This window comes from Oryctolagus cuniculus, chromosome 9, assembly GCF_964237555.1.
Source record: "Oryctolagus cuniculus chromosome 9, mOryCun1.1, whole genome shotgun sequence".
NCBI classification, from domain to species: domain Eukaryota; kingdom Metazoa; phylum Chordata; class Mammalia; order Lagomorpha; family Leporidae; genus Oryctolagus; species Oryctolagus cuniculus.
The window spans coordinates 137,478,569-137,547,336 of record NC_091440.1 but is presented as its reverse complement, the minus strand read 5'-3'; the positions used below and the strand labels follow the sequence as shown (position 1 = coordinate 137,547,336).

General features: G+C 61.7%; 1 protein-coding gene across 3 annotated transcripts; it reads left to right on the top strand.

Annotated features, from left to right (window-relative positions):
* The first annotated feature begins 25,492 nt into the window (after nt 1-25,492).
* Nucleotides 25,493-65,393, top strand: VDR (vitamin D receptor). Of its 3 annotated transcripts, XM_051850428.2 has the most exons (11): nt 29,993-30,039; nt 30,267-30,384; nt 38,724-38,765; nt 39,332-39,479; nt 47,269-47,399; nt 53,105-53,289; nt 53,426-53,534; nt 54,648-54,819; nt 59,571-59,722; nt 59,806-59,922; nt 64,224-65,393. In XM_051850428.2, the coding sequence occupies exons 4-11, from the start codon at nt 39,334-39,336 to the stop codon at nt 64,481-64,483; spliced, it is 1,272 nt and encodes a 423-aa protein (XP_051706388.1). In that variant the 5' UTR covers nt 29,993-30,039; nt 30,267-30,384; nt 38,724-38,765; nt 39,332-39,333; the 3' UTR covers nt 64,484-65,393. The 3 variants fall into 3 exon arrangements, with proteins under 3 accessions (XP_051706387.1, XP_051706388.1, XP_051706386.1); XM_051850427.2 differs by lacking the exons at nt 29,993-30,039; nt 30,267-30,384 and adding an exon at nt 25,493-25,608; XM_051850426.2 differs by lacking the exon at nt 30,267-30,384 and having other exon boundaries at nt 30,017-30,039.
* Nucleotides 65,394-68,768: the final 3,375 nt, after the last annotated feature.

Below are 68,768 nucleotides of genomic sequence, written 5' to 3'. Positions count from 1 at the left end.
AGATGGTTGGGGCAGGGGAGGCAGGGAGAGACCCAGCCCCTCACAAGCACCTCTCGCTTGCTTTGACCTCGTGCCGCACACAGGTTCTAAGGATGCCAGAAATAGGTGGGATGTCGCAAAGCACTGGCCGATATCGGGACCTGTCCTGCAGATGTCGCCCTGCATAGCTGCCCCCATAGCCGCAGGCAGCTCCACCACCCCACTGCTTGTGGTCCCCCAAGCAGCTGACCTGCTCTATTGCCTCCCACCCCCAGTTCATCCGTCTCCTCTTCCTGGTCCCCGTGCCCTGGCACAGGGACCCTCAGCCTCCTTTTGGGGGTCCCGCCCCCAAGCCAGCCATCTTTCTGGTTGGCTAGGGTGCACGCAACAGCCAGGGCCAGAAGTCCGCATGCTGCCACTGGGCAGCCTGGGAGGACCTGACAGAGACCCACTGAATACCCAGAGCCAAGCAGAGACAGGGAAGGAGTCACCAGCAGGGCCCTGGCCAGGCCCACAGGGACATTCCTGTGGTCACAGGGTAGCTGGGCTGGGCCCTGAGGGCTGCCTGGTGCCAGGGCCCAGCATGGGGTCTTGGGTCTGAGCAGAGGGAGGCCCTACCCTCCCATCCTCTTTGCCTGTGGTATCTGGGGGTCAGAGCAGGCAACGGGGGAGGCCTTGGGAGCCATGGCTGGCAGAGAGTTGGGGAGGGAAGAAGGGTGGGGCTGGGGAAGGCTGGGGTCCTTGTCTGGGGTCTCTGACAACTGAAACTGTCTAAGGGTCAAGGGAGGGTGGGGGTGGGAAGGGCAAGAGGAGGGGCAACTCCTGGGCACCAAGAGCAAGGAGACTGTCCCGCCTCAACCTCAGGCTGCAGTCTTTGCTACAGAGCAGACCTCAGCCACCACCTGCTTCCATTTCCTCAGGGAGCCCGGGACTGGGAGGCCCAGAGGCACCTCAGGCCACACCTGGGGTGCAGACTTTCCCTGCCACATGGCTTCCCTTACACTGTTCCTCTCACACTGTTCCTCTCACGCTGTTCCTCTCATGCTGTTTCCTCTCACACTGTTCCTGTCATGCTGTTCCTCTCACACTATTCCTGTCACACCGTTCCTGTCATGCTGTTCCTCTCACACTGTTCCTGTCACACTGTTTCCTGTCACACTGTTCCTCTCACACTGTTTCCTCTCACACTGCTCCCCTCACACTGTTCCTGTAATGCTGTTCCTCTCACTGTTCCTCTCGCTCGTTTCCTCTTACACTGTTCCTCTCACACTATTCCTCTCATGCTGCTCCTGTCACACTGTTCCTCTCACACTGTTCCTGTCACGCTGTTCCTCTCACACTATTCCTGTCACACTGTTCCTCTCACACTGTTCCTCTCACTCTGTTTCCTCTCACACTATTCCTCTCAGTTTCCTGTCACACTGTTCCTGTCACGCTGTTTCCTGTCACACTGTTCCTGTCACGCTGTTCTCTCACACTGTTCCTCTCTGTTTCCTCTCACACTGCTCCTCTACACTGTTCCTCTCACACTGTTCCCTCTCATACTGTTTCCTCTCACGCTGTTCCTCTCACTCTGTTTCCTCTCACACTGTTCCTCTCACACTATTTCCCTCATACTGTTTCCTCTCACGCTGTTTCTGTCATACTGTTTCCTATCACGCTGTTCCTCTCACTCTGTTTCCTCTCACACTGCTCCTCTCACACTATTTCCCTCATACTGTTTCCTCTCACGCTGTTTCTGTCACACTGTTTCCTCTCACACTGTTCCTCTAACGCTGTTCCCCTCATACTGTTTCCTCTCATGCTGTTCCTCTCACACTCTTTTCTCTCACACTGTTTCCCTGCTGAAACTATTTCCTAACCACACTGTTGCCCTCTCACACTGTTTCACTCTCACATTGAGCACAAACATGGCCTTTTCTCCTGCTGTGGAGTGTGACATACGTGTATTAATCGTGTTTGTGTGTAGGTCCATAAGTCATAAACATGCCTTGCCTGCCCAGGACTTGCCCTCCCCAGAGCAGCCCCGCCCTCTCCCTGGGCCCTAGCCCTGTCTTTTGTGATTGTCATTTCCTTGTTTGTCTCCTGCAGTATTCATAGTTGCTGAGATTGTATCAGCTGTGGGTTTCACAGCAACCCCGTTATTCCCGTTTTACGGATGAGCAAATGGAGGCCCATGAAGGTTAAATGGCCAGGCCAAGCTAGCCAGCCAGCACATGGCACAACCAGGGTCATATTTTGCATTGGCTAACATTGGTGATTCCTGGGTCAAACCAGAATGCACAGGAGACCCTGGCCTGGCCCCCAACACTGATGCCAGGAAACCTGTGCCCCACAGCCAAGCCAGGTGCATGTGTGTGCATGTGTGTACATGTGCCTCACTTGGTCTGTATATCTGGGTTGTTCTGAACTCCCTTCCCATTCTCATCTTCTTAATTATGTATAGTTATTAAAAATTACCTGGAGGGATTGCCCCTGCATTCTTTTTTTTTTTTTTTTTTGACAGGCAGAGTGGATAGTGAGAGAGAGAGACAGAGAGAAAGGTCTTCCTTTTTGCCGTTGGTTCACCCTCCAATGGCCGCCGCAGCCAGCGCGCTGCGGCCAGCGCACCGCACTGATCCGAAGGCAGGAGCCAGGCTTCTCCTGGTCTCCCATGGGGTGCAGGGCCCAAGCACTTGGGCCATCCTCCACTGCCTTCCCAGGCCACAGCAGAGAGCTGGCCTGGAAGCGGGGCAACCGGGACAGAATCCGGTGCCCCAATCGGGACTAGAACCCGGTGTGCTGGTGCCGCAAGGCGGAGGATTAGCCTAGTGAGCCGCGGCGCCGGCTGCCCCTGCATTCTAATCCCAAGCATATCAGACTCAATCGGCAGGAACCCCCGCTGCTGTGGCTCAGCGTGTCCACACACACCACTGCCTGCGTTTCTCAGGCACACACATCTTATTTTTTACAATATGGTGTCAGAGTTGGCATGCTGCTCCTGGTCACCTCCTGGTCAGTGTGTGGACAGCTCCATTCAGTGGATGCTTAACCAGTGGGCTCCTGAAATCAGCTCCACCCTGGGAAACAGCCCACGTTCAGCTGCCCTTTGACCTCCTGAAAATGGGTTCCAGACCTCTGCCCCTCACCACCTCTGCAGCCCCACCCACTCAAAGTCCACACCTGCCTCTCTGTCCTCTGACTCTGACCACTGCCCTCTGCACAGGGCTGGCCTGGGGTCTCCTGGGCGAGCTCCTGGCCTCTGAGGCTGAGAGGTGCTGGGGCTGGAGAGACTGACCCAGGGGAGGCGCTGATCTCACTGCGACCGGGGCTGCCCACACCCAGGTGGCCGTTCCTGCTCCCAGAGGGTGTTGGGAATGGGGACCGTGCCAGGGAGGCAGGCAGGGTGCCCCCGCCTGCACCAGGGCTGTGCAAATCAGAAGCCTTGATCTTTGCTCTTGGTGGAGTTTTACAATGGGAGACCAGCGGCGCCTTTGTCCTGTCAGCTTGGCAGGGACTCAGCGCTGCCTCAGGCCCACTGTGACTGCCACTCACCTTCTCCCTTTCTGGCACACGTGCACACACATTCGTGCACACACACATACAGTGCACGTGCAAGCATACCATGCGTATGTACACAAGGCATGTGACCACCCCTCCACAGCCTGCAATTCCGTGCCGGGGCAGTGGGGGTGGGCACGGCTTCACCTCTTGCCCAGGGTTGACCTCAGTGTCCAGGGCCGGCCTCCTCCTGCTCCCCACCTTGGGAGCTCTAGCAGTGCTGGTGAGGGCAGAGGGGACAGCAGTTCCCTGCTTACCTCCCTCCACGCGACAGATCTAGTGTGTGCTGCTGCCGGGACAACGGTGTTCATGGCAAGGGGACCCTTGGCAAGAGTCCCACCCAGACCCCCACAGTGGGGCCATCCTTTGCACCTCCAAGTTCACGGCCACTTCTGGGATCAGAGGCTCTCCCCTGCCTTTCCTTCTTAGGTGAGCAAAGCCCAGTACCCTTCCTTGGGGCCTGCCTATGTGCTGGGCGCAGATGAGTGAGCTCAGGGGTGCAGGGAGGAGACCCCGGTCCCATAGCTTTTCCCTTGTGCCATTCAGCAGTCACAGAGGCTGCCGGAGAACCCAAGCCCTCTGACAACTTGCCGTGGGGTGCGCTGAGCTAAGATGGGGCCCAGTGTGGTCGGTGGGAGGGAGGTGGGGCAGCCCCTGGGGACTCCCGCTCTGTCTATCAGGGGTAGCCACAGTCCACGGCAGACAGTGGTTGTGGGGCCCAGGAAGGGGACTTGCCGACCCTGGCCCTGAACACAGCACTTTTCCTGGTGAGGCTCCCCCCGTGGCACTGTCACTCATGGCAGGTGGAAGGTGGGGCCCGGCAGAGCCGCATGTGCCTCTGTGTGCACTGTGTGAGCTCCAGGACAGCAAAGCGGCCAGGAGTGACTCAGTGACCAGTGTCCGATGTCCACTCCCAGGGGGAAGGCAGCTGCTCCCTTTAAGACTTCCTCCTGAGGACCTGAGGCCCCCTCCTCACGGGGAGGGCTGATCACACTCTCCTTGGTGTCTGCTGTGCACTTGCTCCCAGCCTCACCCTGGACACCCCGAGCCTCCCAAGACTGGGGACACTGGCGGCCTCTGCTCGGTCCCTGGCCCTCCACCCACGCCTCTGCCCCCATGACATTCAGCAAACCCAGAGCACCCAGGCCTCTCCACCCTTCTATGGGCAGCTTTGGCCCACTGGCCCACCCTGGGGCCTTGCCCTTGTCATCTGTTCCTGTCTCACTGGCCCTGCTCCGGGTTCTTGGAGGCCCCTTTTCAAAGGGACCCAGTGCCTGGACTCTGGGGCCGTGCCTGGGGCCTCCCCTTGCTCCTGGTCTGTGTGCTGTGTGGCCCCGTAGCGTGCAGGATCTGGCTCCTGGCCGGTCTCCCAGCTCTGGCCCAGGAAGCAGTTTCCTCGGTGTTTCTACCTGCGTCTCCCGGAGCGTCGGTAGGGTGAGAGGTGAGGACTCTGGAGTCCACCAAGAGCCCTCGCCTGAGTCACCAGCTGGGGCCTGGAGGTCTCTTAGCTGCACGCCCCGTGCTTCACCTGTGTGTGCACCAAATTCCAGCACCAGGGGCTCACATCGGTCAGATTCCAGCTCGAGCTGCTCTGCTGTAGTCTACAGGAGGCAGTAAACTCAAGTACCTACTTTGCCAAAGCCTTTGAGTGTGTGCACACATGTGAAGGTTCATGTGCAGGGATGTCACCACAGCCCATGTGTGCACGTGCGTGTGTGTCACCACAGCCCATGTGTGCACGTGTGTGTCACCACAGCCCATGTGTGCACGTGCGTGTGCGTGTGTCACCACAGCCCATGTGTGCACGTGCGTGTGCGTGTGTCACTACAGCCCATGTGTGCACGTGCGTGTGTGTGTCACCACAGCCCATGTGTGCATGTGCGTGTGCGTGTGTCACCACAGCCCATGTGTGTATGTGCGTGTGTGTGTCACCACAGCCCATGTGTGCACGTGTGTGTGTCACCACAGCCCATGTGTGCACGTGCATGTGTCACCACAGCCCATGTGTGCACGTGCGTGTGTGTGTCACCACAGCCCATGTGTGCATGTGCGTGTGCGTGTGTCACCACAGCCCATGTGTGTATGTGCGTGTGTGTGTCACCACAGCCCATGTGTGCACGTGCGTGTGTGTGTCACCATAGCCCATGTGTGCACGTGCGTGTGCGTGTGTCACCACAGCCCATGTGTGTATGTGCGTGTGTGTGTCACCACAGCCCATGTGTGCACGTGTGTGTGTCACCACAGCCCATGTGTGCACGTGTGTGTGTGTCACCACAGTCCATGTGTGTATGTGGGTGTGTGTGTGTCACCACAGCCCATGCGTGTGCATGTGCTCATGTGTGTGCGTGTGATGTCACCACAGCCCGTGAGGCCCTGAGTGACTCTTCAGCGTATCACCCAGCTTCATCTTTGTCTTTGCACTGGTCAGGTGCTTGGCTCTTCCTTCAACTCCTGACATCAGCGTTCTGACCCTGCCACAGGGCCTGGAGCCCACAGCAGGCATGCACACACACGCAGTACCCTAAGCACATGGATCTGCATAGACATGCACACACGTGGCTGTGCACACACGTGCACACACATGGCAGCCCGAGTGTGGTCTCTTGAGGGGTTTCCGTGTCCGGACCAGCCCCACTCCTCTGATTGTGGCTTCTGTTCGTTTCCCCCGGGGCCTGGCCCCGACTGTGGCACTTACCTGTTCACTTACTTCACCTTCTCCCAGGGGCCCCGTTTGCTGTTTCCAACCCGAACCCCTAAAGCCGAGGGGGCCTGGGGCTCCCAGACCCGCAGTGGAGGCTTGTGAGTGACGAGTCTCAGCTGCTAGGGCAGCCGGGTTCAGGAGGGGCTGACAGGTGCAGAGGGAGCGTGGTGTGGCTGGCAGGAGGACTCGCCCCGGGCGGGGTTGCTGGGGTTGGCAAATTAAAATACAGGATGCCCAGTTAGAGTCACGTTTCAGATAAAGAGCGAGGTTAAAGATCCATTGGGCATCCTGTTTGATCTGGCCAGCAGGTGGGCTGGGAGGGGTCCTAGTGCGGCGTCGAGGCAGCTCGGGCAGGAGCAGCGCAGGCAGAGCTGTCCCGGGTGCAGGGAGTGGGGGGCGAGGAGGAAGCGGGGGCCGGCAAGGGCTCAGGTCCTCCCAGCTGAGACCTGTCGGGTGCTTCCTGCTCCAGCACCGTCTGCCCTGACAGATGTAGTTCATTCCACATGGGCTTGTGTGACGCCTTGGGCCACACTGTGCCGGGCCCTGGTCCCCGCCCTCAGGCACTCGGAGTCCAGCACTGGACCACGTGACTGCCCCGACCCAGAAGGGGGTGCTGGGTGGGTGCTGTGGCACAGCAGGTAACACCCACCTCCCACGCTGGAGAGCCTGGTGTGAGCCCAGCCACTCCGCTTTTGATCCAGCGTCTGGTTCATGTACCTGGGAGGCAGCAATGATGGCTCAGGTGCTTGGGCCCGTGCCACCCACATGGGAGACCCCGTGGAGATCATTCCTGGCTTCTGGCCTCAGCCTGGCCCAGGCCCTGAACTGTTGTGGGCCTTTGGGGAGTGGGCCAGTACATCAAAGATTTCTCGCGGTGGGTCTCCGTCCCTCTGTCTCTCTGCCTTTCAAACAAATAGTTTAGAAATCTCGTGCCTTCCACGCTTCCTCTCACTTAATCTCCTGCACACCCTTCAAGACAGGCGTGGTCACCGCCACTTCTGAGGCGGGGGAGCAGACGCCCGAGCCATCAGTTCTGGAATGCAGGGTGGGTCAGAGTGTGCAGCCGGAGCAGCACAACGTCACAGCGGCCCCTACACCCCCAGACCCAGCCGAGCCACCTGGACGTGTGGGAGACAGGCCCTCTGCACGTGTCCTCCGACTCCCCAGCCTGGCCCCTGCTGCTCGGTGCCGTGAGGCATCCCCCCCACAACCAAGAGCCGTGTGGGAGGGGCCAACGAGGCACCAGCCCACCCCTGGCCACAGTCCTGTCCACGCTGTGACTCATGGGTCTCCTTGTGCTGGGCCTGGAAAGCTGTCTGCCCCTTCTCCCAGCAGGAAGGCATGGCCCCTCCCCCATCATGACACAGAGGGGGGGCAGTCCTATCTGGGGACAGAGGAGCTGCAGCTCCCTCCCTGGCTCCCCTGTGCTGTGGCCCTTGCTGTCCCGCAAGCTCTCCTGTCTCAGCTGCTTTCATCTCGGGTTTCTCCGTGCCCGTGGGGCGCCCCTCCACAGGCCCCTCAAGACTGGCACTCGGGCGTCCCCCATGGACCCCGCGTCTAACGGAGGAGTCCACTTTCCTTTCACCCCGCATGTGCACGCACACCGGTGCCCACGCCCTCGCCAGCACACAGAAGGGCTGTCTGTCCGTCTGGAACAGACGTGCTGGGTGCTGGGTGGTTTGTGTTGAGGATGGCAGAGCCTAGTGAATGGGCTTTGACTGGGCAGGAGATCAGAAGAGGAAGAGGCCACAGCTGGGGAGGAGGCATGAGCCCAGCTCCGGGGAGAGGGGCCGAGGGAGGTCTCGAGGGACAAAGACCCCAGTAAGCAGCCCCAAGGTCTTCTCTCTCGTGCCACGCGGATGGCCCCACAGCAGCTTCCAGCCCCTGCAGCGATGACGCAGTGGACACGGTGACCCTGGTGAAGGGACTTTCGGAGAAATGGAGGCTGCCCACAAGAAGCAGGATGTAGGAAAGACAGGGAACACCCCAGACAGAGCCGTTCCACCAAGCATCCCTGGAGACACAGCGAGGGACTGGACCTGCCCCAGCTGGTGGGGTGCAGGTTTGGGTCCGTACTGTCTCATCTAACCAGCTTCACCACTTGCACATGTGTGAACTAACCCGTATTCACACCGGCATTTCTATCCCCTTTGCAGAGCAAGAGTGAGGTGACCTGGCAAGCGTCGGGCTGCCGGTCCCCAGGAAGACTGCCGAGCTGGGCTGTTCAGGTTCACAAATCTGCCACTGGCCTGAATCAGCTGGTTTGGCATCTGTGTTTTGCAATCAGTCTGAAGATTGGCGGAGTCCTGCCCCTGTCCTGTGCACTCAGCGCGGCCTGCAGCTCGCAGGCGTGTGGGCGTCCCACACACCTGGTTATTAAACAGCTTCTCCACACATCATTACATCTAATGACCATTTGTAGCCAACCCAGTGACCGTCGCAGGCCGTCCAGGCCCTCCTCTCATGCAGGCTGGCCTTCTGCACCCCCTTGTCCTGCACCTGCCAGGGAGGCAGCCCTGCCTCTGCTCTCTGTGGTTCTCGGGTAGTTCAGAGCTCAGGAAATGCAATGCCTAACCTGCCATGCCCAGGAAAGAAAGCCTACTTTTGAAACAGAATCTTGGGCCAGTGCTGCCGCATAGTGGGTTAGGCCACTGCCTGCAGTGCCGTCATCCCATATGGGCACCAGATTCTGTCCCGGTTGTCCCTCTTCCAGGCGAGCTCTCTGCTGTGGCCCGGGAGGACAGTGGAGGATGGCCCAAGTCCTTGGGCCCCTGCACCCGCATGGGAGACCAGGAGAAGCTCCTGGCTCCAGATCAGCTCAGCTCCGGCTGTTGCAGCCATCTGGGGAGCGAACCAGCAGAAGAAAGACCTCTCTCTCTCTCTCTCTCTCTCTCTCTCTCTCTTTCTCTCTCTCTCTCTGCCTCTCTGTAACTCTGCCTCAAATAAATAAATAAATCTTAAAAAAAAAAAAGAAAAGAAACAGAAGCCTAGCTAAAAACCTGAAGAAATGGGTGTCATGGGAGCCTTCTGGGTTGAGAGTCTGGTTCTTGCCCAGGTGTGCCAGGGTGGAGTTAGGAGGCCAAGGCACAGAGCGTGCTGGGTCTGACGTCAGGAGTTTCAGCTCCGTCCACAGCTCTTATCTCTGCTGAGCCTCGGCTTCTCTCTTGCAGAATGAAAAACAGCCTGAACACACTCCCCGGAAGATGCTGGGTGTGTTTGGAAGCCTGCATTGCTCTGCCTGGGGCGTGCAGGTGGGCAGGCTGGCGGCCACGGGGCCCTCAGTGAAACTGCTGTCGGTGGAGCTCTGACCGCTCTGCTCTGGCCCTGGCCCAGGCCTCTGGGGCTCCCGCTGCACCCAGGCAGAGCTCTCTCTGCTCCCTCACCCCCTGCACCCCACCCCCACCCCACAGCCGGATGCTCCTGTCCTGATAAGTTTATCCACCAGGGCATAGTTCGGGCCTGGGGCCTGGCATCAGGGTCTGGGGGACGCTGGACTCAGGCTGTGTGTGCCAGGCGCCCGGTCTCACTCCTGGCCAGCTTGTGTGGATCTGTGGAGAGTGAGGCCGACTTAGGTCTTGCAGGGTGATGTGAATTCTGGCAGGGCTGGCCCTTCTTGGCCAAGAAGAAGCCCACCCACCCCGGTCTCCAGCTGCACCCGCCCCCGGTTGCTCTCCTCGTCCAAGCCCGGGAGCCGAATGCGGTGTCAGCACAGTCTTGACTGCTCTGCTCTTCTCCAGGAGCTGCCCCAGGGTGGCTGCACGCAGCTGTGAGCCACATCGTCTGCCTTGAGGACGCCGGCAGGTGCGCTTGGGCCTTCCAGGGCCTCTCCTCCCTCCCCGGCCCATCCTACTTCTGACGTGGGTCTGGCTGTGCTTCTTAGTTCATCCGCGCCATGTCGTCCTGTTTCCTGAATCGTTCATTTTTGTCTTTATTTTTGTTTCTGTCTCCTTTCTTTGAACCCCTTTTTAAATTGAATATTAGCACTAGATCTTATTTCCTAAGCAATGAAATCATCACACAACTTCTACAAAGTTTGTGTATTGTCACTTGGATGTAGCTGTTTCATGAAATAATTGTTTTTCTTTGAACTATAAATTAGTTAAGAGAGCACTTGAAATTTTCTACACAAATCTTCTATTGCATTCTTCAAATTGAATTTTTATTTCACTTTATTATGGTCACAGAGAAATATTTTTTGAGGCTTCCTTTATGATCTACTTTTGCACATATCTTGTGATGCACTCTTGAAAAGAACACGTCTTCTCCAGTTTGGGTCCAAGATTTTATACATGCGCACCAGATGAAGATTTGATGAGATCTAGTGACGCATTTTATGTTCTTGTTTAACTTGGGATTTCTTGATTTCACTTATAAGATGGGAGCCCCCACTTCTGCTCTGCACTCCTGATTCCCTGCCGCGATTTCGTCGGCTTTCGCTCAGGTCTCAGCACTCCAGTTCCAGACATCTGCAGTCTGGGGTTCCGTCTTCCTGGAATACCACCTGCTTATGTGACAGGAAGAGTGACGGTGAAAGAGGAAGAGGCGAGACACACACTCGCCGAATGGTCGCAGTGGTTGAGGCTGGGCCAGGCTGGAGCCAGGGAACTGGAACTCCACCCAGGTCTCCTACGTGGGTGCCAGGGCCCAGGGACGTGGGCCAAGTTCCACCGCTTTCCCAGGCCACGCGCAGGAAACTAGACCAAACCCGGCCCACGTGGGACGTGGTGCACAAGCATCAGATTGGCCCACTGGCCCCTGTGAGTGTGCGTGAACTTCCTCTTTGCCCACACAATGTGAGTGAGGGTGTGAATTTCTGTTTTCTAAACTATTGGTCTACCCTCAATATTACTACACCGCTCGCCTTTTATACTGTGTCACTCTCAACGTTTTTGTGTTTTTCTGAATTGTGAACTTAAAAAAAAACCTGAGAGACTCCGTCCTTGCTAGATGCATTGTAGACAGGACACTGGGCTGTGTGTGCGGTGTAGACAGGACACTGGGCTGTGTGTACACTATAGACAGGACACTGCTGTGTGTGCAGTGTAGACAGGACACTGGGCTGTGTGTGCGGTGTAGACAGGACACTGGGCTGTGTGTAGTGTAGACAGGACACTGGGCTGTGTGTGCAGTGTGGACAGGATACTGGGCTGTGTGTAGTGTAGACAGGACACTGGGCTGTGTGTGCAGTGTAGACAGGACACTGGGCTGTGTGTATTGTAGACAGGACACTGGGCTGTGTGTGCAGTGTAGACAGGACACTGGGCTGTGTGTACACTATAGACAGGACACTGCTGTGTGTGCAGTGTAGACAGGACACTGGGCTGTGTGTGCGGTGTAGACAGGACACTGGGCTGTGTGTAGTGTAGACAGGACACTGGGCTGTGTGTGCGGTGTAGACAGGACACTGGGCTGTGTGTACACTATAGACAGGACACTGGGCTGTGTGTGCAGTGTAGACAGGACACTGGGCTGTGTGTAGTGTAGACAGGACACTGGGCTGTGTGTGCGGTGTAGACAGGACACTGGGCTGTGTGTACACTATAGACAGGACACTGGGCTGTGTGTGCAGTGTAGACAGGACACTGGGCTGTGTGTAGTGTAGACAGGACACTGGGCTGTGTGTACACTATAGACAGGACACTGCTGTGTGTGCAGTGTAGACAGGGGCACTGGGCCCTGCCCTGTGCTGCTGTCCCTGGGTTTTGTGCGGGTGGTCTGCGGTGTATCGGAGGGCTCGGTGCCCTTCCCGGGAAAGTGCCCAGACTGCTCCCTGCAGTTCTGAGTCCAGCCTGGCACTCAGCTTTCCTTGCTCGGTTTCCTCCTCCTGTCAGGGCCGCCTCTGCCTGCACCCACCATCTGGGCTCTGTCTGTGTGCCCTGCCCCACGTCGTGCTCCCACTCAGAGCGTGTACTTCCTTCTGCACGTGGACAAGCTGCTCCGAGGGGTGGACACGGGGAGGCCCTGCCCCCCCCCAGGCTGAGCCGAGCTCTTCGCCCTCCTGCCTTGTCCTCCTGGCCACCTTGTCCTGTGACCCTGCACAGCCCTCCCTCCGCCTGCACACGGACACGCAGCACACAGAGAGATCCGTGCCGACTCCATTGTGAACCGGCTGGGGAGGGGCTGGGGGACTTGTTTCTGCTTTGCCTTGAGCCCAGCAAAGCACTTCTTTTGTTTCCTAGGAATGGGGACGGGGAGTTTTGGGAGATACACTGGCCTGTCCACCAGATGGAGTTGTGAGGGTGTTTGAGAAGCCCCAGGGTCACGGGAGGGCCAGGAGGGGGGTCCTGGCTTTCTGCTCCTAGCAGCTAAGGCCTTGGCCTCTCCAGCCTCTCTCTCTATCCAGCCTGAAGCTGGGACTCAACACAAGTGAGCTGGCTTTGAGTGGGGAGGGGGCTGGGGAGTGCAGACTGGGGGGCGGCGGGAGGCCTGCTCACTGTGTGGCACCCCTGTCCCGGTGGGCTGGGCGAGGCCAGGGTGCGGTGGAGGGGGGACGAGGGCCTCTGCGAGTATGAGTATGGTCGGGGCCTTCGGCACTGCCCCAGCCGTCGCGGGCCGGCAGACTCCCTGTGCCCCTCCTCAGGCAGCGCAGAGGGGAGACTTGTATCAGGAGCGTTCTCAGAAACTGAACTGTGCTCAGGAAGCAAACAGCTCCCCAGTGTGTGGGCAAAAGCTGCCCGCGCAGACAGCGTCTGACCTCGCCATGGCCGTGCAGCCCTGCCCTGCTCACGCCCAGAGGCCATGGGACCGACGCCCGAGCCAGAGCCGGGAGCATCTCACCCGGCAGCGGCCCCTTTTCTGGGCTCGCCCCCAGCTGCTCAGCGGGAGCTCAACCCTACTGCCTGGAAACAGACCTGGAGACCCTCAGGCCCTGAAGCCGTGAGCTGGCTGCATCCAGATTCCAGGATCTCCGTACCTTGCTGGGTCTCAGGTTCTCTTGGGGCAGCGCAGAACCAAACCCAGACGGACCATGGGTGGACCTCAGCCGGGGTCACCCTGTGCTCCGGTGAGAACAGACCCGAGGTTTGTGTGCTGCGTCTGGGAGACACGGAGGTGCTCCCTGATCCCCTCAACTCCCCGGGCCCATCTGCTCTGGAGGGTCGAGGGGCAGCAGGCACAGCCAGCCCTGGGGGTACAGCTCTCGGCAGGGGTGTGTGGGCAGCTCCTCCGCCCTGGCACCCCGCAGCTGGAGCCGGGCCACCAGGGCCGAGAGCTTCGAGACTGTGGTTGGTGGGCAGGGAAGACCTCCGGTTAACACTGTGAGTTCAGGAGATTCAACATGGCTCTGTTGGAGGGCAGTTTCTTGCCCCCACCCCTCTGCAGGGAGCATCTGCCCCAGGAGGGCCATGTGCCTGGGGTGAAAGGTTAGGCAGAGAGGGAGAGGTCGCAGCTTTGAGTCACTTGCCATAGTGGGCTTCTCCAGGCTACAGCCATGCTAACAAACGCTGAGTCACACATGGACCACATGGCTCACAGCCATACTAAAAATGCTGAGTCATGTGTGGCCTTTAGGGTGTCTTTGGATATCAACTAGGGAGGGTGTGACTTGACCTCTCCCCGTGGAGACCCCCACCTGCCTGTACCAAGGGTGGACTTGTGGAGGGCTTCACACCGAGCTCACGGCTCCAGGGTCCCTGGGCTGCCACGAGGGACTGGGTGGCTGGAGCTGTGGAGTCAGGCGAGCTGCAGAGGCCACAGGCCAGTGTGGTCCTGGGCTCAGCTTCACTCTCCCCACGGGCCGCGCCGACCCCAGCCTCCCACCCCTATCCTGGCGTGGACTCCCTGCCCCTGGAGGCCGGGATTCGGGGCCTGACCGTGCTGCAGGGCCTTCATGGCTGCACAGGGAATTTGGGCCACAGCGTAAACAAGTCGAGTTCCTGGAAAGAACGAACAGCCCTGGGCCAGGCCCGCCGAGCCGCGGGAGGGAGGGGCAGCGCTGCAGCACACGCGTGTCCCTGGGGCGCCCTCGGTGCGCCGCGCCGCTCGGGGGCCTGTCTTTCCTGAGGGCACGACTGTGGCTGCTTCACCAAAATTAATGTTAAGTGTCTGGTTGGTTCGGAACTTTCCTAGAACCTTTCTAACCCTAAAGAGGTTATTTTGGGAAAAGAATGTCCTTCTTTAACGCTGAAAGAAAACAAAAGTGTGATTCTTGCAGTTCTGGTAGATTTGCCAATCCGCTGCAATTTCCTTGACCCCAGAGACAGCAGGCTGTGCTCCCACAGCAGGGCCTGACCACATCCTCCCGGGGCGCCCTGCCGCCTGCGGGCCCGGAGTCCACACCGCGCTCACAGAGGCCCCCACGGCTCCCCCGAGTTCTGCTGCACTCACAGGATCACTCTGCCACCCTCCCGTGAGTTCTGCGGTCCTGTCTGGGGCGGGCCCTAGCAGGGGTCCCAGGCCAAGGAGCCCCTGCTTGTCCCGGGTTCCTGGCTCGCCCTGCCCCTCCGGTCCATCACCCGCTTTGTGCCGCTCTCTGCCCTGGGTCCCTGTGGGATGTCCTCCCTGGGCTCCTGGGCCCAGCGGCTTCTGATTGTCTGGGTCCAGCAGCAGAGGCGACTTGGCCAGCCTGAGGCCCAGGGGGAGAGAGCTCAGGTTTTGCTTCTCCAGTGCGCACGCTCTGGGGATAAGTGTCCCGGCAGCGGTGTGGTTTCTGTCACTCCTCCTGCCCAGTGAGCTTCCTTCAGTCTCTCTGTTTGCCTCTGTGGCCGGGGCCTGACCGATCACCTCTTTCCCTTGGCCTCTGTGCACAGCACAGCCCCTGGGCACTGCTCAGAGCTCGAAACCCCACACCCAGCTCTCATCCCTGCCTCTCCCAAGGGCCTGGTGGGGGACGTTGTTGGGCCGGGTGTCGTCAAGGCCACGGTCAGGCAGAGTGTGGGGCCTCCTCCCAGCTGCAGGGGCCCAGTGGGAGTGAAGAGTAGGGACAAGGTCAGCCAGGCGCATGGGAGGCCACATGGACGTACAGATGACGGCCAGAGCTGCACAGCGTGGAGCCCAGGGTGCCCCTTGCAGGCTTTCCGCCGCTCCCGGGCCCCTGGTCAGCACACTGCCTGCTGTCCCCGCAGGCTGACGCCCTCATCTGTCACTGTTCTGTTGCTGTGAGCTGAAAGCACTCCTCGTGCATCCCACACTTCTGCGTTGGACGCCCAGGGGGGCTCACAGGACAAAATCGAGCACTGGCCCGGTGGGATCGCATCTGGAGGTCCCGGGGGGCTGTGCCTCTAAGCCAAGGCTGCAGGACTGCAGGCCCATTTCCCTGCTGGCCACTGTCCCTTGCTGGCCGCCCCCTGGGCCTCTCAGGCCCTCATCCTGAAGCCAGCAGCAGCACACACAGCCCTTCCCAGGCCTCTGAAACTCATGCGTCTGCCGCCTGCCGGCTTCCACACTCTGCGATGATACCGGCCCCACTCTGCAGCCCCTCTTTTGCTTCAAATCATCGCAGGCACAGCTCTTGGGTCCAGAGGTCGCCACTGTGACCGGAAAGCCTTCTCAGACCCTGCTGGGGTGCAGGAGCTGCGTCACTTGGCTTTGTGCCTTCTGTTGCTTAGCAGGCACTCAGCAGACGTTTGTTGGAAGAGAGGAAGTTGGGGGGAGGCCTCAGGGACACTGTGGCAGGCAGGGTGGAGGGAGCTGGCTCACTCTTTTGTCTGCCACCGAGGTTCGGGGTGGGTGGGAGAAGCCCAGCTGCTTTCAGATTTCAGGAGCAGGGTCAGATCTCCTTCTTTTTACAAAGATTTACTTTACTGATTTAAGGTAGAGTTACAGAGAGACAGAGCTTCCGTCCGCTGGTTCTCTCTCCAAATGGCCGCAACAACCAGGGCTGGGCCGATTGGAAGCCAGGAGCCAGGAGCTTCATCTGGGCCTCCCACGCAGGTGCAGGGTCCCAAGCACTCAGGCCATCGTCCGATGCTTTCCCAGGCGCATGAGCTGGGAGCTGGAGTGGAAGCGGAGCAGCCAGGACTCAAACCGGCAGCCATGTTGGGATGCTGGCGCTGGAAGCTACACCACAGCACTGGCCCCTGGATTTCTGCTCTGCTGCGCCCACCAAGTGTGCTCCTGCCAGCGCAGCTGCCTCTCTCTCCAGGGACGGGTGTGGCCGCACCACCTCCAGCATGGCCCGACCAGACCCAGCTGAGTGCAGTTTTAAAAGGGACATGTGCGTGGGGTCAAGCATGGAGCTAAACAAAGAAACAAGGTGGAAGCCGGCCCTGCCGGCCCCTCACCTGCCCCAGCTCCTCTCCAGAGAAAAGCCGTGGGGCCTGCCCTTGAGCCGGGTCACCACCTGCGTGTCCTGTGTGACTGGTGTTCAGCCGGGCCTCAGTTCTGGGAAGATAATTTTCTTTTCTGTGAACTGCAAAGCCAATTTAGGAACATTTAGCAAAACTGCTTCAAGCAGAGTTCGTCAGGACAAGGGCAGATGGGACAGATTCCCCCAGCAGCTGCGCCCGTGCTTCCTCCTGCCCAGGGGAAGGCAGGAAAGAGCCCGTTCAGAGAGAGGTCGCTGCTCCCCAGCAGGCCCCACGTCTGCTGAGGGCGACCACCTCTGCTGGCACACACAGCGTGAGCAGAGGCGCGGTGGGGCTGCGAGGCTCTCCCTGCTGTGCGCTCTGGGCTCCCATGGCCCCCTGCGCCTTCACCCTCTCAGCACCTGACGCTCCTCTAGGTGTCACATCAGCATGAAGCCGAAAGCGTGTCTGCAGAAGTGGGGGCACTGCACACTCGTCCCAGCACACACTTGGGGAACTAAGGGGAAACCAGTGGGTGTGGGGGCTCTGTACCCACTCCCGGCTTCAGCCTGGCCCAGCCATGGCTGTTCCAGCCACTTGGGGAATGACCTCTCTCTTGGTAACTCTGCACTTCAAATAAATCAAATAGATCTTTTTAAAAACTATTTTATTTATTTGAAAGACAGAGCCACAGAGAGAGGTAGAGACAGAGAGAGGTCTTCCATCTGCTGGTTCACTCCCCAGATGGCTGCAACAGCTGGAGCTGCACTGATCCAAAGCCAGGAGCCAGGAGCTTCCTCCAGGTCTCCCACGGGGGTGCAGGGGTCCAAGGACTTGGGCCATCTTCTGCTGCTTCCCTAGGCCATAGCAGAGAGCTGGTTTGGAAGTGGAGCAGCCGGGACTCGAACCAGCACTATGGTTTATTCTTAATAAACCTGTTTTAAATTTCCAACCTCGAGGGTTTCTCCTGGACCTTTGTTGTTGATCCATCAGTATTTCCCGTTTGCTCCCTTCCTGGACCTGTGAGAGGTCACCTGCCACTGCATCCACTGGAGCTGATTCATCTTGGCAAAGCTGCCTGCTGTGGTCACGGAAACGCAGAGGGCACTGAGGACAGTGGCAGGGACTCCGTACATCTCTCCCTTTCCAAGGAAATGGAGACGCTGTGTTGATGCAGGTACTGCTAGAACCACCAAGTCAGGGAGAGGAACAAACCCAGCATCTCGAACACCCAGAGCGTCAGTAACCACCTGACCTCAGCACGCACAGACCCCACACCTCAGCACCCACAGCCACCTGAGCTCAGCACCCACAGCCACCTGAGCTCAGCACCCACAGCCACCAGACAGCACTCACAGCCACCTGACCTCAGCACCCACAGCCACCAGACAGCACCCAGAGCCACCAGACAGCACCCACAGCCACCAGACAGCACCCACAGCCACCTGAGCTCAGCACCCACACCCACCAGACAGCACCCACAGCCACCAGACAGCACCCACAGCCACCTGAGCTCAGCACCCACACCCACCAGACAGCACCCACAGCCACCTGAGCTCAGCACCCACAGAGCCCACAACCACCAGACAGCACCCACAGCCACCAGACAGCACCCACAGCCACCCAACCACAGTGTGTGGCACACTGAGCCTCATGCAGGCAGCAGCTGCCCTGATGGACATCTGCCCCTGGACAAAGGCCAAACTGCTTGCTTCGCCCGCTCACAGCCTGACCTCGCCTGGCCTTGTCGATGCTGACCTGTGGCCCGAGTTCACGGCCGGCGCACAGGAAGGCAATCCTCACGCTTCTCGAGCTCCGCGTTGCGACCTGACAAGCCAGTTTTCACGAACGCTCGAGCGTGCTAGAAAGGAAGACTCACGGCTGTGTGTGACGTCGTCAGACAAAAGCTAGCCCAGCCGTGCCGATTTCCTCTTCTCGCATTTTCTGTCCGCTTCGTCTGCTCCTCCTTTGTGCTTTGAAATAGTGGATTTTTCATCTCATCATCCTTGTCATTTTGTTCCATGTTTTGAGGCTATGGTTCCAATGAACAGACTCTTAGCACATACCTAAAACTCCGATGTGACTCTCTTAACCCTTTACTAGAACACCTAGTTGTAATTTATTGTGCTTACTGATGTATTTGGCTTTATTATCACCACCTGACTGCTTGTCTGGCCTTCGCATCTGATTGTTAGGTCTATCTTTCTTGATTTCTTTTGTTCTCCTTTGCTTGGCTTGAAGCTACACAAGCTCTGTTTGTCACTTTTCCTAGCCATTGTACGTTCATCGCTACCTCAGGAAGCCTGCAGTTCACCGCGTGGGCATCTCCCTCCTGCACAAAACAGAGCTTGGGGTCCCTGGATGCCCGTCACCTGTGCCCCGCGCAGCTGCTCCTGTCCAGGTGGAATTCCACCCTCCGCTCTCACACTCAGAGCAGACCGCGCCAGCACCGCGGCACAGGTGACCCCACAGAGACGGTCTCCTCGCACCCTTCCTTCCTGCATGCCTCGGGCCGACCTGCCATCATTTTGCTTCTGGGTCAGGAGCTGGTGAGCATTTTCTTAGCAGTGTCTGCTAGTTGTGACGCTCTCATGCCTTTCCCTGCCCTCCCAGCAGGCCAGTGGCTGCGCGGGACATGGGATCCCAGTGCCTCCCTGTCTCCCGGCTGCACCGTGGCTGGCTGGAAGTCGGCCTGAGCCTCACCTCTCCCTGCAGGGCAGCCTCCCCGCCCAGCGCCCTCCGCACGCACTCTCCAAGGTGCTCCCAGTTGGATTTCTGGTCCTTCATCTCTTGATGCTCACTGGGCTCCTGAGGCCAAGCTCCATGCGTCTCACAGGTCTGCAGACGTCTCAGCCGCGCTGTCCTGGAAAACGACCTCAGCTTCCTCCCAGCACCGCGCTGTCTGCCTCACGCCCTCAGCATCTCCGTCTTCCGGTGCTGTCTTCGCTCCACGCTCCGGGGCAATCTGTCAGCTCGACGTTCCTTGGCTGTGCATTCCTCTTGCTGGCTAAGCTGCCCATCAGGTTATAAGATTCAGCACCAGGTTCTAGTCCTGATTCTGTCCCGGTTGCCCCTCTTCCAGGCCAGCTCTCTGCTGTGGCCTGGGAGTGCAGTGGAGGATGGCCCAAGTGCTTGGGCCCTGCACCCGCATGGGAGACCAGGAGAAGCACCTGGCTCCTGCCTTCGGATCAGCGTGGTGCACCGGCTGCAGCGGCCATTGGAAGGTGAACCAACAGCAAAGGAAGACCTTTCTCTCTGTCTCTCTCTCTCACTGTCCACTCTGCCTGTCAGAATAAAAGATTCAGCACCCATTTTTTGTTGCAGACATTTGGGGGTGTTTTCTAAATCCTCTTAGATAGAGTCTCTTGGTGCCTTACTTTTTGAGCTTCTGTTTTATGCTGTTTCTGAAAATTGCCCACAGGCGACGCCTCCTGGTCCACTCCTGCCCATTCCCGCTCAGAGCGCTGCCCTGCGCCCGTGCCTGCGCCTACGCCTGCGCCCGTGCCTTACACCACCCCCGGGATTTTGTGTGCAGCAAGTCTTCACGTGCCGAGAACCTGCAGGCAGAGTTTGGGTTCCGTTCCGCCAATCACCTGGCGTCGCTTTATTTCGTGGGCTTGAATTTAGACTGCAAACCCAGAGAAGTGGTGGCTTCGTGGAGAAGCCGCTGCCGCCGATGCCTCTCCCTGCTGGTGCTGACGGAGGGGGCCGCCAGGTGCCAGGTCCTCGGCTGCCCTTCAGGAAGGCGTTGTGGAGCAAGCTGGAGAGTGGGCAGTAGGGAAAGCGAGCACAGAGGCACAGAGCGGGGCTTGTGCAGGGAGTGGCCCGCTCTGGCCATGTGAAGTCTCTGTCTCACAGTCGGTGAGTGCATGCTGACGAAGGGGAGGGACCTGCTAGCAAGGGGAGGGATGTTGGTGGCTTTTCTGGGAAGTAGGCGGAGATTTCCTGGAATTCAGCTCCCGCCTACTGGCTCCTTCTGAGGTCTTCTGCTTGCTGTCATGGCGGCTGACTGGCAGGTGCATCACTTAGCATGCATGGATGGCCCCTAAACCAGCACCAGCCTGGTCCAGGCTGGGGCCTGTTGATCTTCAGAGCAAGTTGAACAGTCTCCTGTGGCCTTGGGATAACAGGAACTCCCTCTGAGGGGCTCAGCTGCCCCATCTCACGCTGTCCAGAGTGGCCAGGGTGGCGTCCTGGTCCCCAGGTGTCATGCTCCTTGCCCAGAGTTCTGTGCAGGTTGACCCCTTGCTGTTTCGCCAGGTCCCCACGGCTGTCCCTGAAGCCATCCAGGAGAAGCCTTACTGTCCCAGGCATCCCCAGACGCTCCGGGGCAGTGAGCTTCCTCGCTGCCTTCCCACGGCCAGCTCGTTGTCTTGCACCGTGCTGACGAGTTAAGATCTCAGAAAACTGCTTCCGTTGGGAAGCCCGACGAGGTGTCTGATCCACTGAGCTGCTAGAGATGGGGAGCATTAGATGAAGGTGGCACACACTTGACACCTGCGATTCTTTGTCCGTTGTTCTTGTCCTCAGATGCCTTCTACTTAAAGGACCCAGAAACATGGCAATAAATCCGTAATTACTGCAGATCAAATGCCAACGCGTCTCCCACTGGAGGGGGTGCTGCAGCCCCTCACAGTTGGAGCCCTGAGGGGGAAGTGAGGCGGCTGTGCGCCCCACAGGAGCCTCTGCTGGGCCAGGCTGTGCAAGCTTGGGGTTCCCGGCCGGGGAGGAGGGGCTGTGATTTCCACTCCTGGTGCAGTCGAGATGGGGGCGCTGCTGGGAGCAGCGCTGCCACTCTACGTTTATTTCCAGTCCTCGTCCAGACGTCGAGGGGAAGGGGCCGTCCAGGCCACAGCAGCTGCGGCCGTTGGAATCTGTGGTTCTGCTTGGGGCTCAGGAAGCACAGCGTGCTGGCCCACCAGGGACCTGGGCACAGGCTCACACGGGCCCTGCAGCCTCTCCTCTGTGTGGGTGGGGGCTTTGTAGGCAATTGGGAAATTGCCCCCCCCCCCAGACCCATGAACCACAGCACCGGATGGGTGACCCTTACATGCTCACCTCCTCCCGGACTAGAAGCCTGCGGGTGGAGAGTCAGAGGCCAACTGGGGAGCAGAGGAAGCGCAGGAAGGAAAATCCAAAGGGGGGTCCTCAGCTGGGTGGGGCGTGGGGCAGGGAGGAGGGCAAGAGGCCGGGGAAGGAGGGGTAGGGAAGCCACAGTGCGGCATCTCCCCACGTCCCTTCTGCACTTGGCACCTGCCACCAGGAGGTCAGCCAAGCCGGCTGCCCCTCCCTCCCAGGGTCCAGGGCCCCAGCTATGCCACGGCTCGCACCTGGTGTGGATCACTTGCCCTCTCTGGTAGCTGCGGCCAGGGGCATGTCCTGTTGGCCTCTCTTGGTTGAATCTGGGCAGGGGCCTGGGTGTCAGACCACTGGCTGCCGCAGCTCCAGACAGGAAGCAGTCTGCGACCTCCGGAGGTGCCGCTCACAGGAGCCACACAGAAGAACTGCGCGTCTCAGGCACCCAAGCAGGCTCTTGGCTGCTGAGGCGTCGTGGTGCCCAGGAGACTCGGCCCTCACCATTCGCACAGCACTGCTCGGCCCACGGCTGCTTCTAACGCAGCTGCGTCCTTGCCATCCTTGCTAGCTCCTCACGCCTTCTCGGTGGCTGGGGGCGGGGCTCCCTGAACCTCTTCTCCCACCTGCGATGTGGGAGCCAAATGCAGAGGAAGAGGCTTGTGGCGAGCAGGCGCTCAGCCTGCGGGAGGCAGTGGCGATGGCTAAAGGGTCCTGGGTCCCTGCGCCTGCACTGCTCACACTCAGGCAGGTACACTGGGCCGAGCACCTGAGGTCAGTACCGGTTCCAGAGAGTGTCAGGCGTGCACTGGAGGCGACACAGCACCACCCACGTGCTCCTGCGCTGGGCCTCCCAGCGGCTCTCAGCTGTGAGTGTGGGACGTGGGCACGGCAGCGGCCGCAGTGGCAGCACGGGCACGGGGCTCTGTGCCCGTCCCAGGCCCCGGGCAGAGCTGTGCAACGCATTCCTGGGCTGCGTGCGGAATTCCCTTCCTGTCCTGCAGAAGTACGCAGGCCGGACCACTGAGGCTGGAGACCTCCCTAGGGGCCGGGCCTTCTGCGGGAAGCACTCAGCCGTGCCCTGCTGACCTCTCAGCACGCGAGTGACGGGGCCACACTGCCACCCCCAGAGCTCTCCACTTACCCATCACCAGGCTCTTTCTAGAGGAGCAAAACAAGAATCCCGGCACTGGGAAGAGGCTGCTTCACCACCCCCCCAGGGTCATTAGTCACTCCCAAACCCACAGCTTGGACAGCAAATCTCTGGGCACCTGGAAGAGCTCGGGGCTGCCTGTGCCTGGAGGTGCAGGTGGGAATCTGCACCTCCCCACCTCTGGCCCCAGGGTCTGTCTTCCTGAGCCAGCAGACGCTGTGTGTGGGCCAGCGGCTGGCAACCTGGGGGGTGTGGGAGCAGGTGGGAGAGACACAAGCCAAAAGCCCCAAGGATGGAGATGTGAGTTGGGCTGCTGGGAGTGGAGCCTGGAGCAGGCAGGCTTGGCGGAACTGGCATGGCCTGGTTCCTGGGGCAGGCACCAGTCTCCCGGTTTTGCTGTCGTGTTCTAAAGAGGTCAGGAACTCTGAGTGGACAAAACTCTTGCCGAGGCCGCAAGACTCCCAGAGCTGGACTTGCAGGGCACAGAGAGATGGCAGCTGAGGCCGCAGAGGCGGACACTGGGCACCTCCGCAGAGCCCCCACAAAGCTCCCAGGGAGCTCGCCGTGGCTGGGCTGGGCTGTCCGGGGTCTCAGGGAGAGGGGTCCACAGCGAGAGGGGTCCGCTCATGTCATACAGAGAGGCAAGGTTGAGTCAGAGTCTGGGCTGCAGCCCCTGTCCACCGGCTCCACTGGCTGCTCCAGCAATCAGGCCATCCACAGCCCGTGGCCCAGGGCAGGAGCTGCGGGAAGAGAAAGTCGACACCTCCTGAAACTTGGCTGTGTGTGTGCGTGTCCGATGTCATGGTCAGACTGGCTCCTTCCTGCAGGCTGCAGCCACACAGCTCAAAGCCCAGTGCTTGCTTCCTGTCGTCGTGGACCTGTGTCTCTTCACTCCATTTTCACCCTCTGCAACTCGGGCAGGGAGCACAGTCCTACACCCTTTTGTCCTAATGTGGGTTAGCATAAATGAGTTCGCCTTCGGAGGGGGTGGCCTGGCTGCTCCTGCCCCAGGGCCCCTGCTCAAAATGTTCTTGGCACAGCCTGCTGAATGAGCGTTGGCCGTGCAGTTCTGCCACGCCCCAAACCAGAAGACATTCAAGTGGGGTGGGGGGAAAGTGCCCTACAAATGGGAAAAGCAAACAGACGGGGGAGCTCGCAGGTGCACTGCTCCCTGAGCCCAGCGTCTGCACAGCTGCAGAGCCACTCCCTGGGGCTGGGGTCTGGCTTCCAGGACAGCAACCAGGCTGGGGAAAAGAGGACCCTCTCCGCCACGGTGCGGAGGCTGCGGAGCCAGCTGGCTCCTCCTGGATTCGTGAAGTGCGGTGCACAGGGGTAGCCTCAGCCTGGCTCCTTGGGTCTCCTCCTGGCGTCCTGGCTTCTGCGCCCTGCAGCCCAGTATCTCGCACACAGCTCAAGCACTGACCCAAACTGTGATCTGAGCATCCCAGGAGGACACAAGAAACGGGAAAGGGTGTTTCCTGCAGAGGTTCTGGTGCGGGGCTCACAGCCCTCCACCCAAAGCGGCCAGCCACGGCTCTGCAGTGCATGGGTGCTGGCGGCCGCCAGGCTCCCGGCGGGCAGGGCAGGGGAGAGCAGGAGGCGACCAGCGAGGGCACCAGGACGCAGGAGTGGAGGTGCGCATGCCCTCTGGCTTTCCCACTTGCACAGAACGGCCATTCTTGTAAGGAGAAAAAGTCCCATTCCAAGTAAAGCCAGGACATGCCATCATCCAGCACAGGCACATGGCACGCGGGTCCTGCCACAGACAGCCCTGGAGCTGCCAGGCAGGCAGGACCCGGGAGAGGAGAGGTCAGTCAGGAGCTGGGGGACTCTGAGAAGAACCTGACTTTGGACACGGCCATGGGGCCACAGTGCTGGGGACCAGAGAAAGCTGACCTTGCAGGTCTGCAAACCCAGAGCCTCTGCGTTCTCTACAGCTGTGGGCGACAGGGCAGGGAGGGGGGGCCTGGGCGGGTGGCCTGTCACTCCCAGTGCTTGTCGGCGCTGCAGGTCCTACCCACCTGAGGTTGTGACGAGGACCCAACAAGAAACTCCCTGGAGCCCACCACACACTAGAACCTCTGCACAGAATGCGCACTGCGCACTGCTGTGACCCGGGGCTGTGGGGTGGCACAGCCGGTCTGGGGAGCTCGCGCCCTGCCCTGTTTGCCAGGTGCCAGCAGGCCCGCCCCCTTCAGAGGCTGCTGGGTTCTGAGAATGCTGGGGGGGGGGGTCTTTCCAATTTCCAGCCACCAGGCTGCAGCTCCCGGGGTGAGGGTCTATTCCTAAATCCAACCAAACCCAGGCCGATGCTCTTCCCCAAGAACAAGTGCCCCCCCCCCCCAGGGTCTTCCTCCAGGGGTCCTCGCTGACCTGGATAGGGAGAGGACAGGGGTGACAGCTGCTCACTCCCAGCGAGCAGCAGGTGCTGGGGACTAATCACAGCCGCCCCGCCTCAGTTCCCCTGTTCAGCGAGCCCCTCTGAGACCGCCATCGACCCATTCCTCCGTGCCTAATGGAGGCCACCAGCTGCCGGCGACCCAGCCAGAGCCCAGGCCGCAGCAGGGCAGCAGCAGGGGCGTTTCCGGCACTACTGCAGGTCTGGGGAGCATCTGGCCCTCGGGCCAGGAGGCTGAGGCCGGCCAGGGAGCGGTGACCACGCGAGCGTGGGCCGCCCAGGGGGGCCGCGAGCACCACAGTGGCGGGCAGGCGGAGGTGCGGTCCGACGGCCAAAGGCGCGCGAGGCTGAGTCCACCGGCCACAGCGCGTGGCCGACCCAGTCGGGGCGGAGCCGCGGGGGCGGGCGCAGGGCGGGTCCGGGCGCGAGGCGGGGCCAGGTGCCAGGCGGACACCCCCACCCCGCCCCCTCCTGCTTGTCAAAAGGCAGCCGCGGAGCGAAGGCTCCGGGACCGCGAGTCGCGAGCCCACCGGACGGACAGGTGGGACCCGGGAGCGGCGGGGCGGGGGTCCAGGCGTCTGGGCGTCGGCGCTCCGCGTCTGAGCGCAGTGCCGGCTCCGGAGCCTGTCTCAGGGCATACTTGGCACCGAGCTGCGGGCTCCGGGACCCTCAGACCTGACGCAGGGGGACTGCAGGGCTGGGGAGTCGCAGGCGGCGGGCGGTGCGGCGGTGCGGCGGTGCGGGAGCGGGAGTGGGGCCCCGGCCGTGCGCGCGGACCTGGAGGGTCCCGGTGCCGCCTCTCTCGCGGTCTGCGGAGCCCACGTGTGGTCACCTGCGATAGTAGATCTAGGTCTTCCAAGTATTTTTCTTTTCGGGACTTCTCTTTAAGTACCCTCAGTGGGTTCCGGTGCGTTTGGTTTGTTTTCGCGAGCGCCTGTCCGCAGACGTCCAGGAGAGCTCCGGGCAGGCGTCCGAGCCCCGGAGGCTCAGGGCGGAGCTTCGGTCTGGGCAGTGAGGGGAGCCGGGGTGAGGAGCGGCAGAGGGAGGGTCTGGGACTGGGGGCGGCGGATAGCTGCTCCTTCTCCCTCCCGGGTCTGCCCCAGCGGCCGGGAGCCGCGGCCCGCCTTCCTCACCACCTCCTCCTCCATGCGCCAGTGAGTCAGCCTCCTGTCTGTGCTCAGAGCAGCCAGAGGGGCCGCAGCCCTGGCAGGCAGCTGGGCAGGCATGTCCCGAACACCGCAGAAGCGCTGGGCAGAGTTCAGTCCTGCTCCAGCCCTCTGCTGCCGGCCAGGGGGTGGGAGGGGGCCAGCTACAGCTAGCCTGGGGCTGGCTGTGGGCTGGTTCCAGAAGGGGTTCGTGGTGAAAGATGTGGCTTTGTGTAAATTCACATCTCAGCCCTCTGCGAGGGTGGGCAGTCGCGTCCCGCCCCATGGTGTCTCTGCCAGGGAGGTGGGAGCCCGGCCGGGGTGGGGGTGGGTCTTCTGCACCCTGGGCTCTGGACTCTGTGAGCTCAGCGCCGCATGCAGGGGCCCAGCCTCGGCCCCTCGCTGTCCAGCCGCCGAGCCAGAAGGTAGTGAGACTGCAGCTTTATCCAGAGAGGCTCCCCAGCAGAAGCCGGGGCCCAGAGCCCACGGCTGCCACTTAGGGCCTTCCTTTGAGCTGCTGGAGAATGACCTGGGAGGCCAGCCGGGCACAGCGCTGACCGAAAGTGCGGGAAGCTCAGCGTTCCCGGGCTGTGCGCTGACCGGGGTCAGGGTTTGGGCTCTGTCCGGCCCTGATCAGCTGCGACCTGCCGAGCTGGAGGAGAGATGGGAGAGAGACGCAGCCGCCAGGCCCCTCTCCTCCGCCCGTGTGCCCAGGCTGCTGTGGAGGGCCTGCGTGGTGTTTGGGAGCCCCGGTCGCTTGTACTCACGGCTCTCCGAGTGGTGCCACTCTGGTCTCCTCTGCACTCGGCTCCAGAGGAAGCTCCAACAGGACTGCCTCAGCTCCTCCCAGGGAGAGAGCAGGTGTCTAGCCTCCGGCCCAGGGGAGGAAGGCCTGGACCAGGTGATTATCCTAGATGGGGAGAGAGTCCAGGCCGAGACCGGCCCCCGGAACTCCTGCTGCTCCATTGCTGGGCAGAGACCGACGGGGCCCGGCTTCCCATGGTCCCTGTATGAGCCGGTTTGGGAAGTGAGGACAGGCGGTGGCCGTGGGCTGGCCCCCGCTGCTCTCCATCTGTGGCTGAACCAGGACCTTCGTCCATTTGTGCTCTGCTCTCTGTACCTGTTCCCCGTGCTGCCGCCCTACTATACTGGGTGTGCTGGAGTGACTGTGATTTAGCCTCCAAACCGGGACACTTTTGAGACTGGAAGCGGCGCTATGTGCTGGTTCAGCCAGGACAAGGGACACCAACTGGACTGCGCGGGCCCTCCCCGTGGGGGCCGAGTGCTGCAGGCTGCTCGCGGGAGTCACAGCCAGCCCCATGCTGTCGCTGGGGTGGCACAGGCCCCAGGGGTGACTTACCTTCACCCTGGGCTAGCGCCCCACTTGTACCTCACACAGGGACAGAGGCCTGCGGCTCCTCTTCTGCCCTGGGGATTCGGGGGACGGCGGGGCCAGCCCCACGCTTCCTGTTTCCCTGCTCAGCATCTGCAGCCTCTGCGTTTTCTCAGCACGGCTTTCCAGACCTCTGCGCTGTGCCGTCCCACAAGAAGGCAGGCTGCGTGCAGGTTAACACCCAGGAAGGGAAGGGCCGCAAACCTTGGCCTTGTGGATAGAGGACACAGGTCGCTGTAATCAGGCTCTGGGGCAGTGGTGCCCAAGGTGGAGACCAGCGCCACGGGGAGGCTGCCTGGACTCTCTGGCCTGCTGTGACCACTGGGGAAGTGGTACAGGGTGAGGGCGTGTGGAGGGGAGACTGCCCTCCCTGTGCGTCCTCGTGGTCAGGGAAGGCTCCCTGGAGAGTCCCCAGACATGCGGGGTGCAAGCAACTGCGGCATGGGGTGTGGGGGCGCGTCAAGACCTCCTGGGAAGTCCCACCTTTAAAGCGGGGGAGGAGGGGGCGGGCAGGCTGGCCGAGACTGGCGGCGTGGGCCGCTCTGAGAGTCTGCGTGTGTCATGCCTTACAAACCTGCCCAGCCGGTCCCGTGCCAAGGAATAGGCCCGGCAGTGTTCCCAGAGCAAGGCGCCACAGTGCATCCCTGCTGCCCAGGGAGAGCCCCGGTTCTGACAGGCGTGTGGGCAGCTGCACCAGCGGGAAAGTGGATTGGGCAGCACCAGCGGCACATCCCACACAGCCGCTCCCTCTCACGGCCTTCTGACCACAAGGCGAAGCTTTGCGTGTGTGCATGGGTGGCAGTCCAGGCCTGGTGGGTGCCCGTGAGCCCAGCGTGTGCCACCTGCTTGGCCCTGGACGCAGGCTCATGGAGTGCTCACCTGGTGCCAGGTGCTTGGCTGTGTGCATGGGGAGAGTGCCCTCCAGACCTGTGAGAGACAGGAGCCCTGCTGCCGGTGTTTCACAGAGGGGCACAGCGAGGCTCAAGGCGTGTGTCGGACGCCCAGGCCCGCACTTGGCTTCTGGGGAGCTCCGAGCGCCCTGCCTTCGCCGAGCACTGGTGCCGTGCCTGGTACATTCCAAACCCGCGGGGAAGGTCTGTGAGTGGCACAGTGGGCGGACTGAGGAGTCTGAACAAGTCAACCGGGAGCCCGCTCAGGTACGCAGAGGTTGCTCTGGGGACAGTGGCCCCTCGGGACTCCTTCCACCCACACCCTGGCCCCTCGGGCCTCTCTGGCATCCTGGGCACAGTGTTAGGTTAAAATCACCAAACAAGATCCTGAGAGAGGCAGCACCACACAGGGACTGCCTGGAGGCAGATGGCAAACTCTCTGCATTTCAAACAAACCACTTTGTTGAGAACCTACCATGTGCCAAGTGCTACTACCCCTTTGGGGCCCCTGGACCGAATCCAGCCCGGAGGGAGAGATGGCCCCTGGCCTCCCCGACAGCCGCCTGCATCCCCGTTTCTGCCTGCTGTGGTTCTACCAGCGTGTGTGTGGGGAGCTGGGCTGGCTGCCTGGGTCTGACTGTGGCGCTGTGGGTGCACCCAGGGTTCCTCACTGCCCAGCTGTGACCTTGGGCAAGTTTCCTAATCCCTCCGAATCTCAGTCTCCTTATCTGTTGATTGGGGGTAATAACAGCTCCTGTGTAGGATTGAGAGAGGATTAGTCAGGTACCTGGCACAATGCAGGCCCTGAAAACACATCCAACAGTCATCCGGATACCAGCCAAGAAGCTGCTACACACTGGGCACTGTTCAAGACTGGGCTCAGATATGGACCAGGAGCCTGCTATGTGCGGGGCAGTATTGAAGACTGGATCAGATATGGACCAGGAGCCTGCTATGTGCGGGGCAGTATTGAAGACTGGATTGGATATGGACCAGGAGCCTGCTGCACGCTGGGCAGTAGTCAAGGCTAAGAATTCACTTCAGACGTACTGGCCCTGAAAACCGCCGTTGCCAGGGTCCCCTTTGGAACTCAGAAATGGCTGTGCTGGCCCCTGCTAAACTCAGACGGGCTGGTTGGTCTCTCTTCTGCCCTCTGTGAGCTGAGTGGCTGGGGAGAGGCTCAGGCTCCCTGGGACTCCGTGTCTTCCATTCTACTGTTTCTGACGCCGCCTGGTGTCTCGTGCCCGCGGTCCGTGCTGCGCTGGGTGTAGGTTCAGGAGCATCAGCGCACTGGGCCCCCGCCTGGGAGCCGTGGGACACCGTAGCCCTGCCCCGCTCCTCTCCACATCAGCCCCTTCCTCACTCCCCATCCCAGGCAGAATCTGATGCTGTTGGTCGGTTTTGACTCGGGAATTTACAGACGTGTCAGCACGTTCCTGATGCACTTTTCCCGCTTTGTGCCATGCTTCCAGATTTCTGTGCCTGGATGTGCCTTGTGCGGGGTGTGTGCCGTGGTGTGGAGGTCCACGTGGAATCCATCCCAGGTGTGCATCCCGGGCCTAGCTGGTGGGCGTGCGGGCTGTTTGCAGTCTGGGCTGTGGTGATGTGGCGCGTGTCTGAGGCTTTCCCTAGGCGCCTGTGAAAGTTCACGCTCAGGACTGCGATGCGAGTGACAGTGTATGCTTGGGGGGAGGGGTCTGTACAGAAGCCACCCCTTGGGCAGCTGGTGACGGTGGCCATTGCTCCCTGTGCTTTCGATTACTTGATGCAGACTTCGTATCTAAAGCGAGAATGCTGCATTGGATGAGCCACCACAGCCCTACCCGCTGTAGTGACTGCTGACCGTGGCCGAGGGCCTGCGCCGGGACCCGCATGCGTGCCTGTCCGAGGTACCTGTCCCTGCTGCAGCCAGATTCTGGGGGTGGTGGGGGTCCTTCTTTCCCGGCTCCCAGCAGCAGTGGAGGGAAACAACACTTGGTCTGGCTTCTGTTCAGCCAAGAGCCCGTGTGCTGGCTGCTGGTTCTTCTCTCTGGGCTGGGACGGGTCATGGGTGCATAGGATCTGCCTGGAGAGCAGGACCTGGGAGTCGTGGGCCAGGCTGGGTGGGCTGGGGCCCACATCTGTCCAGGGTGTCCCCGCCATCTGAGGACGCTGAGGCGGAGGACTGTGTGCAGGGGGTACAGGCAGAGCGAGCCTCCGGTTCTGGACAAGGAACAGAACCCTCTCCAGGTTGGAGCTCCTCCCTGGGGACACTGAGGAAGGAGGGTCAGGCAGACAGATCAGTAGCCGCTGCCCACCTGCCAGCTGCCTCAGGGACAAATCTGGAGGTGAACTTGGCAGTCTCTGGCCAGCCAACCCCAGCTCTGCACTGTGCCAGCCGGTCTGCACCTGTCGGGTCCAGGGCAGGCAAGAGCCTCTCGCCTGGGCTTCCCCCTGGTCACCGGGCCCTGCTGGGCCCAGTGCTAGAGGGCCCCACCTGTTCTCCAGCACCAACCCCACCTAGTGGCTTTTTCTATATTGACCTTTGGCCCTGGTGAGGCTACTGTGCTACATGGTAGCTGAAAACCCAAACACAGATTATTTGGCCGAGATGCTGTGAAACGTTGGCCCACCCCAGGAGCTGGCAGCACCGTCCCAGTGTCCACAAGAGCCCCAGAGGCCCAGTTGTTTGCCCAAAGCCAGGGACTGAGTCTGAAGCAGACTCGGGTCCAGCTCTGAGCCCAGGGTGGGTGCCTGCTGGCCGGGGCTCCCTCTCCTGCTGGTCTGAGGCCAAGGGGGAGAAGCTGGGCAACACCTTCAGGGCAGAGTTCTTTGTTAGCAACGGCTGCTGCCAGGGCGGGCAGGTTCTGCTGCCCAGCCTCCCTGGCAAGCACACCCACGTGCTGGGTGCCATGCGAAGGAGTGGGGGAGGGGCCCCGCAGGGAAGATTCCACTGCCACGAACTGCGCTGGAGCCTGAGGCCTCTGTCAGATCACGTGTGTGGCCGGGGGCCGAGGTGTGGCAGCGAGCACAAGGAGGGGGCGTCTCTTGGGAAAGCCCCCAAGAGGCCAGCGACTGGAAGGAGATGCGAGCAGGGCCCGTGGGGGCGTCCCCAACGCCAAGCCCCCATGGGAGAACTCCCTGCTGCCCCACCTGCTGGGCTGTGAGGCGCATGGACATTTCCCAGAGGGAGTGTGGTATGTGTAGCCCCTGGCTGGAACGAGGGCCGTGACTCAGGCAAGCTGTCCCGGTCACTGTGCAACCCCATAGTGTCCAGCTCTGGTGCTCATGAGCAGATTTGCAGAGCTTGTGCCCACCCCAGTGTCCAGCTCTGGTACTCGGGGAGCAGTGCCCAGGCCTGTGCCCACCCCAGTGTCCAGCTCTGGTACTAGGGGAGCAGTGCCCAGGGCTGTACCCCCCCCAGTGTCCAGCTCTGGTACTAGGGGAGCAGTGCCCAGGGCTGTGCCCACCCCAGTGTCCAGCTCTGGTACTAGGGGAGCAGTGCTCAGGGCTGTACCCCCCCCAGTGTCCAGCTCTGGTACTAGGGGAGCAGTGCCCAGGCCTGTGCTCACCCCAGTGTCCAGCTCTGGTACTAGGGGAGCAGTGCCCAGGCCTGTGCCCACCCCAGTGTCTAGCTCTGGTACTAGGGGAGCAGTGCCCAGGCCTGTGCCCACCCCAGTGTCCAGCTCTGGTGCTAGGGGAGCAGTGCCCAGGCCTGTGCCCACCCCAGTGTCCAGCTCTGGTGCTAGGGGAGCAGTGCCCAGGGCTGTGCCCACCCAAGTGTCCAGCTCTGATACTAGGGGAGCATGTCCAGGGCCTGTGCCCACCCCAGTGTCCAGCTCTGGTACTAGGGGAGCAGTGCCCAGGGCTGTGCCCACCCCAGTGTCCAGCTCTGGTACTAGGGGAGCAGTGCCCAGGCCTGTGCCCACCCCAGTGTCCAGCTCTGGTACTAGGGGAGCAGTGCCCAGGCCTGTGCCCACCCCAGTGTCCAGCTCTGGTACTAGGGGAGCAGTGCCCAGGCCTGTGCCCACCCCAGTGTCCAGCTCTGGTACTAGGGGAACAGTGCCCAGGCCTGTGCCCACCCCAGTGTCCAGCTCTGGTACTAGGGGAGCAGTGCCCAGGCCTGTGCCCACCCCAGTGTCCAGCTCTGGTACTAGGGGAGCAGTGCCCAGGCCTGTGCCCACCCCAGTGTCCAGCTCTGGTACTAGGGGAGCAGTGCCCAGGCCTGTGCCCACCCCAGTGTCCAGCTCTGGTACTAGGGGAACAGTGCCCAGGCCTGTGCCTACCCCAGTGTCCAGCTCTGGTACTAGGGGAGCAGTGCCCAGGCCTGTGCCCACCCCAGTGTCCAGCTCTGGTACTAGGGGAGCAGTGCCCAGGGCTGTGCCCACCCCAGTGTCCAGCTCTGGTACTAGGGGAGCAGTGCCCAGGGCTGTGCCCACCCCAGTGTCCAGCTCTGGTACTAGGGGAGCAGTGCCCAGGGCTGTGCCCACCCCAGTGTCCAGCTCTGGTACTAGGGGAGCAGTGCCCAGGGCTGTGCCCACCCCAGTGTCCAGCTCTGGTACTAGGGGAGCAGTGCCCAGGGCTGTACCCACCCCAGTGTCCAGCTCTGGTGCTAGGGGAGCAGTGCCCAGGGCCTGTGCCCACCCCAGTGTCCAGCTCTGGTACTAGGGGAGCAGTGCCCAGGGCTGTACCCACCCCAGTGTCCAGCTCTGAGGCTAGGGGAGCATTGCCCAGTACCAGTACCAGCTGACATTTTTAGGGAGTGCATTGACTTCTCTGACACACCTTGCATGTTCTATCTCAGTGGACAAAACAGATGGTGTGGGTGTCCCTGTCTGTGGCTCGGTACTGTGGCAGTGCCCTGTCCCTGGCTCCCAAAGGCCTCCCCACCCTGTCTGCTGCCCCCCTGCACTTGAGGCTGGCTGACAGTAGTGGGTGGGGTGAGGGTGGGCATGGGGCCCTCGCAACTGATGGCTGAGGCCAGCCTCCTCCTCGTGCCCACCCCGAGGCCCACCCCGAGCTGCTGGGCGGAAAACAGCTCCCTGAGCAGGTTATTTTGCTCTCGGTTAAACTTCAATCCGGGCTACAGATGAGCCCAGCTGTGGGTGTTTTTCAGGCCAGGGGGTGCCCTGGGAGAAGTAGGGAGTGGTGAGGGGAGGGGCCTCACCCTGCTCACCTCGGAGCTGCTCTGTTGGGCTACTTCTCTGGGGCAGCCTGTGGAAACCCCCTTACCTGGTGCAGGGGCCCAGGTGGGCATCGGCAGATGCCAGGGCGGGGGCGGAGCCTGCTCCTGTGCAGACCCTGCCAGCTCCTCCTCACTGACAGCTGCTCTGGGATGAAGTCCATCCTGGCTTCACGCCTGGGTGGCAGAGGTGGCTGCCACGGGCAGGGCTGGGCCAGGGTTCTCCTGTGTTTCCTACGTTTCCTGGCCCTGGGGAGGATTCTCCAGATGACAGTATTTGGCCTGAAATGCTGACACGTGAACGTTGTCCCTGGCGATGGCTCGAGGGCGGGGTCAAGCTGTGCTGGGCGGGTCTTTGTGTCTCTGTCCCAGCTGCTGGGTTCCCCAGAGCGCCTTCCCCCACTCTCCCTTCCAGCTCAGGTCCTGCTGTTCTTACTCCAGGGCCTTGGCCGAGCTCCGGCCTGTCCCCCTGAGCCGTGACATAGAGGCTGCATTTTCTTTTCTCCACCGTGGTCAAGGCCGGTCAGGTCGGCTGAGAACCTGAACCAGATCTGCGAGTCTTCCACAAGTCTCCGTGGGTTTACTGGGGAAGCGGTTGAGGGGAGAGGGGTGTGCGTTCCCTGTGGCGTGGCTGGTGGGCTCCTGTCTCCCAGTGCCCTGGCGCTCCACGGGCCCGCCCCGCGCCACAGCTCACACTGCAACGTGAGCCCTGAAGCCTCCCTGGCCCCCATGGGGGCTTGAAGGGGCGAGGACAGAAGCCCAGACACAGCACAGCCCTCACCAGCTCTTCCGGGAGAGTCCTTGAGCTCAGAACGGGGGGCAGCCGGCTTGCCTTGCGGTGATGGTTGCCGTGAGTGAGGACCTCAGGGAAGTTGCAGGAACCCAGGCGAAGCGTCCACCCCTTACCACTACCCAGCTGGTGGGGTCCTACCTACCTTGGAGGACCCCGGGACCCTCAGCAGGGTCCCAGGGCAGGAGCCTGCTACAGGGCTTGACTGCCAGCTGTCGGGGGCCGGGGGCTGCGGGGCGGTGCTGCCCTAGCCCCAGGCAGGGGGACCGTGGGGCTCCTGAGCTTCCCCGGCTGTGCTGGCTCCTGCAGCACACATACTAAGACACCTCACCGGGTGGTGGGGACAGGACGAGCCCAGCGGAGGTGGTGAAGCTGACCGGGGGCCCTGGCCCTCTTCTCTGGAGAAGTCCAGCTTGTGGCTCGGCTGCTCTGTGTGTGTTGGCAGAGATTAGAACTGTCCATTTATGCCCACCGCAAGCAGCCAGCATTTTGGAAGCTATGGGGGTTGAGGTCGTCAGGTTCTCAGCTCAGCAAAAATGTGGCTTTCTGGGCAGTGCTTGGGTGGAGATTTTAGGGCTGAGAGCAAGCGTCCTGTCCCCGCCAGGGGTTCCCCAGTGAGTGCACTGGTAGCTGTTAGAGTTCCCGCAATGATGGCCGTGCCCAGCGTCCTTGTCTGTAGCCAAGGAAGCAGGGCAGTGGGTGCAGCTGGGCAGAGGCAGGGAGCCAAGGGCTTAGGGTTGGGATACAGACCTCTCTCCAGGCACAGCAGGGCCTGCAGCACCAGAGGATTGTGTGACTCAGGACTGATGAGGAAAAGGAGCCTGACCAGGGTGGCCAGGGTGCACAGACTGGATCGAGGACAGCGTCAGGCAGACCCTTAGCCTTGGGGAGCCCTGGGGCACGAGAGCCAGGCTCGGAAGAGGGGAGGAGGTTTTGCCAATTGTTCTGAAGCCATTTTAAAATTTTTTCTTCTGAGAGCAAAACAAAGACAGAGACAGAAACAGAGAGAGAGCTTCCCTCTACTCGTTCACTCCCCAAATGGCCACAATGGCCAGCACTAGGCCAGGCCAAAGCCAGAAGTCAGGAGCATCGTCCAGATTTCCCACGTGGGTTCAGGGGCCAAAGCACTTGTGCCATCCTGCACTGCCTTTCCCAGGCCATCAGCAAGGAGCTGGGTCCAAAGTGGAGCAGCCAGGACTTGAAGTGGTGCCCACACAGGATGCCGCAGTGGCAGGTAGCGGCCTTACCCTCTAGACCATAACGCCGGCCCCATTTGTTTGTTTACTTATTTAAGATACCCTGTTTAGCTGTCAGCTGCGCCAACAGTCACAGAGGTTGGGTCCCCCAGAGTGGGCGGGGCCTGCCCTCCCCCCACCTTGCTGTGTTCCCGTGGGCTGCCCCATTGTCCAGCTCTGTCGCCCAGTCACTGGGCAGGGAGCCTACATGTCCCAGCTTTCACCTGGAACAGGTACCTGTGGGAAGTGCCTCCATGCTAGTCTCCCAGGAAAACCCAGCCAGAGTGCAGAGGCCAGGTCGGCGTATGCCACGTCCTTCTAAAATATTCTCTGGCTGTCTTGGGTCCTTGTCCACACCTTTGGCTGTGGATGCTGGAGCTAGGGCCGCAGCTGGTCATTCGGAGTGCTGAGTGACCCTTGCTGCTGAATCTGTTCTCTGTGCTGGGTCTTCCCCCACAGACCACATCAGGGCCCCCAGCCCTCTCCAATGGCACCATGCACTCTCCCGGGTAGCTGCTGGGGCAGGCGTGGAGGGGGGGGAGCACTCGCCCTTGTGCGTGGCCTTGGACAGACCACTGCCCTCAGCGGCCCCCGTTTCTTCAGCTGGGAAGCCAGAGCACGGGCTACTGCTTAGGATGGGGCTGGTTGCTGGGCTCCGGCCACCGTCGGTGCCCTCGCTGCTGGCCTGCAGAGCAGTAATCAGCCCAGAGATCTTGTTGACAAAGCTGAGGGCAGAGTTTCCACTGGAAAAAAGCAGCTTGCAGGAATAATTGCTGCCGATAAGGAGTGGAAATCGATCTGAGCCAAGCACGTGTCTGCTGCCCCGACCCTGGGGCCTCCCTCCTCCTGGTGCTCGCCAGGGCACAAGGTGGCCTGCAGGTGGGAAAGTCTCAGTGAATGGAAGAACGGCGGACCTCCAGCCCCCGACACTTCCGCCACCTTCGGGGTCAGCTTTTCCTGGTGCTGCTGGGTTGCGGGTCACCCCGTGTGCCTGGCCAGCCAGGCGAGTGTTCCACGCCTGCCCAGGAAGTGGCCCTGGGAGCAGCTCCCAGCTGTCGACACGCCTCTTGGGATGAAGGCCATGGCAGCCTCCTTCCTCTCTGCCTGGGGCGCCTTGGGTCTAAAACACAGGTCAGGGCATCCTGCGGACTTCCCCTGCGCTCTGCGTAAGCACTGTGGAGGCTGTGGTTTCGGTGACGCTTTCCTGACGAATGTTGCACAACGCACAACGGTGGTGCTGCTGGTGCGGTGTGGTGGCCCCGCCAGTCCTTCCCCAGACTCGAGTGAGCGGCCTGGTCTGCTCGGCCTAGGTGGGGCCCAGAGCTGGCTGGGGGCCGCCATGGAGGCTGCATGTGATTGGGCCTGTGCGTGCCGGCGGGCTTGCCCGGAGTGGAGCGGCCCGAGAAGACTCCGGCACAGGCGGCAAACCCCTCGCGGAGGGCCTGGGAAGCTTGAGGCCTGGGGGTTCTGAGATGCCCGCTGGGCCTGGCGTGTGGGTGTGCTGGCCGCCATCCTCGATGCGTCTGACGCACATGTGTGTGTGGAGGGGGCTGGGGAGACAGGCGGGGAGGCATGGTCTAGACAGCACCCCCTGCCCGGGCGTTCACCCTGGAGGTGACACTGAGGCTGCCCTGGGCAGAGAAGGGAGTGCGCTGGGAGGATGGAGGAGAGAGAGCATTGCTGGCTGTGGCGCGCCGTGCTGTTACAGAGGGGCGGCGCGGGGAGCGTGCGCATGCGCCGTGGCCGCCACACGCAGGCCCCTCGGCGTGGAGCCCGCCGAGCATCTCCCTCTGAGAACAGAAGACCAAGAGAGCTTTGCTCTGCATTTCTTTCTAGCAGGGCTGGGAGCTTGCGGCCAGGTTCAATCAGGGGCCAGTTTGGGTCTCCCCGGGCAACCTGGAAAAGGGACGGGGCTGCCAGGCTCCTGCTGGTTCCCCCTGGAGACCTCAGCCTGTGGCGGCTCCCCTGGGCTCTCAGGGGTGTGGAGAAAGCTGAGAGGGGGACCCTGGGGGCTGCGTCCCTGGTCCTCCTCGGTCACAGCTTGAGCTTGCTCAGGGCTCCGAGGAGGGTCTGGCCCACGTGGTGCCGTGAGGCTGAGCCCGGGGGCTCTGCCCGGGACACGCAGCCCCCACCCACAGGCCGCTCCCAGGTGCGCTTTGCGAGGATGCGGCTGGGAGACGGCGGCACGTGTGTGGGAGGGGCGGCTGCGGTCTCGATGACTGGAAGGAAGTGGAGTTCTGTTTCTGCTAAGGCAAGGTCAGCACGGGGGTCAGTGCGGGGGGTGGGGCGCAGGCCTGGAGGAAGGAGCCCTGCCGGCAGGATCTGCTCCTCTGCCTCTCGTGGCTGACTGTGGGGTCAATGACGTGGCTGGCCAGCGCTGCCCGCCTCCTGCCTGGACGAGTGCGGAGCACCCCCCAGAGCCGTGCGCACAAAGACGCCGAGACCCCCGAGGGGAGGAGAGGGTGGGCTCTCCCAGGGAAAGCCACTGACTGGGAGAAGCCCAAGCAGGGGTGCACGTGGCCGGCGTGGCCCCGGGCTTTTGAGGATTGTCAGCCTCGGGCTGGGGGTGGGGAGAGGCGGAGGAGCAGAGGCTCCTAGCTGAGCTCCCGGGCCGATCGGCAGCGCCGGGCCTCGACTGCCCTTCCCTGGGAAGGGGTAGCAGCAGAGGGCTGGTACAGTGCAGGGTGGCCCGTGGGGAGAGGAGGCTCCCGGGCATGGCGCTCTGCGCCCGCTGAGTTGGGTTTTGTGTCTGTGGAGAGGTCCAGGGGCTCCTGTCCCAGGCACACTGTGGCTCCAGCCCAGGCCAGCACCTCCCTCCCACACTCAGCTGGGGGTTTGAGAGCCGCAGGTCGCCTTCGAAGGAGGCCGCTCCTCCCTCCTGGCAGCACGAGAGGGCGGAGGAGACCCCCCCAGCGGAGACCCAGTGACCTCCGCCAGGTCTCCAGCCCCTGCCCGGCGGTCTTGGGCCTGCTTGTTGGCCTCTGTGGAGGACTGGCGGGGACTCGGAGCAGTGTTAACGTGGTGTCTCCCCTTTCCCTGCAGATCCTGTGATCCCAGGACCCCGCTCGCCGCCTGCTGCTTCAGGTGCTGCCACGCCGGCTTTGCTGCTGAGGGCTGGGGTGGAGGGAGGGGCCTTGCCAAGCAGAAGTGCAGCTGAGACCCCCACAGGCACACGGGGCCAGGACCCCAGCGCCCATGTCTCCTCCTGTCCCTTGTAAGGGTTCGGATAGAGCTGGGAGAACAGGGAGCATCCCGAGGCGTCCTGGGGTCAGCCCCAAGCCTGGCTCCGGGCCCAGCAAGAGGCAGGCTTGCTGCTTCCTGAGAAGAGGTGCGGGCCACTCGGCGAAGGCTGGGTGCTCTGGCCAGGCACAGAAGCCCCCGTGTGAGATGGGGGGGGGCTCTGAGTGGGGGATGAGGCTCTTGCCTCACACAGGGCAGGGCAGAGCTGCCGGCCAGGTCAGGTCTGTCCCGAGGGCCGTCAGCACCGACACGCGTGGGCGTACTCTGGGACCTGGATGCCCGGCCCAGAGGAGCCTGAGGTGCAGTGTCCGAGTGACTGGGCGGGAGGGCGGTAGGTGAGGGCTGCACCAGGAGGGCCTCCTGCCAGCCCCGCCTGACTGCCTGATGCGGCCCTGGCCTGGTTCCTGCAGGGATGGAGGCCGTGGCAGCTAGCACTTCCCTGCCTGACCCTGGCGACTTCGACCGGAATGTGCCACGGATCTGTGGGGTGTGCGGTGACCGGGCCACCGGCTTCCACTTCAACGCCATGACCTGTGAGGGCTGCAAGGGCTTCTTCAGGTGAGGCCAACACCAGGGCTGGGGGGCAGGTTCTCCCGGGAGGGCGCCCTGGGGTGTCGTGTCACGGGAGCCGCAGGCTCCTGACCAGGGCTCGCTTCTCTCATCCTGGGCTCCGCGGGACGTCGCTCACCTGAGCTCTGCCCTCCCAGTGCCCCACGGAAGCCCCAGGCCTCACGAGCTCAGGATCCCGGTAGGGCTGGCCCCACCCTCCCACCCTGTGCTCTGCCAGCTTCTCCCCGACAGCCTGGGTCCCAGCCCGTGTGGGAGAGTGCTGCGGGGGCCAAAGGGAGACCCCAGCCTAAGACAGGCGGGGGTGCCGCTGTGACCTCTCAGTCGCGTGTGCTTGTGTCAGTGTCCCACCCACACAGCTGGCGTGAGGGCTGAGGAGGTGTCGCACGTGGGTGCCACGGTGTTTGGAACGCAGATGGCGGTAAACGTCTTCTGAGTGTGCGGGGCCAGTGCCTGGGTGGAGCTGTGCCCTGTGGGAGTCGCAGGTCTCAGCAACCAGCAGCCGCCCTCGCTCACTGCTTCCCAGGCCTGAAGGGGAGCCGTGACCTGGGCGCTGCTGTCTGGCAGCTGGCTGCGTGGGGCTCTCTGTGGCCGCTGGGTTGGTTCGCCGAGTCCATGCCTCACCCCCCCCCCCCCCCAGCCTCCTGCCCCAGATGTGTAGCTGGCTGCTTGTCGATCTGGGGAATTGGAGTCGCCAGTTCCCCAGATCCCTCCAGTGCCCCTGTGGTTGCCGCCCTCATCACGCTGCGGGGCTGGGTCCCCAGGAGACAGCTATGTGAAGACTGGGAGACGGAGGATGAGTCGTGCCCAAGGCCAGGTGTGGGAGATGGCATTGCCCGTGCGCGTGCCAGAAACCTGCGGTGTGGGTACAGGGCGGCCCCTCCCTACACACCCACAGCCACAGTCTGCAAGGCTGGGCACTGGGGCAGGAGCTGCCTCTGTCCCCTGCCCTCCGTCTGCCCAGTGTTTTCACTGTTCCTGTCCTGGGGACTGAGCCAACTGCACCTTCTCAGGAACCAGCAAGTCTGTGGTTTGGCTCAGATTTTGTTTGATCTATAAAAATAAGCAATCACACGCAGAGATAGACACACAGAGACACGTGCACAGACACATACAGACACACTCAGAGATAAACATGAACAGACACACACAGAGGCAGACACACAGGCACAGCACACACACACAGACGTGCACAGACATACAGATGCACAGCACACACACAGAGACACAGCACACACACAGACACAGCACACACACACAGCACACAGGTTTGCACACACAGCACACAGGTTTGCATACACAGACACACAGGACATACAGAGTACACACAGCACACACAGCACACACACAGCACACATGGGACACACAGCACACACGGCACACATAGCACACACAACACACACAGCACACACATACAGCACACACAGGACACACAGCACACACATACAGCTCACAGGTTTGCATACACAGACACACAGGACACACAGCATACACAGTACACACAGCACACATGGGACACACACACACACAGCACACAGGTTTGCATACACAGACACACAGGACATACAGCGTACACACAGCACACACAGCACACACACAGCACACATGGGACACACAGCACACACAGCACACATAGCACACACAACACACACACAGCACACAGACACAGCACACACATACAGCGCACAGGTTTGCATAAACAGACACACAGGACACACAGCATACACAGTACACACAGCACACATGGGACACACAGCACACACGGCACACACAGCACACACAACACACACAGCACACACATACAGCACACACAGGACACACAGCACACACACAGCACACAGGTTTGCATACACAGACACACAGCGTACACACAGCATACACAGTACACACAGCACACATAGCACACACACAGCACACATGGGATACACAGACACACAGCACACACGGCACACACAACACACAGCACACACACACAGCACACACAGACACAGCACACACAGCACACACAGAGCTGATCCTCATTGTTTGTGGACTCTGCCCCCTGCAGCACGCCTGAGGCCATTTCCGGGCAGACGAGCGGGGCAGCGACGGCCCTGCTTTCACGCTCTCATGACTGTTGCTGGCAGTGTCAGGATTCACCGCAGTCCCCCGACACCAAGACGGGAGCGGTCGGCACAGCTGAGCAGGAAACGCATGGGCCGCTGGTGATGAGCCGTGTCCCTGGAGTGGCGCTCAGTGCCCGCCAGCCCAGCTTCCGCGGCCACCATGCACCTAGAACCCCCGCGGGTCCCGCGGGTCCTCCCTGCCCCTGCCCCATGGCTGGAGGACCCTGCTGTTCCTTCTGTCAGTGGAACTCGGGTCCCGGGACGGTGGCCTTGGTGCTCTGGCGTGAGGTGGCAAGTGCATGCCGTGCAGGGGCGAGGCCCTCGGCGGTGGTTCTCGGAAACACTGCTTCCTGTTGGGCCCTGGGGCCTGGCCATTATGCTTGACCGTTAGTTCAACCATTCGAGTGGCCCGGGAGCCACTGTGGTCAGCCGGCAAGCCCAAGACTCAGTCGGGCCCCAGGGAGGAAGGAAGGGGAAAGAGACCACTGTCCCGTTGCTCTGGCCGGGGACGAGAGGCCGCTGCTGGTCAGCTCCTCCCACAGGCCCTCCGGTGGTGCATCTTCTGTCTGCTGCTCCGTGCTGCCTTCCTCCTGCCTGCACCTCGTGTGTCAGCTGTGAGTCCCCAGACCCTGTAAGGATGGGTCTTAGGGGTGCAGGGAGCACAGGGTGGCGTGGGGAGGTTGAGGATCGTGAGGGGCATCAGCAGGCTGTGTGTGGACCTCTCGCAGACTCTGGACAGGAAGGGAGGCAGAGAAGTCGGGCAGAGGTGCCCAGAGGATCAAAGTGCCAGGAGCTGAGAGGCCGCGAGGGCGTGTGCGGCTCAGGGCACGGCTGAGGAGTGGCCAGGAGGAAGCCTGTGCCAGGCCAGCAGCAGCGGGAGGGGTGAGGCGCGTCTCCCGTGGTGGACAAGAGAGGTGCTGGGTGGAGGAGGCCGGGGATCTGCCCGAGGACAAGTGCAAGGGCTCAGAGACCTCACGTGTCCTTGGGCCCTTGCTTTGTGTCCTGAGGACGTCATGCGTGGCTCAGCCTCAGCTCTCCCAGAACCCTCTCTGCGCGCATCCAGGCGCCTCACAGCCCCACAGTTTTGGTTGGTGCCCCAGCATGGATGGAGAGTCGGTGGCTTGTGATGAGGACCGGATGCGCTGAGTCAGACCCTAGTTCCAGGCTGTGTGACATGGCGAGAACCACTCAACTCCCTGTGCCTTTTGCTGCCGCTGCAGAGTGGGGGTGGACCGTTCTGGAAGGTGGTTGTGGGGCTGGGGTCTGCAGGGGACAAGACCGTTTTTGTGGGTGGGTGGCGCAGCACCTGCGGTGCCTCTGCTCCCGGGGACAGGCATTCCTTCCCTCCCCTTTGCCACCCTGGGACCCCCGAGCAGCAGGCAGCAGAGAAGAAGGGCTGGGCCAAGGGTCTCCTGCCAGTCAGGGTTCCTCGGCCCCTGGGACTGCGCGGGGGCAGGGGGGAGGTTTGCCCTGGGCTGAGGAGCAACAGCATGCAAGCCACACCCTGACCCGAGAGCAGGTGTGAGACGTGGCGTCTGCGCCCGGGCCCCCGCCCCTCCCTCCCCTGAGTGCCTTTGCCGTCCACAGTGCCCTGTCGTCAGGGCTGTTCTGTTGTATAGGCCTAGGGAGGCTAAGTAACTGCCCAGGTTGTGCATCAGGACTTAAACACGGAAGGATCCATCAAAGCCTGTATTTCCCTCTGGTTTTCTAGTGGGGTGGACATTTCACAAAATAATGTTTGCCTGTGGGCTCAGACAATGCAGCAAACAGTCAAAGCACGGAGGCAGAGCGTGCCACTCCCCACAGGCAGCTCTGCACCCCTCCTGGGGGCTCCCCGGCCAGCAGGCTCACTGCACAGGAAAGGAGGTGGAGCCAGCGCTGAGACACCCGCGTCCTGGATCAGAGCGCCAGCCCCAGTCCCGGATGCCCAGTGCTTCTGGTCCAGCTCCCTGCTCACGCATTTGGGAGGCAGCAGTGAGGGCTCAAGGACGTGGGCCCCTGCCGCCCACAAGGGCAACCCCAGTGGAGTTCTGGGACCCAGGCGTCAGCATGCTGCAGCCTGTGGCCATCTGGAGAGTAAACCAGTGGATGGAAGATGTGTCTGCTTCTCTGTCTATCTCTCCTTCTCTTTGTTTCTGTCACTTTGCCTTTCAAATAAGTTACACGTTTTGTGAAAGGTCACACACGCGAGGATGTGGAGTCATCATTCCTCTGCATCCAGCTGTCATCTGACAGAGCACCCGTTCCTTCCTCCTCCCTCTCTCCCTTGCTCCCTTCCTTCTAAGCTTTTCACTTACTATTTGTTTGAAAGGCAGAGTGACAGAGAGAGAGGGAGAGACGGAGATCCTTCATCCCCTGGTTCACTCCCCAAATAGTCTCAATGGCCAAGGCTGGGCCAGGCTGAAGTCAGGAGCCTGGAACTCCATCCAGGTCTCCCCAGTGGGTGGCAGGAGCCCAAGGTCTCGGGCCATCACCTGCTGCCTCCTGAGTGCACCAGCAGCGAGCTGGGTCAGAAGCACCCAGTAGCCAGGACTCCGGAGCGCCAATACAAGATGCAGGCATTGCAGGTGGTGGCTTAACCGGTGCACCGCAGGGCCAGCACTGCTAACAACAGTTGTACAGCCACCGCTGCCTCTGTTTCACAATTGTGGTGATGGAGAGCCTGGCACAGTGAACTCAGCCTTCATGGATGGGCATTTGGGCCCAGTCTTTGGCTTCTCTGGACAGAGCAGCCAGAGCTGCCCTTGGCCTCGGGTACCCAGGGTGCAAGCTCCTGGAGGCAGCTCGCACCAAGGCCTGTATGGTCAGCACCTGGGGGCACGCGGCCAGGTGGCCCTCTCTGTGCCGGACACACTCTGCCACACTAGGCTTGCTCCCAGGCTGTTTAAAGCCAGCTGCTAGGAGCCTGCGTGTGGCCCTGTTGGGTGGCGTTGGCTTGTCTTTTACCTTCGTCTGCTTTGTTGGTTTATAGCAAACAGCCATGATCTGTATTTAAGATGTACACCTCCACACTGGGCTCCTGCTAGGCCGTGGTCACCACTTCTGTCCCTCACACAGGTCACCAGGCATCCAGCTCCCATTTCTGCCCAGGCACTGGCCTCTCAGCGCAGTGCGGCCAGAGCCCTGGGAGGCCCCTGACCCCATGTTGGCCTCCTGGGGATGGTGCTCCTGTCCCTGCTGATGCCTTTGCCCCTTGCCAGCCTACTGGGGAGGCCCTGGCCCCTCGCTGGTCTCCTGGGGAGGCTCTGGCCCCTCAGTGGTCTCCTGGGAGACACTGGCCCCTCGCTGGTCTTCTGGGAGACACTGGCCCCTCACTGGTCTTCTGGGAGACCTTGGCTTCTTGCTGCTCTCCTGGGAAGGCCCTGGCCCCTCACTGCTCTCCTGGGAAGGCCCTGGCCCCTCAGTGGTCTCCTGGGAGACACTGGCCCCTTGCTGGTCTTCTGGGAGACCCTGGCCCCTTGCTGGTCTCCTGGGAGGCCTTGGCCCCTCACTGGTCTTCTTGGAGACCCTGGCTCCTTGCTGGTCTCCCGGGAGGCCCTGGCCCCTTGCTGGTCTTCTGGGAAGGCTCTGGCCCCTCTCTGGGTCTTCTTGGAGACCCTGGCTCCTCGCTGGTCTTCTGGGAAGGCTCTGGCCCCTCTCTGGGTCTTCTTGGAGACCCTGGCTCCTCGCTGGTCTCCAGGGGAGGCCCTGGCCCCTCGCTGCTTTCCTGGGGAGGCCCTGGCCCCAGCACTTGGCGCTGCTGTCAGCTTTCTGTCTCCTGCATGTTTAGATGACTTGGTCTCTGGCACAAGCGACGGTCAGTGTCCTCTCTCACCCCGGCTTTCTAGAAACTGCATCTATATTTAGCTGGGCGCCCGCCCCTGCCCCTCCTGAGCTGGGTGTGATGGGCTGTCCAGGACCACAGGGCTCAGGCCCAGCAGTGGGGCCTGGCCTCCACGGGGCCTCCCAGTGCTGGAGGAGGGCAGGAAAGCGGGGAGGGACAGGGCCTCTGGGCCAGTAGGACCATGCCCACTAACGCCACCTCGGCCTGGACAGGCCTGAAAGTGCAGCTCGGGAGCTGGGTTCCAGGAAGGGCCCTTCTGGCTGTGGGAGCTGGTGAGAGAGCTTCTTGCCCTGGCGCTGGGTTATTAAATTAATAATAATTTAAGAGCTCCGTTTTTAGCTGCCTTTTTCATCTCTCAGCTGAGGTGAAGCCTGCAGGGTAGGAGGGCCCAGGCCTGGCGGGGTGCAGGCGGCAGAACAGGGCACCTCCATCCCATGCCCCTCGGCATGTGCCCGGGCCTGGCCCTGAGTGCCCTTCTCGGCCCCCTTGGGCCTCACGCTGCAGCCCGGGGGTTTCTCCCTGTGTGCCACCCACCCCCCACTCTGGAGGGCCCTCCTGTTGTCTCTGCTGGTAGTCCTGAGGGTCTGAGCAGGCCCGGGAGCCCGGCCTGGCTGGGGCTGAGGGCTTCTGAGGGGTCCTGGGCCTGCCTCTCTGGGGAGTGCCCGTGGTCCCAGGGGCCAGGCCAGGCTGTGGATGAGAGGGCGGAGCCGCTGTGGCAGTGAGGGATTGCTCTGAATTAGGCTGTGGTCTTGGTTTGGAGCAGTGAGTGTTTGTGGTGACAGTGGAGGCCCCCCGAGGACCACAGGGGAAGCGGAGGAGAGGCCTGCCTCCCTGCCCCACCCGCCTGCCCTGGGCTTGCAGGCGCCGTGCCCAGACCAAGGCTGGTTTCCGGGATGGGCTTCCAGGCTCTGCTGCCCCTCAGGAAAGCTGCGGCGAGCTTAAGGGTGAGAGGTGAGCGGCTTCGTGTTGACCCCAGGTGGCCCAGGCCTGCGTGTAGTCTGAGTGCTTTGTGCTGGGCAGGCCTGCCGGGGGCCAGCTAGACTAGGCCCTGAGCCACCCCTGACAGCCTGGCGCTGCCCCTCCCTACACTGGGCCTCCTGCGCCCGGGGGACGGGGGCGGCACTGGAGAGCCCCGAGACCAGCAGCAGGCACTCCCCGGCCTCTGGTGCTGTGGGCCCAGGGCTTCTGGGCCTGGAGAACACCATGGAGCTCAGAGCTGAGCCTCAGACCCCTACGGGATCCCGACTGTTAGCCTCACTCTGCCGCTCTGGCTGGGTTGGCAGTGCCGCCTGTGACGCGGCGAGTCGGGAAGGGCTCAAGTCCGCAGCTGTGCCTCCTCCATCCGTGGCTCAGTCAGTGCAGCCCTCCTGCTCCTCTGTCAGAGGAAGGCTGAGAGCGGCTGCCCCGTGTGTGTCTTCGTGAGCCTGAGCACTGCATTGCCTTCAGTGGGGATCTGAACCCGTGTCTGCCGTGGGAAGGAGCTGGCGCTGCTTCTGAGGCCAACAGCCCCTTGGAAGTTGCTGTCCCCAGCTTCGGCTGTCATCTGCCCTGGGACACGAAAGCGAGGCCTTCCCTGAGAGGGGGCTGGGGGCTGCAGCAGGAGAGGCCGTCAGATTGGAGGCCAGCCCTGGTACTGGGTCGGGGGCCGGCTCCCTCCCAAGAGATCTTGCTGCTTTCTGTCCCTGGGGACCTAGCTTCCCCTGCCTCCCAGAAGGCATGGGCCGTGGAGAGACTCAGCCCGGCTGAGGGGAAGCGGAGACCTGAAGTCCCCACGGACAGATGGCCCCCGCAGCCAGGCGCTGTGAGACACAGGCCCGGAGCCCCGACCCAGGCCAGCCCTGCTGTCTCCCAGGCGCAGCATGAAGCGGAAGGCGCTGTTTACCTGCCCCTTCAGCGGGGACTGCCGCATCACCAAGGACAACCGGCGCCACTGCCAGGCCTGCAGGCTGAAGCGCTGTGTGGACATCGGCATGATGAAGGAGTGTGAGTGGAGGGTTGGGGGGTGGGACAGAAGAGTCTGCCAGCCCCTCCCTCTGGGCCTTGCTGGGGTCAGTTGGGCCCCCAGGAGGCCCCCAAGGAGGATGAGCAGGGCAGCGGCCTAGGAGTGACCTCACTCCAGAACTCCCTGGTCTTCCCGGCTCCAGGGTTAGGGCTGGATGAGAGGGCTAAGCTGGGAGGGACAGCAGGTGGGGCACCCGGGCCCGAGCAGATCTGAGGACTGACCTCTGACCCCTGACCCCTAGAGTAGGGGGCAGAGGCGACCCCACAGAGCTTCCTCTGCAGTCCCTGTGGTGGAAGGTTCTCCAGGGCCATGCTGGCTGCTGCTTCCAGCCGTACCTGTGCTTGGCCTCAGAGCCCAGAGCAGTTGTCTGGGAACCAAAACAGCCGCAGACTTCGGGAGATGCCCCTGCTCTGCTCCCGCTCCTGGCCCTAGGTCAGGCCTGAGGAGTCTCAAGTGCTCAGGGGCCTCCTGCGGTGAGGACAGGGCGGGGGGGGGGGGGGGGAGAAGCTCACGGTGAGGGGGGCGGGGCCCGGGGGGAGCTTTCCTTACTGGGAAAAACCGTCTGTTTCTGGGAACACAGGCAGCATGGAGGCCAGCTGCCAGCAACAGTGCGGTCAGCACAGGAGGAGGAGTCCAGCCCATGTCCCTCCTCACCCCACAGGCCACACAGGCCTGGACAGCCCTGTCCCTGCCTGCCTTGCCCACTCCTGCCTTGTCGCCGAGACAGTGAGCAGGTAGGGGCTCAGGCCCGGGAGCAGGGTCTGGCTCCAGTGAGGCCCTGGGGTGGACGTGAGTGATGAGAGGCCCTGGGGTGGGCGTGAGTAATGAGGTGCCCTGGGCTCTGGCTGTGGCCTCTGCAGGGCAGGAGCCTGGTGACCAAGAGAGGTGTAGGGCCCCCAGTAGGGATGCAGGAGAGGACTGAGCAAGGGTCCAGACAGGGCCTGGCTCACGGGTGTCCAAAAGTCCCTGTCCTATGCCTCGGGGGGGGGGGGGCAGTGGTTAAGAGGCAGAGGGAAACAGAGAGCGGGGGTGAGGGAGAGGGAGAGGGAGAGGGAGGAGGCCATCCCACCAACCTCACCGTGTATCCCCTGCCAGCCTCACTGTGCTCCCCACCAGCCTCACTGTCCCCCCCCCAGCCTCACTGCTCCCCACTGGCCTCACTGTCCCCCACCAGCCTCACTGTGTCCCCCACCAGCCTGACTGTGTCCCCCACCAGCCTCACTGTCTGTCCCCCCACCAGCCTCACTGTCCCCCCCAGCCTCACTGTCCCCCCCAGCTTCACTGTCCCCCACCAGCCTCACTGTACCCACCAGCCTCACTGTCTGTCCCCCACCAGCCTCACTGTCCCCCACCAGCCTCACTATACCCACCAGCCTCACTGTCTGTCCCCCACCAGCCTCACTGTCCCCCCCAGCCTCACTGCTCCCCACTGGCCTCACTGTTCCCCCCAGTCTCACTGTCTGCCCCACCAGCCTCACTGTCCCCACCCACCAGCCTCACTGTCCCCCCAAGCCTCACTGTCCCCCCCAGCCTCACTGCTCCCCACTGGCCTCACTGTTCCCCCCAGTCTCACTGTCCCCTACCAGTCTCATTGTCTGTCCCCACCCACCAGCCTCACTGTCCCCACCAGCCTCACTGTCTGCCCCACCAGCCTCACTGTCTGTCCCCGCCCACCAGCCTCACTGTCTGCCCCCCACCAGCCTCACTGTCCCCCCCACCAGCCTCACTGTCCCCCCAGCCTTGCTGTCCCGCCCACCAGCCTCACCATGTGCCCCCCACCAGCCTCACTGTCCCCACCACCAGTCTCACTGTCCCCCCCAGCCTTGCTGTCCCCCCCATTAGCCTCACCATGTGCCCCCCCAGCCTCGCTGTCTGTCCCCTGCCGTGGTTGTGTCGCAGGTACAGGGAGCAGGGCTGAGCCGGGCCTTGCCCTTGCAACTGAACCCTCAGGGTGGCCTCACTGGGTTCTGTCCCCTGCCCTGAAAGGAGGGCCGACTAAGCAGACTGACCTCTGGTTGGCCCAGATGTGGGAGGAGTGGCCAGGGTGGCCAGGCCCGATTCCCTGCTCCAAACCCCGGGGCTGCTTGCCGTTCACCTGGGCTGGCTGTCATCCCTGAGTCCTGGGCTCCCAGAGACAATCGAGTCTCAGCACGTGTGAAACCTCAGAGAGCAGGAGGCCGAGGGAGGGAAGGGGGAGCATGGACGGGGCGGCTGTGCCCACCTCCTGCATGCTGGTCCTATGTCTGGCACACGCATGTCTCCTGGGATTGTCACAGTGCCCAAGTGTGTGAATGCAGTGTTTTTCAGTAGTGGAGGGAGTGAAATACCAGGCTCCCAAAGCCAGGTCTTTGGGCTCCACGCTAGGGCAGGCCTAGTGCATTTGCAGGGGTGCGGATGGCTTTGTTCCAAGGGGGCTGCGTTTCTGTCCCCAGGTCTTCGTTGGGTTTATGCTCTGGGAATCTAAGAAACATCATCATTGATGTTATGCTTGTTGATTGTGCTACCCTGTCCTGCACAGGGAGAGCCGCCTGTCACGTCAGCCTGTTCCCTACCCCATCCTGCACAGAGCTGCCTGTCACATCAGCCTGTTCCCTACCCCATCCTGCACAGGGGGAGCCACCTGTCACATCAGCCTGTTCCCTACCCCATCCTGCACAGGGGGAGCCACCTGTCATGTCAGCCTGTTCCCTACCCCATCCTGCACAGGGGGAGCCACCTGTCACGTCAGCCTGTTCCCTACCCCATCCTGCACAGGGGGAGCCACCTGTCACATCAGCCTGTTCCCTACCCCATCCTGCACAGGAGCTGCCTGTTGTGTCAGCCTGTTTGCTACCCTATCCTGCACAGGAGGAGCTGCCTGTTGTGTCAGCCTGTTTGCTACCCTGTCCTGAGCAGGGTGGGGTGCCTGTCATGTCAGCCTATTTCCTACCCCATCCTGCACAGGGGGAGCTGCCTGTTGTGTCAGCCTGTTTGTTACTCCATCTTGAACAGGAGCTTCTAGTCATATCAGCCTTTCCTACTCCATCCTGTACAGGGGGAGCTGCCTGTTTTGTCAGCCTGTTTGTTACCCCATCCTGCACAGAGCTGCCTGTCATGTCAGCCTGTTCCCTACCCCATCCTGTACAGGGGGAGCTGCCTGTTGTGTCAGCCTGTTTGTTACCCCATCCTGCACAGAGCTGCCTGTCATGTCAGCCTGTTCCCTACCCCATCCTGCACAGGGACTGCCTGTCGTGTCAGCCTGTTTGGTGTTTTCCTGGGTGTGTGTCTTCTCAGTGCCCCACAGAATCTGCTGTGCAGCAGGTGCTCAGTGAGTGTGTTTTGCGCGAGTGTCTGCTCCTTGGTGTCTCTGCACCTTGCCCTGGTCTCTGCAGCAGTGTGTTTCTGTCACATCTGAAAATGGCTGTCACTCGTGACCCTGCCAGTCCTTATGTCGGCTGGGAAGGTAGACACTAGCCTGTGTGTGACAGGGGCCTAAAGAAATCAGAGCTCCCGCAGAAAATAAGGTAGAGCCTTGGAAGCAGCCCAGAGTCCTGCCCATTCCCCAGGAGCTCTGCAGGTGGTCCCAGCCTTCCCCCAAGGGACACTCCGCAGCAGGACTGTTCCTACCCTCCGCCATCACTCGGCTGCCACGGGCATCTCGAGGGTCTGCAAATCACTTTTGAGCAGATCTTGACTTCGCAGAGGCAGGGCCGTGTGTGGCATGGGGACAGCTGCCCAGAACCACTCCAGCCTGGGCCAGCAGCTCCGCAGGCGTAGGAAGCTGTGGAGCAGCCCTGGAGCTTTCCAGTGTCAGGGCCCAGAGCTCACGCTCCGTCCACCCGGGAGCCCACCCAGCACCCTTTCGGGCCTGTTTACCCTCATGCTGGTGAACAGCTTTCCACCCCCAGACAGGTCCCTTTCTGCGTGTGGCAGTGAGTGTTCGTGTCTGTCCCTGGGAAGGAATAGCCTTTAGGCAGCCTTTGCTGGGTGGCGACAGCACCGGCCGTGGACAGCCCCTGACCCGTGGTAGAGATGGGCACGGCTCAGCGTTTGTTCTGCAGCCCTGTGGGAGCGGGGGTGGTTTGAGGCCAGGGATGGGAAGGACGAGGTCACAAGGTGACTCCGGTCACTTAGGAGCTCCTGGAATTGGGCAGCAGCACTTGGGCGTCAGCACTCTGAGGCTGAGGCTGGAGTCCCACCCAGGCAGTACAGCGCAGTGGCTAGCCCCATTGACTCCAGAGCCAGCCTGACCCAGTCTGCTGGCTGTGTGGCCGGGTGAGATGTGTGAAGCCGATGGCAGCACCTGCCTTGCGGGTTGTTGGCAGTAACCAGGTTGGTGAGGGTGTGGGCAGTGGTCAGTGTGGTGCCTGCTACATTGTATCCATCGCTGGTGACTCCTGACGTGGGCACCACAGTGCCCGGCTCCTGGGGGGAGATGCACACCTAGGGCGGGCCCATACAGCTCAGTGGCCCTTATCTCGGCTTCTTAAGCACATTCCGGGCTCTGAACCCTTGGCTAACCCTGGATATCTCAAGCGGGAGACGCCCAGGTGCCCAGTGAACAGGGAAGCTGTGCAGCAGGCAGAGAGGGGGCGCCCCGCGCAGATCAGGGAGGCCAGATCTCACTCAGCCGAGGGAGGCAGCCTGGCGCAGGGGCTCGGCCTGCGTGGAGACAGAGCTGGCTGCGTGCACAGGCCAACGCCACGTGCCCAAGGTGGGAGGCTGCGTCCAAGGGTCTGGGAGGCTGTGACCTGGCTGTGGCAAGTGGGCAGGAGCCGGGAAGGGCTTCTGAGCACCCTCCACACCCAGCCCAGCCACCACAGCCCCAGCGCAGCCCCTCCTCCAGGAAGATGCCCTTGGGGGCCAAGACCCCGGGGGCGGATGGCCGGCGGCTCTGGGGCAGCCAGGTCAGGCTCCTGCACCGGCCTGCCTCCAGCTGGGGGAACCCTGCGTCTCTGGCTGCCAGCCCCGTTTCCTTCTGCCCGAGGCTCTGGACGTGCACACACACTCTGACTCCCCCGTGCTCCCCTGCATGAGGTCCGGGCCCTGTCGGCCTTTGCCGAAGCTCCGGGACCCAGCGTGGGGCTCTGGCTCCTGCTGCTGCTCTTGGGAAAGCCTCGCTTCTGTGGGCAGAGCACTGGCAGCGCCTCAGAGCGAGCAGCTGCAAGTCGAGGCCTGGGCACCCGCTCCCGGCACAGCCGGGCAGGCAGCCTCCGAGGCCTGCTGGGGCCAGAGACGGCAGCATGCGGGCACCGCCTTGGGCAGAAATGCCGAGGCCAGGCCGGCGGGGGAGGGGCTGCTGTGCCCGCAGGCAGGCGCCGCGTCCTGTGTGGGTGGGTGTGGGTGGGACCTGGGGAGCGGGCTGGGCACTGCAGGGAGCTCTGCACAGCCTCCCATCCGAGCACGGCCCAGCCTTCCAGACGGGGCTGCCGCTGTACACTCACGTGCACCCACGTGCGCACACGCACACGCCTGCACCATTTAGAGGAAGGAGCAAGAAAGGGCGGGCGTGTGTGCTGAGCCCGTCCCAGGGGCCTGCGGTCCCCACCTCCTGAAGTCTGTGCTTGGGAAGGGGCCTTCCTGCCTGGCCTGGGCTCTGCCTCTTCTCCCAGGCGCCTGCCTCTCACCTGGAGACCCCCAGGTCCCCCGCATGCCTGTGCGGGCCCAGGCGGTCGCCGACTGCCCGCGCTTCCCACCCCTCCCGCAGTCATCCTGACGGATGAGGAGGTGCAGCGGAAGCGGGAGATGATCCTGAAGCGGAAGGAGGAGGAGGCCCTGAGGGACAGTCTGCGGCCCAGGCTGTCCGACGAGCAGCAGCGCATCATTGCCATCCTGCTGGACGCCCACCACAAGACCTACGACCCTACCTATGCCGACTTCTGCCAGTTCCGGGTGTGTGCTGCCGGCAGCAGGAGCGGGGTGGGGGTGGGGCCCAGCCTGGCAGGTTCCTGGCCCTGGAGCACTGGACAGCCCTGGCCCATGGGCCTCCCTGGAGATGGGAGAGTTGAGACCCCGTGTCTCCCTGCAGCCTCCGATCCGCGAGGCGGAGCGTGGACAGAGCCACCCGTGGAAGCCCACACCCAGCTGCTCCGGGGACTCCTGCTGCTCGGGCTCAGACCACCTCAGTTCCTTCTCAGGTACCCAGGGCCCCCTGCGAGAGCCCAGCCCAGTGCACTGGCCGGGGTGGGGGAACGTGCCCCAGGCCTGTGCTGGGAGGAGGCCAGGCTAGGGTCCGCCTCTCGCCCAGGCCCCTTCTGTGGGGCCAGGTTCTGCCCATGGCCGTTCCCTGGAGCTCTCCTGGCTCCTTGTGAGAGTGTTTTGTCCCCAAGTCCCCTGGGAGGGGGCATTTGGAGTAGCCCCTTGCAGCACCCCCAGTCTGGGCCCTGCCACCTGCACGTGGGAGACGGCTCTTCCTCTCACACCCCTTGACCACTCACCCTGCCACCTGCCCTGTTCTCCCTCCGCCCCTCAACTGGCCCTGCTGTCCCACACCAGGGGTTGTTAGGAGGATGGGGATGGAGAAAGCCCTCACTCCAAGCAAGCTGAGCCCCAGATCCGCCACCTGCGGCCCCAGTGCTGGGACCAGGATGGGTGGATGGGGTCCCAGCACGGCCTGGACAGAGGCGGCAGATGAAGCTTCATGGGTGGACAGATGGGAGGGGTCAGTGCCAGCAAGATCCCCACCCCCAGATTCTGGTGTGGGCCCCCTGTGCTAATTCTGCACCCACTCCTGCCCTTCCCCACTGCCATCCAAGTCCCCCTTCCGCGTCTCGGCAGCTCCGTGCCAGCTGGAGTGACGCCACTTACAGCTGACTGACAGGGGGCGTGAACCCCAGCTGTGACGCACTCAGTGTCTGTGTGCACAAGTTAGCGCTTTTCATTTTAGAAGATGCTTATCATGGATAGATGCTGGAAGGTCTTCCCTGGAGAGTTCCCACAACATTCGTGGGAAATAGAAGGAAAGATACTGATTTTGGTGCAAACGTTTCTTCAAGTCGTGCATGGTTTTTCCATCCTGTGTGTTTTCCGTGACACCCTGCAGACCTCTTGCGATCCCGACACACCTGCGCCCGGCTGTGTCACGGGTGTGTACCTGGGGCACCTGGATGCTCGCCTGGCTCCTGTTGTCCATGAGCGGCATCGCTGTGGTCCCTGAGTGCACACATCTGGTTCCCCCCACACCCACGCAGACCCCGGCGCCTCCGTGACGCATGCGGGGTGAGCTCCTCCTCTTCCCTCCACTTCCCCAGAGCTGATGGAGCCGTCCAGCCTCTCCAGCCTGGAGCAGGACCAGGAAGATTCAGATGACCCTTCGGTGACGCTGGACCTGTCGCATCTCTCCATGTTGCCCCACCTGGCAGACCTGGTCAGCTACAGTATCCAGAAGGTCATCGGCTTTGCCAAGATGATCCCAGGGTTCAGGTGAGAGGCTCCGTCATGCCTGGAGCAGGGTTCAGGACCCGTGGCCTGGGGCCCCCAGTCCACTGCCGCTGACCAGACTCAAGCCAGCCCATATCTGTGTGTCCAGAAGTGCAGGCCTCCCTGCTGGCTCCAGGGCCTGTTGGGAACATGACCCCTCCCCATGCCTGAGATGGAGGGAAAGCCCCGAGCATCTCGGTGGCCACCAGGGGCTCCTTCCTGGAGCTGGAGCCAGCCCCTTGGCGCGTCCACAGCGGACCTCACCCCCAGACTGTGCCTCTAACTGCGGCCTGCTGATGCCTCTGCACACAGTCTTGAGCCAGAAAACCTGACAGAGAGGAGACAGGGAGCAGTGCAGGAAGCCAGAGGACGCGTGGCAGCGGTGGCCGTGACCTGGTCTTTTCCAAGCCAGCAGGCGCGTGAGTGAGGTCACTCAGAGGAGTTCCACTTTTTAGTCCAGTGTTCTCCTGTTGGCAGTGGTGTGTGAAGCTTCTATTTAACCATGCAGGTGGTGTTGATATTCTTAAACCAGTAGACTGTTGTTACTTTCAGTACATACCTAGTGAGACTGTGTGTCTGCACCTGAGTGTACCTACACCCTCACGGTGGGTACGTGGTGAGACCGTGTGTCTGCATCTGAGTCTATCTACACCCTCACTGTGGGTATGTGGTGATTCTGTGTCTGCATCTGAGTGTATCTACACCCTGACTGTGGATACGTGGTGAGAACCTTGTCTGCATCTGAGTGTATCTACACCCTGACTATGGATATGTGGTGAGACTGTGTGTCTGCATCTGAGTGTACCTACACCCTCACTGTGGGTATGTGGTGATTCTGTGTCTGCATCTGAGTGTATCTACACCCTGACTATGGATATGTGGTGAGACTGTGTGTCTGCATCTGAGTGTATCTACACCCTCACGGTGGGTATGTGGTGATTCTGTTTCTGCATCTGAGTGTATCTACACCCTGACTGTGGTGAGACTGTGTGTCTGCATCTGAGTGTATCTACACCCTGACTATGGATATGTGGTGACACTGTGTGTCTGTATCTGTGTATCTACACCCTGACTGTGGATATGTGGTGAGACCGTGTATCTGCGTCTGAGTGTTATCTACACCCTGACTGTGGATATGTGGTGAGACTGTGTCTGTATCTGAGTGTACCTACATGCTCACTGTGGGTATGTGGTGATTCTGTTTCTGCATCTGAGTGTATCTACACCCTCACTGTGGATAGGTGGTGAGAACCTATGTCTGTATCTGAGTGTATATACACCCTCCCTGTGGATATGTGGTGAGACCGTGTGTCTGTATCTGAGTGTATCTACACCCTCCTTGTGGATATGTGGTGAGAATCTGTGTCTGCATCTGAGTGTATCTACACCCTGACTGTGGATACATAGTGAGAACCTGTGTCTGCACCTGAGTGTACCTACACCCTCACTGTGGGTACGTGGTGAGACCGTGTATCTGCATCTGAGTGTATCTGCACCCTGACTGTGGAGACATGGTGAGAACTTGTGTCTGTATCTGAGTATATCTACACCCTGACTGTGGGCACACGGTGAGAACCTGTGTCTGCATCTGAGTGTATCTACACTCTCACGGTGGGTACGTGGTGAGACCGTTTCTGCACCTGAGTGTATCTACACCCTGACTGTGGATACATAGTGAGAACCTGTGTCTGCACCTGAGTGTACCTACACCCTCACTGAGGATACATGGTGAGACCATGTATGTATATCTGGGTGTACCTACACCCTCATTGTGGGTATGTGATGAGAACCTGTGTTTGTATCTGGGTGTATCTACACCCTCCCTGTGGATACTTGGTAAGAACCTGTTTCTGTATCTGAGTGTACCTGCACCCTCATTGTGGGCACATGGTGAGAACCTGTGTCTGCATTTGAGTGTATCTACACCTGACTGTGGGCACATGGTGAGAACCTGTGTCTGCACCTGAGTGTACCTACACCCTCCCTGTGGATATGTGGTGAGACCGTGTGTCTGCGTCTGAGTATATCTACTCCCTCCCTGTGGGTACAAGGTGAGAACTTGTGTCTGCATCTGAGTGTATCTACACCCTCCTTGTGGTTACATGGTGTAACTTGTGTCTGCATCTGAGTGTATCTACACCCTCCTTGTGGTTACATGGTGTAACTTGTGTCGACATCTGAATGTATCTACACCCTCCCTGCGGATACATGGTGAGACCATGTGTCTGTATCTGAGTGTATCTGTACCTTCCTTGTGGATATGTGGTGAGACCACTGTGTCTACAGCTATGTGTTTCTGCACCCTCCTTCTCTCTAAAATTGATATGTTCCATTGCCATGGAATTAATGCACATAGAGACTTCAAGAATTGCAGGGAATTAAAAGATGTTTTTGCCCAAAAATCATTTTTCAAATGTGCACAGCGTTTTCATGTTCACTTTTCATGATCTCTATAGACTCCTCCTGTGCATAGAGTTAAACATTTTTTCTACCTAAATAAATCTCTTTCGGTTCCCTTGTCCTCAGAGTTTACGAGGTCCCCTCTTGCACTGTGACTGACCAATAGACAGGAAGTGATGGACACGTGTGGAGTGAGCCCTCCTGGGGCAGCTGTGCCTGTGGTGGCTGCAGAAGCTCCTGGTGTGGCTGCTCGGGGCCTGCCCGGCTTCTGCTGCGACCACACTTTGCTCTCGCTGCTGTGGGCGGGCCCCGGCGTGGGGAGGGCGATGGCTGCTGTGGCTGTGCTCCTGCTTGTGCCCAGCCCTTGGGCTGCCCCACACAGGTCCCTGGAGTAGCTGGTGCCATGGGAGAGGCTGGCAAAGGGGGCAGTGGTGGCCCCTGTACATGCATTCCCGGGGCTTCTCCCCTCTGCTCAGCCCTCTGGCACTGGGCCTAGGCGTGGCCATGACACCGTCCCTGCCTCCTGGGGGGCGTACACAGGGAGCAACTCCCCTACCACAGGGCCACAGCCCTGGTTGGGTGGGGAGGACGGGGCAGCACAACCCAGCCACAGCCCAGGGACCCAGCAGGGGCTCACAATCCAGGAAGCGCCTGGCTGGCATGGGGAGTGGTCATACTGGGTTCCTCTGGAGCGCCACCTCCCACCCACCTCTGTCCCCCGCTCCGGCTGTGGCTGTACCTACAGTGTCCTGTGTTTCCAGGCTGTGGGTGGGGTTGTGGGTCCATGTGGCTTTGCTTTTGTGGCAGCGGCTTGTCTAGGTCACGGTAAGCGGCAAAGCCATTGACATCTCTGCCAAGCGCCACAGGCTCAGCACTCAGCACCGTGCTCACGTCCATGCACTCAATACCACACCTGTACCCACTGCCACACCTGTACACACATCACACTCACCACACCTGTACACACATCACACTCGCCACACCTGTACCCACATCACACTCGCCACACCTGTACCCACCGCCACACCTGTACCCAAATCACACTCGCCACACCTGTACCCACCGCCACACCTGTACCCAAATCACACTCGCCACACCTGTACACACATCACACTCGCCACACCTGTACCCACCGCCACACCTGTACACACATCACACTCGCCACACCTGTACCCACCGCCACACCTGTACACACATCACACTCGCCACACCTGTACACACATCACACTCGCCACACCTGAATATGCCACCACGGTCCACCACGCCTGTACATGCCACCACACTCACACACCATGCACTATTCTGGGTGGGAGGGGTGACAAGTGACCAAAACGTCCACAAACAGGCGAAGGGGAGGCTGATGGGGTGAGTCAGGTGCGCACCCGCCGCGAGTGGGCCGCGGGAGTTTCACTGACACAGGAAGTGGGCTGCAGAACGCGAGTTTGCGCAGACGGATGACAGGGAGCGCGCCGCATGCTTGGCGCGTTCTGAGCCCTTGTTCTTTGCCTTTGTATTTTTTCTGTTTTGTCCAGGGATGTATGAGAAGCTATGGTTTACTTGTCTGATGAGCTAAACCCAAGTGGGGTGGGGTCGGTTTTTATGTTAAAATGAGGACTGAGGGTAGGGGAGAGCGTCGGCACGCATGACGTTCTTCCTGGGAAACGAGGCAAGACTCCGGTCCCCGCAGCCGAGCGCAGCTCCGGGACTGCGGCACCGTGCGGGCCGCGAGCACCCGGCTCCAGCTGCGTCCCGTGGAGGCAGTGTCAGGCCAGGCGCTGGAGGGGGCCCCGCCTGCTCCCACACCTGGGCTGCTCCATGCAGATGCGGGCGGCCATCCCAGCAGACATGGAGCCATCAGGGCTGCCTGTCCTGATGCGCATGCGTGCGGCCGCTCTCTGGAGTATCCGTCAGGAGGAGAAGCCGGCAGGGGAGAGCCTGGGTCTGCCCCTCCTGGCCGTGTTCAGGCAGGCCCCGCTGGCGACTCAGACGGAGGCTCTCGTCCCAGCGGCGTGTGCTTCCCGGGAGGCCCCTCACAAACAGCCAGACCGGGGATCAGAGCCCAGGACGAGCTGGGGGCACCGAGGGGAGTGGGCTCTGCGTGTCCCTTTTCCCGTGGGCTGCTGATGAGTGGCTTTGTGCTCAGAAACACAGCCTGGCTCCACACCCACCCCACCGCCTGCCCTGCCCTCCTACTGCCACCGCTCCCACCTCGGCCCCAGCCGGGGGCTGTGTGGAGGGGAGCCCCGCAGAGAGCTGGGGTGGGCGCGCAGGGGGGCCCGGCTGCTCGGCTCTGGGGCTCACCTGTCACCTGGGCTCCAGGTGCACTGAGCTGTCGTGTCGGCCCCTCCCCTCAGGGACCTCACCTCCGAAGACCAGATCGTGCTGCTCAAGTCCAGCGCCATCGAAGTCATCATGCTGCGCTCCAACCAGTCCTTCACCACGGACGACATGTCCTGGGACTGCGGCAGCCAGGACTACAAGTACAACATCAGCGACGTGACCAGAGGTGCGTCCAGCCCACGGAGGGCCGGGGGGGAGGGGGGCATGGTGGCTCCAGACCTGCCCGCAGCACGCACCTGTCTCCCCCAGCTGGACACAGTCTGGAGTTGATCGAGCCCCTCATCAAGTTCCAGGTGGGGCTGAAGAAGCTGAACCTGCACGAGGAAGAGCACGTGCTGCTCATGGCCATCTGCATCGTGTCCCCAGGTGTGCCCGGCCGCGGGGAGCGGGCAGGACAGAGGGCCCCAGGCGGAGAGGCCCATGGCAGGCACCGCTTTGCTGCCTGTGTTGAGGGCCCCTGAGACCACGGCTTTGCTCTGTGGAGACCGCAGGTCACCGAGGAGCCAAAGCGCCGGGTTCGGTGGTCCTGTGTGGGCCTGGGTGTCCTCCAGACCGGGGCCTGCTCTCTGTGGAGCCGGCTGGGCTTCCTGTGGCTGCAGCTCCTCAGAGTCAGGGCCTGGGGGTGGCACCGCCTGGACCCCCCTCTTCCGCTTGTTTGGGCAGGGAGAGGGAAAAAGGCTGAGGAAGAAGCTTCCGTGCCCCAGCGTCAGAGTGAGGGGAGCCCCAGGCCCCGCAGCTATGGCGGATACCGGGCACCAGGCTGGGCCCTGGCTCGTGCCCCAGGCAGCCTGGGCAGGCACCTGCTCCTGCTGCGGTTCAACAACTGACTGACAGAGGGAGGCTGATGGGGACCCTGGTGGAGACGGAGCTCCAGGACAGATGGACAGGGAGTGGAGACAGAGCTCCAGGACAGATGGACAGGAGTGGAGACGGAGCTCCAGGACAGAGGGACAGACAGGGAGTGGAGACGGAGCTCCAGGACAGATGGACAGAGGAACAGGAGTGGAGACGGAGCTCCAGGACAGATGGACAGATGGACAGGAGTGGAGACGGAGCTCCAGGACAGACGGACAGATGGACAGGAGTGGAGACGGAGCTCCAGGACAGATGGACAGATGGACAGGAGTGGAGACGGAGCTCCAGGACAGATGGACAGAGGGACAGGGAGTGGAGACGGAGCTCCAGGACAGAGGGACAGAGGGACAGGGAGTGGAGACGGAGCTCCAGGACAGAGGGACAGGGAGTGGAAACAGAGCTCCAGGACAGATGGACAGATGGACAGGGAGTGGAGACGGAGCTCCAGGACAGAGGGACAAGGGACAGGGAGTGGCGACGGAGCTCCAGGACAGATGGACAGGGAGTGGCGACGGAGCTCCAGGACAGATGGACAGGGAGTGGAGACGGAGCTCCAGGACAGAGGGACAGAGGGATAGGGAGTGGAGATGGAGCTGTGGGGAGCAACTCGGACTAGACTGTTACTGGAATTAAGACTTATTCTATGCATCTGCTCTCCCACAATATGGCACTGAGAAGGGAGTAACAACTTCTACGCAGCTGCCTCTCGCAAACTTGAGTGATGACCTGCAGGAGCTGATGCTGCTCCTGATTGGAGGAGAGCAGCGTACTCGGCGTGTGGGTAGCAGAGTTGGGATTGGTGGAAGAGGACTATAAAGGAGGAGAGAGACAACATGCACCAGGAACATCTATCTGAAGGAACACCTGTGCAGCCCCCGAGAGAGCCGGCCGGCGGTGTGCCGCTCCCCCGCGGAAGTGGGAAAAGTGGCAGGGGGAACCGCCCTTCCATGGAGGTGGAAGGGACGGTAGCCAACCCGGGAAGAACCAGCAGCAAACCCGGGGAGGGCCGAGCAGACAAAAGAACAGCGCAGGGTCCTGTGTCGTTCCTCCACAAAGAGGGGGAGCGACACGGAGCTCCAGGACAGATGGACAGAGGGACAGGGAGTGGAGACGGAGCTCCAGGACAGAGGGACAGGGAGTGGAGACGGAGCTCCAGGACAGATGGACAGATGGACAGGAGTGGAGACGGAGCTCCAGGACAGATGGACAGATGGACAGGAGTGGAGACGGAGCTCCAGGACAGATGGACAGATGGACAGGAGTGGAGACGGAGCTCCAGGACAGAGGGACAGAGGGACAGGGAGTGGAGACGGAGCTCCAGGACAGATGGACAGGGAGTGGAAACAGAGCTCCAGGACAGATGGACAGATGGACAGGGAGTGGAGACGGAGCTCCAGGACAGAGGGACAAGGGACAGGGAGTGGAGACGGAGCTCCAGGACAGATGGACAGATGGACAGGGAGTGGAGACGGAGCTCCAGGACAGATGGACAGAGGGACAGGGAGTGGAGACGGAGCTCCAGGACAGAGGGACAGAGGGACAGGGAGTGGAGACGGAGCTCCAGGACAGAGGGACAGGGAGTGGAAACAGAGCTCCAGGACAGATGGACAGATGGACAGGGAGTGGAGACGGAGCTCCAGGACAGAGGGACAGATGGACAGGGAGTGGAGACGGAGCTCCAGGACAGATGGACAGATGGACAGGAGTGGAGACGGAGCTCCAGGACAGAGGGACAGATGGACAGGGAGTGGAGACAGAGCTCCAGGACAGATGGACAGACAGGGAGTGGAGACGGAGCTCCAGGACAGATGGACAGAGGGACAGGGAGTGGAGACGGAGCTCCAGGACAGAGGGACAGATGGACAGGGAGTGGAGATGGAGCTCCAGGACAGATGGACAAGGGACAGGGAGTGGAGACGGAGCTCCAGGACAGATGGACAGAGGGACAGGGAGTGGAGACGGAGCTCCAGGACAGATGGACAAGGGACAGGGAGTGGAGACAGAGCTCCAGGACAGATGGACAGATGGACAGGGAGTGGAGACAGAGCTCCAGGACAGATGGACAGAGGGACAGGGAGTGGAGACGGAGCTCCAGGACAGAGGGACAGAGGGACAGGGAGTGGAGACGGAGCTCCAGGACAGAGGGACAGGGAGTGGAAACAGAGCTCCAGGACAGATGGACAGATGGACAGGGAGTGGAGACGGAGCTCCAGGACAGAGGGACAAGGGACAGGGAGTGGAGACGGAGCTCCAGGACAGATGGACAGATGGACAGGGAGTGGAGACGGAGCTCCAGGACAGATGGACAGAGGGACAGGGAGTGGAGACGGAGCTCCAGGACAGATGGACAGAGGGACAGGGAGTGGAGACGGAGCTCCAGGACAGAGGCACAGGGAGTGGAAACAGAGCTCCAGGACAGAGGGACAGATGGACAGGGAGTGGAGATGGAGCTCCAGGACAGATGGACAGATGGACAGGAGTGGAGACGGAGCTCCAGGACAGAGGGACAGATGGACAGGGAGTGGAGACAGAGCTCCAGGACAGATGGACAGACAGGGAGTGGAGACGGAGCTCCAGGACAGATGGACAGAGGGACAGGGAGTGGAGACGGAGCTCCAGGACAGATGGACAGAGGGACAGGGAGTGGAGACGGAGCTCCAGGACAGAGGGACAGGGAGTGGAAACAGAGCTCCAGGACAGATGGACAGATGGACAGGGAGTGGAGACGGAGCTCCAGGACAGAGGGACAAGGGACAGGGAGTGGAGACGGAGCTCCAGGACAGATGGACAGAGGGACAGGGAGTGGAGACGGAGCTCCAGGACAGATGGACAGAGGGACAGGGAGTGGAGACGGAGCTCCAGGACAGATGGACAGAGGGACAGGGAGTGGAGACGGAGCTCCAGGACAGAGGGACAGGGAGTGGAAACAGAGCTCCAGGACAGAGGGACAGATGGACAGGGAGTGGAGATGGAGCTCCAGGACAGATGGACAGATGGACAGGAGTGGAGACGGAGCTCCAGGACAGATGGACAGATGGACAGGGAGTGGAGACAGAGCTCCAGGACAGATGGACAGACAGGGAGTGGAGACGGAGCTCCAGGACAGATGGACAGAGGGACAGGGAGTGGAGACGGAGCTCCAGGACAGATGGACAGATGGACAGGGAGTGGAGATGGAGCTCCAGGACAGATGGACAAGGGACAGGGAGTGGAGACGGAGCTCCAGGACAGAGGGACAGGGAGTGGAGACGGAGCTCCAGGACAGATGGACAAGGGACAGGGAGTGGAGACAGAGCTCCAGGACAGAGGGACAGAGGGACAGGGAGTGGAGACGGAGCTCCAGGACAGAGGGACAAGGAGTGGAGACAGAGCTCCAGGACAGATGGACAGATGGACAGGGAGTGGAGACAGAGCTCCAGGACAGATGGACAAGGGACAGGGAGTGGCGACGGAGCTCCAGGACAGATGGACAGGGAGTGGAGACGTAGCTCCAGGACAGAGGGACAGGGAGTGGAGACAGAGCTCCAGGACAGATGGACAGAGGGACAGGGAGTGGTGACGTAGCTCCAGGACAGATGGACAGGGAGTGGAGACGTAGCTCCAGGACAGAGGGACATGGAGTGGAGACGGAGCTCCAGGACAGAGGGACTGATGGACAGAGCACAGGATGTGGAGGTGGAAGTAGGACTTGACCCAAAGCACAGGACGGTGGGTTCCAGCAGGTGTGGCTGGGGCCACAGAATGCTGGGTGGGGCGAGGCAGGGAGAGTGGGGGCTGCAGGCTGAGCCCTGTGCCCCCCTCCCCACGCCCAGACCGTCCCGGGGTGCAGGACACCCGGCTGGTGGAGGCCATCCAGGACCGCCTGTCCAACACGCTGCAGACCTACATCCGCTGCCGCCACCCTCCGCCGGGCAGCCACCAGCTCTACGCCAAGATGATCCAGAAGCTGGCGGACCTGCGCGGCCTCAACGAGGAGCACTCCAAGCAGTACCGCTGCCTGTCCTTCCAGCCGGGGAGCAGCACCAAGCTCACGCCCCTGGTGCTCGAGGTCTTCGGCAATGAGCTCTCCTGACCGCCCTCCCCCTCTGCCCCTGCAGCCCACCCCACTCCTCCCCTCCCACCCCTGCCCTGCCACAGGCCCAGGGAGACGCCCCACTCCGCAGGGGACTGCAAGTGCTGGCTGAGCATCCAGCAGGCATGACAACGCGCCCAGGCCCTCTTCCTGAGCCCCCACAGCGAACGGCCAGAGGGTCACCCCCACAGCGAACGGCCAGAGGGTCACCCCCACAGCGAACGGCCAGAGGGTCACCCCCACAGCGAACGGCCAGACGGTCACCCCCACAGCGAACGGCCAGACGGTCACCACCACAGCGAACGGCCAGAGGGTCACCCCCACAGCGAACGGCCAGAGGGTCACCACCACCACGTCCCATTGCCCGTCTGTGCTCACCTGACCTGGGCAGGGCTGCCGAGGGCCTCCCACCCCTGTTGTCTGGACACTTGCTCTAGGGCTCTGGGGCCAGGTGGTGGGTGGCTGCCATCTGAGAAGTCGGGTGAGACCCTTGAACCTGTGACGTTCCTTGCTTGGGGGGGCAGTTGGGGGACATGGCTGCCACCACCAGGAGAGTCTGGAGACCCCTGGGGCAGACTTGGCCCCGCAGCAGCCGTCCTGTGGAAGCTGTACCACTGCCACTGTCTATGCTGTGTTCTGATACAGAGGGGAGCAGCGCCCCCGGCCCTCGCGTCAGTTACCACCGTGGTTGCTGCCCAGGGGCCCAAGGAGACCCCCTGGCTGAGGTTCAGCTGCAGGACTCGAAGCTTGGAGGTCACTGAGCAAGTGCACCCTGCGGCCAGAACCCTGCCCCCCGGGGAGCCCCGGCTTCCACACAAGGACCTCCCTTCCGAGCCTCTGTCTCAATGTGAATCAGTGCCGGGTTCCTCCTTGTTCAACGCTGATCAATAAACGCGTCTGCCCCGCTCTGCCCGCGGCCTTGCCTACTCCAGGCTCTGACCAGGCGGAGCTCGGGACGCAGCCCCTGCCGCCCACCTGGGAGCCCAGTGCAGGAGGGGAACGTGGGGCTGGGTGGGGCTGGGGGCGTGTGCAGAAGGCGCTTGCAAACCGGAAGCCGAGGTGTGAGCGGGGTCGGGAGCAAGTGCGGGGCAACAGATTCCGGGAGGGAGGGTGGGGTGCTACCGGGGACTCCCTGAGAGCAGAGACTGGAGCAAACCCGTGAAGAAGCTGCCCTTCCTGGGGCACCTCCCGGGGGGCGAGCACGCTCCCTGAGGACTCCCCGGCCCTGACCACCCCCTGCCGCCTCTGGTGGGGACAGTTTGAGGGGCCTGACAGCACCGTCCCAAACTGCAGGGGAGGGGTCCCATTCTCAGGTGGGCCCCGAGGAGCAGGGTCCATCAGTCCCGCCCCTGAGGCGCGTGTGGCTGCACCTGAGGCCTTCCCAGGGCAGCAGGTGCAGGTGGCTGACGGGCCCAGGGCGCCGCGTGCACGGGAAGGCGCTCCTGCCCGTGTCTGTCCCGAGGTAGTCGCTCTGTGTGCCTGTGCGGCTGAAAAGCTCTTGAACCCAGGGCTTCTCACGCGTCGTGAGTGGGCATGAGGGTCTCCTGGTCGGGAAAGGCGAGTGGACTCGGAGGCACGGCTTTGCCGGGAGGAGGGCGGGTTGAGGGCATGTTGGGAGAGCCAGGCTTTTCCTCGTGACTCTGAGGCTGCTGCGTGTGGTCATCACTTTCCCCACCTGCGCTCGCACTGTGGCCACCTCGGCCACTGGATGGAGAAGGCTTAGACTTAAAATAGCTACCATTGGATTGGGCAGGCGTTTGATGTAGCAGTTAGGACGCCGGGCACAGTCCTCTGGGTTCAGTTCCTGGCTCTGGCTCCTGACTCCGGCTGCCCACGGATGTGGGCCCTGGCAGGCAGCGGTGATGGCTCAATGCCTCGGGCCTCCCCTACCCGCATGGGGGACTTGGGTGGAGTTCCCAGCTCCCTGGCTCCGGCCCTGCCCCCAAGCCCCAGCTGTTGCAGACCTTTGGGGAGTGATCAGGTGGTGGGGAGCTCTCTGCCTCTCAAATACATATATTTACATTTTTAAAATGGTTATTTCAACAATAGAAGTAAACCCCTCAGCTCCCAAGCCACATCAGCCATGGTGCTCCGTGGCTCAGGACAGCATGGGCTCAGAGCACCTGCATGACCCAGAAGGTTCCAGCAGTGCCCTGGACCCTGGCTGCAGGTGGCTCCCTAAGGGTGCCGGGGGGCCATGTTGCTCCCGGGTTGCCCCTTTCGGGTGATGTACAGGAAGATGCCCGAAGGTCATGGTGGTCCCCAGTGTGCTGGGTAGTGCTGGCTCCTCCAGCCTTCCAAGCAAACAGCCTGCCCGAGTGGCCAAGGCACAGGCCACTCGCTCTGGCTTCTGTGGGGCTCCTGCAGGGGTCAAGGAGGACTCCCGGCAGTCAAGGGCCTGGCCATCACCACGCATCACAGATACCCGTGGGGGTTCTGCACACAGCCGTCATCCATGGTGCGGGGGGGGGCAGAGGGAGCCTCAGCGTGGCCTCCCCCACACAGGTCCCTGTGAGCCGGCTGGGGTTCAGGCCTGTGTTCCCATATGTCAGCACCCCCTAGAAGAGAGGTGACCTGGACATGACCTTGGGTCCTGCAACTCCTTCAGCCAAGGGCCAGCAAGCCTGGGGCCCCTCCCAAGGGTGCTGCTGGGGAGGACGGAGAGTGCTAGTCCCTGCTGCCACCACCAGGTGGTGCTGCCAGCCCGCAAAGGGCCCAGTCCCCGGCCACGCCCCGCCCACAGATAGGGGTGCTGAGCTCTCCCAGCCCCTGCTGAGGAAGGGGCCTGCTGCCTGGCACCCGAGCAGGAGGCGCGTCTGCTGCTCACGCCGGCTGCAGGGTCCGGTCCTGCAGTGTCTCAAGCCGAAGGCACTGAGCTCAGCGCTGGGAGACAGTGATGTACAGAGTGGCCACTGTCCCCCAGGAGGACAGACCTAAAGCCCTGAGACCAGCACCTCCCCGGGGACCCGCAGGCCCCAGCTGCTGATCCGGGAGCGGGATTTGGGGGCATCCAAGCCCCGCGCTCTGGCTGCTGCTGCCCCGACTTCCGAGTGCACCTTCCGCCGACTTCACCACCTGTGTGCCGCAGGCTGTGGGCAGAGCCCAGAGCCCGGGTGTGTGGCGCTGACTGTGTGGTCCGCCCACCTCCACTCAGCCAGCGTCTGTGGGGACCAGCCTTGCAGGGCTGCCTCTGCACCTGCCTAGAGGCAAGGACCCGAAGAATGGTGACTTAGAGAGTGTGTCTGTCTGTGCTTACCACACTAGCAGGAACAGAGCGTTCCTGTTTGTCTTTAAAAATAACAATAATGAATCTAATAGAAGTTCACAAAAGGAGCACAATTTTTTTTCAGCATAACCATTTTGCAAAGCAAAGCTCATTTAGTAACATGATAGTCTTGTTTTATTTTGCAAACTTCTTCAATATCTGACTTGATGGACAGAAGTCACACTAACACAAGCACAGGCACCTGGCCTGGTGTGGCATCACCCGTGCGGGGGCTCACGCTGCCTCCTGCACATGTGTGAGAGTGGGAGTCAAGAAAGAGACCAGTCAGTAAATGCTGCAGGAGGGAGGCAGGTGCCATGCAGGCTCACGGCGGGCACCCTGCTGGAGCAGCCCCTGGGAGAGTGGGCCCTGTGGCCTCCTGACTGGTGCCTGTGGCCTCACGCCCACCCCCAGCCCCTCTCTCTGAAGCGCCTGCTGAGCCTCCCTTATTCTGTACTGGGCCAACCAGTTTTCTGAAGAGAAATGCAAAATGTAGCATTGTCCTCGTCCTCGCTTGTCTGATTTGCTTTGTCCTGCATCGCAGCCCAAGTCTTTTGGATTCTCTGGATGTCATTCGATGGCCTGAGCACCCTTCCCGGCCTTGGCTTCCCAAACCTGGGTCCATGGTCCACGTTCAGAGTCAGCCGAGCTTAAGGCTGTGCCTCCTGCAGGTGAACTGAGCACATCAGCAGGATCTCCTGAGCTTGCTGGTAAGGAGGGGAGGGGTGCCTGAGGGCCTGAGGGCTGCAGACAGTGGGGCGGGGACAGGACAGGTGAGGTGGAGCTAGGCCAGCCCCGGTCACCTAATCCAGAGCAGGCAGGAGGGGATCTGCACTGCCCTGGGAACCCCGTCTGAGCAAGGCTCTATGCTGGTCAGCCCCAGGGCCTGCAGGCCTTGCGTATGGGGGTGTCGTACAAGGCGTGGTGGCAGCCCTGCCCCTGCTGTCCTCTCTCGCCCTCAGAGTCCCCTCCCATGACCCAGAGAACACCTGCAGCCATGCTGGGCCCCTGGGCCGGGGC

Bases quoted from the DNA above. Each gene is read 5' to 3' on its own strand.
- VDR (XM_051850427.2), top strand. From the start codon at position 39,334: ATGGAGGCCGTGGCAGCTAGCACTTCCCTGCCTGACCCTGGCGACTTC. The intron at 39,480-47,268 runs GTGAGGCCAACA...GCTGTCTCCCAG, and splicing joins GGCTGCAAGGGCTTCTTCAG to GCGCAGCATGAAGCGGAAGG. The intron at 59,723-59,805 runs GTGCGTCCAGCC...TGTCTCCCCCAG, and splicing joins CATCAGCGACGTGACCAGAG to CTGGACACAGTCTGGAGTTG.